General features: G+C 55.4%; 2 protein-coding genes and 2 long non-coding RNA genes across 13 annotated transcripts in view; 1 reads left to right on the top strand and 3 right to left on the bottom strand.

Annotated features, from left to right (window-relative positions):
* Positions 1-15,518, top strand: part of SGSM2 (small G protein signaling modulator 2) — a 66,740-nt gene extending 51,222 nt beyond the window's left edge. For 5 of the 10 annotated variants that reach the window (XM_064166519.1, XM_064166511.1, XM_064166518.1 and 2 more), the window contains 11 exons: positions 1-54; positions 464-609; positions 1,061-1,189; positions 4,128-4,310; positions 5,443-5,832; positions 6,478-6,602; positions 7,493-7,575; positions 7,985-8,094; positions 9,469-9,565; positions 10,551-10,718; positions 11,109-11,928. The exon at positions 1-54 is cut by the window's left edge and continues 11 nt beyond it. In XM_064166519.1, coding sequence (XP_064022589.1) covers positions 1-54; positions 464-609; positions 1,061-1,189; positions 4,128-4,310; positions 5,443-5,832; positions 6,478-6,602; positions 7,493-7,575; positions 7,985-8,094; positions 9,469-9,565; positions 10,551-10,718; positions 11,109-11,224 — 1,601 coding nt within the window. In that variant the 3' untranslated portion in view covers positions 11,225-11,928. Of the gene's footprint in view, positions 55-463; positions 610-1,060; positions 1,190-4,127; positions 4,311-5,442; positions 5,833-6,477; positions 6,603-7,492; positions 7,576-7,984; positions 8,095-9,468; positions 9,566-10,550; positions 10,719-11,108; positions 11,929-12,479 lie in introns of those variants that run through there. The other 5 variants (XM_064166520.1, XM_064166515.1, XM_064166514.1 and 2 more) reach the window with 3 other exon arrangements.
* Positions 7,875-12,578, bottom strand: LOC135187642 (uncharacterized). The gene is made up of 3 exons (XR_010307395.1): positions 12,419-12,578; positions 12,144-12,295; positions 7,875-8,214 (listed from the first exon to the last, which is right to left on the bottom strand). It is a non-coding gene; the product is annotated as an uncharacterized LOC135187642 (long non-coding RNA).
* LOC135187641 (uncharacterized) lies at positions 15,399-17,719 on the bottom strand. The gene is made up of 3 exons (XR_010307394.1): positions 17,475-17,719; positions 17,254-17,308; positions 15,399-15,483 (listed from the first exon to the last, which is right to left on the bottom strand). It is a non-coding gene; the product is annotated as an uncharacterized LOC135187641 (long non-coding RNA).
* Positions 17,720-25,368: 7,649 nt separating this feature from the next.
* Positions 25,369-65,087, bottom strand: MNT (MAX network transcriptional repressor). Its single transcript, XM_064166521.1, has 6 exons — positions 64,526-65,087; positions 51,878-52,454; positions 49,574-49,615; positions 48,797-48,908; positions 28,692-28,884; positions 25,369-26,482 (listed from the first exon to the last, which is right to left on the bottom strand). The coding sequence occupies exons 1-6, from the start codon at positions 64,596-64,598 to the stop codon at positions 25,770-25,772; spliced, it is 1,710 nt and encodes a 569-aa protein (XP_064022591.1). The 5' UTR covers positions 64,599-65,087; the 3' UTR covers positions 25,369-25,769.
* Between the last annotated feature and the right edge of the window lie 3,761 nt (positions 65,088-68,848).

Here is a 68,848-nt window from a genome sequence, read left to right as displayed (position 1 = left end):
AGATGCTGTGTGACAGCATGAAGAAACAAATCGTTTCCAGAGCCTTTTATGGATGTAAGTGGAGCTCCTCACCTCCAGCCCTCCTGGCACCCATATGCTTATCTAAAAACCATCTGATGTTTGTTTTAGAAGACATTCCAACCCCAAATGTACTGTGAGTCACATCACCTCCGGGCAGCAGGGTGGATGTGCCTCCTAGCTCCATCATTCCCTTATTTGTGGGGTATGCATGCAGCAGGGGGGTGAGCTGCTGCTCCGGGAGGACAGGCTGCAGCCCTCCGCTTGCGCTTCACTCGGCTGCGGTGGCTTTGTGCCATCCTGGGCTCTGCTGCAGTCCTTCGTTCTTAACGCAGCACAATGCACGTTCCGCATTACTAGTGGCAGGTTTAGAATGTCACAGCTCCATCTGCTGATCCTGGGCAGGTGCTCATTTCTCCCCTTTCCCTTCCTGTCCCCACCGCAGGGCTCGCCTACTGCCGTCACCTCTCCACGGTGCGCACGCATCTCTCTGCCCTGGTGAACCACACCATCGTCCCCCCTGACAAACCCTCCAGTGCTGCAGGAGGCCTGACTAAAGAGGTCTGGAGCAAGTATCAGAAGGACAAGAAGGTAAGGAACAGAATGCTTTTATCATCCTTGCTCCAGCTCCCTTACACTGCTGTGTTGAGCGTGGGGCCCCTTGGAATGGACCCCAGGAAGCACTGGAGGTGTTTGCTTGGGCTTCACCGGGTCCCTTCTCTTTCCAGGGAGAGTGACTCAGCTCTTACAGTCTCTTTTATCCTTTGCTTCTCTGGTGATGGCAAAGATAGCAATTAACATCAAAGCAGCTGATCTGATGGTAACTCCAGTCCATTAGAAGTGAGCTTCTGTTCATGGGAGGGAGGCACAACAGCTTAGATCAGGCTGGATTCGAGTGGGGCCCTAAAGGCTTGAATCAAGTTGCAATGTTTATTTCGTGCCAGTCTCACTGTCTTTGTACTTGGTATGAAGTGTGCACGGGCAGAGCTGAGGAGAGTGAAGCTGTGTTGCCTTCAGCACCTCTTTCTCCTGCCTGCTGTAGAACTACAAGGAGCTGGAGCTGCTGAGAAGAGTTTACTACGGCGGGGTGCAGCACGAGATCCGGAAGGAGGTGTGGCCCTTCTTGTTGGGTCACTACAAATTTGGCATGGCCAAGAAGGAAATGGACCAGGTAAGCCCTGCATTCACCTGTGCTCCAGCTCCTCACTGCTCTGTGCTTAACCTCAGCAGCAGAAGGAGACAAGGTCTAAGAGGGACAAAGTTTAAAAGGGACAGAGATCCTCCAAAGCGTGCACTGGGCCTGGAACCTGGGGCTGCAGTGGAAGCAGCACTGAGATTTTGCTGCCCTGAAGCTTGAAAGAGAACCTGAGCAAGTGCCATCAGCACTGCCATCGAATGGTGTCCTTCTGCAGCTTGCACAGCAGCTTGGCAAGAGGAGATGTGATCACACTGAAGTCCAAGGGCATGGCTCTCCTCTAGGATGCTCCCCAGCCTGAGCTCCAAAGGGTGTTGGTGCCACATGAAATGGCAGCTGCCTGCAGGGACCTGTGGTGGTCGTTCCCCAGACCTGCTGGAGGCTTTTTAATGATGGCCACAAACCTAGAGAGAGATTTCTCTCACCTTGAAAAGCTCCAGGGACTTCTAATCTGGCAGTCCAGTGTCTGTACTGCTCCCTTTTAGCTCCCTCTTGAGTACTGTGTTCAGTTTTAGGCTCCCCAGTTGAAGAGGGACAGGGACCTGCTGGGGAGAATCCAGCAGAGGGCTATGAGGATGATGAGGGGACTGGAGCTCTGCCTGATGAGGAGAGGCTGAGGGACATGGGGCTGATTAGTCTGGAGAAGACTGAGAGGGGATCTAATAAATGTTTGTAACTATCTGAGGGCTGGGGGTCAGGAGGGGGGGCAGGCTCTGCTCACTTGCTGCCTGGGATAGGACAAGGAGCAATGGATGGAAGCTGCAGCACAGGAGGTTCCAGCTCAGCACAAGGGGAACTTCTTTACTGTAAGGGTCCCAGAGCACTGGCACAGGCTGCCCAGAGAGGCTGTGGAGTCTCCTTCTGTGGAGCCTTTCCAGGCCTGTCTGGATGTGTTCCTGTGTGCCCTGAGCTAGACTGTATGGTCCTGCTGTGGCAGGGGGTTTGGACTCGATGATCTCTTTGGGTCCCTTCCAGCCCATGACATTCTCTGAGCTTGTAGTCACTCAAAACCCACCAAGGGCACTAAGTCCTGCTGGTTGTCTTATCTCCTGAAGGCCAGGCAACTGCCTCAGAGGAGAAGCAGATCCAGGGGCCCCAGCAGGCTGCTGCAGTCCTGCTGGAACTCCAGGAGGACCTGCTCAGATACCCCTTTTCTGCATGCAGAACAAGTTCAGATAAGAATTCACCACTGGTGAACTTGTTCCTCAACTCTTAACTGCCTTGGTGAAAAAGGGAGAGGACTCTTCCAAACATTTCAGTGATCTTGGTGCAGGGCTTCAGCAGCAGTGATCTGGTGAAACTGCAGCACTTCCAGACAGTGTGAATTTATTGCAGCTGCAGTTTGTACTCCATTACTCTTCTTTTCTTTTTAACTCAAGATTTATAAGTAATATTGGGTATTGGAGGTTTCTTGCATAGATTGCATTTTGCTGCCACAGGTGTGTGAACCAACCACCAGATTTATGAGCCATGTGTAGATATAAAAGGTTTGTCTGGGACTGGAAAAAAAAAGGACCCAGATGCTTAAGGTTTAGAGTGAGAGATCTGGAGCCAGCTCATGGATTCAACCTCTGCTGCATGGATTCAACCTCCAGCTCCAGATCATGGATCCAGCTCATGGATTCAACCTCTGCTTCCAAGGGCACACTGAGCTAGGACAGAAGAGATTTGGCAGGAAGAGATAAAGATTTGAGTCCATTTGTGCACTAGAGATGCCAGTAAAGTCATCCAGGTACACTGCAAGGTATAAAAGAGCTGACCTGAGTTTGCACCACACTAACACATGTGTGCTCCACACCTCGTCTGGAGTTGCAACAAGCTGCTCACGACCAGGGGTAAAGAACAGCAGTAAGCAGCTCCTCAAAGCAATGTGCTGTGGGAGTCTAAAGCTTAGCATGGGATGCCCATGAGCTGAATGGCATGGCAAGAGCCTTAGCACTTACACAGCCAGGACACTGCTTGTGCCCTCAGCCAAAGTCCTCAGGGCTTAATTTATCATCTGCCTTCTGGTGGTAGTTTTGCAGTCGTCCATCAGTATCTGGGGCACTCCCAAGCGTGGCTGTCCTCCAGCCTTCCACTGACTTGTGTTTTATGATTTATGACTGGGCAGCTACCTCAAGTGACAAACAGCCTGCAGCTCTGAGCATGAGTGCTCTGGTAGCAGCTCCAGCCAGCAGAGGCCAGAGCCTGCAGCCAACTGACAACTGCGGTTTCTCTTCAGCTCTTGACAAGTGACAGAGCAGAGAAGTTACTGCATGTCCCTTAATAGCTCGAGGGGGGGTTTCTGTGTCTGCCTTTCAAGCCAGCAGTGGCAAGAATCTGTTTTATTACTACAGAGACCAGCGTGGTTGGGTCTGGCCATGCACAGTGCAGGCACAGGACAGGTCTGTGGGAGTTGGGACTGCCACTGTTCAGGAGTCTCTGCCAGCATCTAACTCTGTGCAGGCTGATGCTTAGAAATCTGTGACCTGGAATTCACTGCAGGAGCTACATTAGAGCTGGAGCAGAGGGGGAGCTGGGAAGGAGGTGTAGTTAAATTGGGAACCATCCCTTTGGAGCAGTGGCTCCATCAGATTGGCTCCGAGTGCTGAGTGAGGCTCTGCAGGGCAGCCAGGGGCATCGTGAGCCGCGCTGAGTGCTGCTGGTGCTGCACACACAGGCTGGTGGGAACCTTCCCTGGCACCTGTGGTGGCAGTGTGTTCCCTGCAGTAAATGCCCAACACCCTGCTGCTCCAGTGGCTCTGCTTGCCAGGCACACTGACTGGGGGGCAGTGGGAGCAGGAGGGCTGCAGGCTTCAGGCTTTCGGTCTGAGACACTGCACTGCTTTAGACCTCTCCCTCCTGGCTTCCAGTCGTCCTTACTGCTCCCTTTTGAGTTGGGCCAGGGCTTGAGGGTCTGCCTGTCTGTCTGCAGGTGGATGAGGACATTGCTCTCCGCTATCAGAAGGTGATGGCTGAGTGGAAGGCCTGCGAGGTGATCGTGAAGCAGCGCGAGAAGGAGTCCCACTCTGCCTCGCTGGCCAAGTTCTCCTCGGGCAGCAGCATCGACAGCCACGTCCAGCGCCTCATCCACAGGGACTCCACCATCAGCAATGAGGTAGGTGCTCCCCTCCTTGCCCTGCAGGGTGCCAGCAGCACCAGGCTGTGCAGCCCAGCAGAGCAGAGCCTTGTGTGAGCACAGCTCTGTCAGTCTGGCATCCCCAGCAGCACGTGGAGCTGCGGCACCCCATGGGCAGCGACGAGCAGGGCTGTACTTTGGGTTGCTCTTCTTTAGCAGGGCTTTAAGGTTCACCTACCACAGAATCACAGAATGGTAAGGGTTGGAAGGGACCTTGAAAGATCATCTAGTCCAGTGGCCCTGCCTGAGCAGGATCCCCCAGATCTTTTTCTCAGCAGAACAACTTTCTAGAGCTCTTCTCTAGGTCTCTTTCTAGCTCTAGACCTCCTGCTCACAGGTCCTTTACTCAAATCAAAGGTCACTGCTGTTAAAGCACAGTTTTGGTTCTGCCATGTCCCTGATTGACAGGTTGGGTGTGATTTTATTTTGGGAGAGGGGACTTCTGAAAGTTTAAAGCAAGCTGCTAAGCAGCAGTCAGGCAGACTGGCTGGACCCTGCTGTAACTGGAATAACCAAAGAAGGGCTTTTTCACACTGCTGGACAGGAGAGATGGCAGCTGTGTGCCCAAAGTGTCTCTGGGCATCCATGCCTTAGGCAGACTTCAGTTAGGTTCAGTTAGCTAACAGGCAGGCAGGCAAGGGAGAACTTGCAAGAGCTCTTTGGCACAAGAAGAGGTCAAGTTGCTGTATGGTGAGAACTTTGAGGCCATTCTTGACTTCAGGCAGCAGAAGCTGAAGTGGATTTTTGGAGGCCTGAAGTATGTTGGTCTGCAAACATGGATTGCAGTGCCCAGCTGGGTTCAGTGTTGGTGGTGTAGGTCAGGAAGCATCACTGCTTTTAACTAGAAGCACTGTGGAAGGTAATGAGAGGAGGAGAGCCCATCACAGGAGACAGATAGGAGATGAGAAATTGGTGTTAATTTCAGACTTCCAGCCTCAGCACAAGAACCAAGGAGCTCTCAGCTGTGTGCCTGCAGGGAAGCTCTGTCCATCAGGGATCCTCTTCACTGAAGCAGTGCAGTCCTTGCTGTCTCATGGCTGGAGGTCTCTGATGTTTCTTGCTTCTCTCTTCTCCCCTGCTGTATCCAAATCTCTCCTCTGCCCACCCCCAGGTCTTTATATCTGTAGATGAAATGGACTCCAGAGGTCAGGACGACCCCACTTTCACCACGGTGGCTGCAGAGGCACCACCAGCAGTGGCTGCCCTTGAGCAACAGCCTGTGGAGTTCGACTCCCCCGACTCGGGGCTGCCCTCCTCCAGGAACTACTCCGTGGCTTCGGGCATCCTCTCCAGCATCGACGACGGGCAGAGTGTCTCCTTTGAAGATGGGGCTGAAGAAGAAGCTAGCACTGGGGTGGAAATGACTGACGCAGGCACACCAGGTTTGCAGAAAGCCAAGTCGGGGGCGCTGCAGTCCCAGGGCTCTGTCTCAGAGGAGCAGCTCTGTTCCCAGGTGGATTACTTGGTGGATGTGGCTTCCGTCTGTGCCGCCTCCTACACGGTGGGTCCCAGCACCAGTGTGCTCCCCTCTTGGCTAGCAGAGACTTGCAGTGCTTTAGATGGGATTTACTAAGAGACAAGCCCAGGTGGTGGGATGGTAACTGAGGTAACATCCAAATCTCTTCATCTGGAATTTGAGCCAGAATTGGTAAAATGAGATGGGGAAAAAAATAACCTAAAATCCAGGTCTTTTTTTGGGGGGAGTGGGAGGGCAAGGAGAAGAAGAATGTGCTACAGCTCTAGCAGCTAACACTGTGCAGGGGCTGGGGGAGAGGTGTGGGCAGCACTTCACTTGTGAGATTTCAGTGCCATTTACTGCAAGCTGAACCCCACATTTCATCAAACTGAGCCACGACTGAAACCCAGGTTCAGGGCTCCACCACCTCCGTTGGTGCTGCTATCAACAGATTAGAAGCTGAGCTCCCTGCTTGAGTTGTTCAGCTGTAAAGAACCCTTTGGAAACAGGGCAGCCCTGGAACATTGACCAGTGAAGGTGGCATCTTTGATGAGTTTTGGACAGCACTGAGGCATTTTGATGCCCTCCCATGCCCAAAGTATTACTGTGATTGTTGATTCTCAGAGTGGTTCTACACCAGGCTCTAATGCTCTAAACTCAACAGGTCTAACTCAAACTTTTCTCTTCTAGATAGAGTTACTGGACACTGTTGCCTTAAATTTGCACAGAATTGATAAGGATGTCCAGAGGTGTGACAGGAATTATTGGTACTTTACTGCTGATAACCTGGAGAAGCTCCGAAACGTCATGTGCAGGTAACAGGGCTTGGGAGTGGAGCTGCCACAGCCCACAAGCTGTAGTGGTAGGAAAAGAACAGTCTGGAGAACAGAGCTCATTCATCACCTCAGGGGTCAGGGCAGGAGAAGGAATTCTGCCCCTTTGCTCTGCTGAGACCTCACCTCCAATCCTGCCTCCAGTTCTGGTGTCCCCAGCAGGAGGACACAGAGCTGCTGGAGTGAGTCCAGAGGAGGCCACAAAGATGATACCAGGGGCTGGAGCAGCTCTGCTGTGAGGATAGGGTGAAGGACCTGGGGGTGTTCTGCCTGGAGAGAAGACTCCAGGGGGACCTCAGAGCTGCCTGCCAATACCTGAAGGGATCCTACAGGAAGGCTGCAGAGAGACTTTTCCTGAGTTGTCTACAGACAGGCCAAGGGGGAGTGGTTTGAAGCTGAGGCAGAGCAGGGTTAGACTGGAGCTGAGGAAGAAGTTCTTCAGTATGAGGGTGGTGAGACTCTGCCCAGGGAGGCTGTGGCTGCCTCCTGCTTGGGGCTGTTCAAGGCCAGGTTGGATGAGGCCTTGAGCAGCAGAGTCTGGTTGAGAGGTGGCCCTGCCTGTGGTGGGGAGGTTGGAGAAGATGATCTCTGCAGTCCCTTCCAGCCTGAGCCATTGTAGGATTATAGCATTTGGAAGGAAAGAGGAGCAGCTTGGATGGTAGGTGAGGGAACACCTGAGGTTGGAATGCAGGCTTGAGACAATTCTGCCTTGAGGCAGACCCCATCAGTCACCCTCTTCTGTTCTCTGATGTACCTTTGGCTTCAGCTTGCCACTTGTGCTGATCAAAGTGTTGTAAGACACAATGTTGAGGCCACCACGCAGCAAGAGGAGTTGTAATCCTCTTCTCTCTTGTGTTTTCTTCTCTCTGCAGCTATGTTTGGGAGCACCTGGAAGATGGTTATGTCCAAGGCATGTGTGACCTCCTGGCTCCTTTGATGGTTATACTTGACAATGGTGAGAAGGGTGCTCTTGAAAGACGTTGATGCCTCTAGGGAAGCCTTTCTTTCAGAAGCTACATGCACTAGCCAGGGCCAGCTCACCAGGGAAACCAACCCTGCAGCTCCTGAGTGCTATTTTCTCTAGGTGGCTGTTTCAAAAGGCTGCCATTAGTATCCTGAGGGCTCCTGCTCACTCCTTGATTTCCAGATGAGATTTTTGCTAACTGTTCTGGCAGTTGCTGAAGCTGGAAGCTCAACTCCTAACTACTAAAAATGGTCCAGAGTCAGCTCCTGCCTTCTCTTCCCTCTGAGTGCTGGTGATGGGGTTAGGGAGCAGCAGAGGGCAGTTTCTCCCCTGCCTTGCAGTTTGTTATTTTGGTCCAAGGCAGTCCCACAGTGCTCAGCCTCCTGCCTTGTGCCTGCAGATCAGCTGGCTTACAGCTGCTTCAGCCACCTGATGAAGAGGATGAGCCAGAACTTCCCCAACGGAGGTGCTATGGACACACACTTCGCCAACATGCGGTCCCTCATCCAGGTGAGCTGTCTTGGACCTCCTGGGAGAGGAGAGGAGTCTGTGGTGAGAATCAGAACTGGCTTGATGGTGAAGGGCAGGGACTCCAAGGACTGAGGCTCCTTGTCACCTGGCACTTCAGAGCTAGGGAGGATAAAAAGTGGTTGAGGCAGTCCCAAACTGACTTCCTGCTTCTCAGGGGAGACCATTTACTGTCAGGATGAAGTGTGTCAGAGCAGGTCAGTTCCTCTGAACTTGACAAACAGAACAAGCCTTCTGAACACCTGCCCCAGCACACCAGCTGCACAGGGCAGTGACTCCCAAATAGACCAGTCCAGCTCCAACTGAAGTCAAAGAGAAGCAGCAGTTAAGGTCCAGCCTTAGCTGCTGTTTGGAAGAGCGAGCTCTGAGATTCGTGGCACAAACCTAGTTTGTTCCAGGTTGAAACAGGGCAGAGGTGTGTCTGCATTCACACAGGCTGCTGAGCAGGCTCTTCTGAACAGATTTAAGGCTCAGACAACCCAACTGCAGAGAGCACCTGAGCAAGATGGGCATAAAAAAGGGTGAAAGCTACCAGGACAAACCCTTATGTGGTTTGCCTGGTGGCAATGTGAAAGTAATGACAACAGACATCAGCCAACAGAAAAAGATCACAGGATCAGAGGGTGTCAGGGGTTGGAAGGGACCCAAAGAGATCATCAAGTCAGCAGGACCATACAATCTAGCTCAGGTCACACAGGAACACATCCAGACAGGCCTCGAAAGGCTCCAAAGAAGGAGACTCCACAGCCTCTCTGGGCAGCCTGTGCCAGTGCTCTGGGACCCTTCCAGGAAAGAAGTTCCCCTTGTGTTGAGCTGGAACCTCCTGTGCTGCAGCTTCCATCCATTGCTCCTTGTCCTATCCCAGGCAGCAAGTGAGCAGAGCCTGTCCCCTGCTCCTGACCCCCAGCCCTCAGTTATAAACATTTATTAGATCCCCTCTCAGCCTTCTCTTCTCCAGACTAAGCAGCCCCAGGCCCCTCAGCCTCTCCTCATCAGGCAGTGCTCCAGTCCCCTAACCATCCTCATAGCCCTCTGCTGAACACTCTCCAGCAGATCCCTGTCCCTCTTCAACTGGGGAGCCCCAAACTGAAGGCAGTGCTCAAGATGAGGTCTCACCAGGGCGGAGTGGAGATGGAGGAGAACCTGCCTTGATCTGCTGGATACACTCTTAATACCCCCCAGGATCCCATTGGCCCTCTTGGCCACCAGGGCACATTGCTGTGCTGTGGATGTTATCCAGCAGCACTCCCAGGTCCCTCTCCATGGGGCTGACGTGGAAGTCTTGGTCCAGACTCCCACACCTTGGCCATGGCCTCTTTCAGACACGGTGCTGACAGTTGATGCTTTGTGCCTTAGATTCTAGACTCGGAGCTCTTTGAGCTGATGCACCAGAATGGAGACTACACTCACTTCTACTTCTGCTACCGCTGGTTCCTGCTGGACTTCAAAAGAGGTAACCCTGGCCTCTGGCTGTGGCTCAGCTGGGCACAGCTCTCAGCAGGCAGTGTCTTGGGCTCAGGGTTGGCATGGGGAGGAGCAGTGAGGCTCACAGAAGAGTTTGTGGCTAGCAAAGCTGATGCAGCTCTCAGAGGTGAGCTAGCACTGGAGGGACATCAGAGCTTAGCAGTGCTGTCAGGGCCTGCTGAGGGGACTGGAGCCAAGTGTCTGCTCAGAGGGTGATCCCAAGTGGGTCACACTCTTGCCTCCTGTCTAATCCACGTGGTAACAAGGAGCAGCTCAGGAGCTGCTGTGCTTGCAGCGAGGTTCTCTGTACCGTGGGAGCAGCTCAGGATCCCTGCCCAAGCACACACAGCTGCTCTAACCCAAGCAGCTGCTTCTCACTGGACTTGGTTGCTCCTCTGAGTTACAGACTGCAAGAGCCAGCAGCAGACATCCCTCAACATCCTTAAAGCACAGAGGCAGATGGCAGCCACCCATTGGCTGCTTATTATGGCAGTGGGGGCTCTGTGACTGTAACTGAGCAGCAGACCCTCTGCCTGCTGCTTCACACGGCCTGTCCCCACACCCTCCAGCCCACCCACCCCCCCCCGACCCCAGTCCCCTGGGCTTGGACCTTGGTTCAAGGTTCTCTGGGTCCTGTGTGTAGCTCTCATTTGGCTACATCTGCTGTGCAATTAATTCTTGCCAATTAAAACCAGCAGAGCTCTGGCACTGAGGGTCCACTGCACTACCTGGAAGGGAGCCCTGCATGTGCATTCAGATCCCGTGGGCTAGCACCTCCCTATTGCATGGTTACTGCTGGGGTCCAGGCTGCACCACTGCCCCCACACTCTGCCAGGCTGGCACAAGTGGCAGGAGAGGCCAAGGAGGAGTGGTGGAGCGCTGCTGGTGTGTGTGTGTAAGGCCTGTAGGAGGTGGGTGAGGGCCATGCTCAGTGTGAATAATGAGATGCTCTTGTAATGTTTATTCCCATTCAGAATTGTTGTACGAGGATGTATTTACAGTGTGGGAAGTTATTTGGGCAGCAAAGCACATCTCTTCAGAACATTTTGTCCTTTTCATTGCCTTAGCACTTGTGGAGGTTTATCGAGAGATTATCCGTGATAACAACATGGACTTCACTGATATCATCAAGTTCTTTAACGGTAAGAGAGCAACACCAAGTCAGGGCAGTTTGCTCCTTCTGCCTTTACTCAGGTGTGCAGTGCTCTTGCTCTGAAGAGAAGGCTTCCACTATCTGCAGGGGGCCTACAAGGAAGCTGCTGAGGGACCTTTTTAGGGTGTTGAGTAGTGATAGGAATGGAGCAAAACTAGAAGTGGTAGACTCGGATGTTAGGAAGAAGTTTTTCACCATGAGGGTGGTGAGAGCCTGGAACAGGTTGCCCAGGGAGGTGGTGGAGGTGTTTAAGGGCAGGCTAGATGTGGTTCTGAGCAACCTGATCTAGTGTGAGGTCATGGCAGGGGGTTTGCAACTGGATGATCTTTGAGGTCCCTTCCAAATCCTGACCATTCTGTCACTTCCACATGCTCCACAGAGCTGTCCTGGTTGGAAAAGCTCTTTCAGGCCATCGAGTCAAACCAAGCTCCAACTGCCAAGTCTGCTGCTCATGTCCCCCAGCACTACACCTGGATCTGTCCCAGCAGACACTGACAGCAGTGCTGTAGGAGCTACGGGGACCACAGAGATCACAAGGTTAGATGGCACCTCCAGAGATCATCCAGTCCAACCCCCCTGCCAAAAGCAGGATCACCCAGGGCAGGTCATACAGGAAAGCTTCCAGAGAAGGGGACTCCACAACCCCCTTGGGCAGCCTGTTCCAGTGCTCCGTCACCCTCACTGTAAAATAAGTTTCTCTTCATGTTGAGGTGAAACCTTCTGTGCTCAAGTTTGTGTTCACATGCAGCTCCCAGTGGCACCAGAGGCTTTGCACCATTTCTGCTTACAGAGACTTTCCCTGGTGACTTTTCTGCTTTTTGGTTGAAGGGGAAGTGCTAAAATGCTGCTTAATTTTTTGGCAGAAGCCTCTGGCAGGTTTTAAGATTGCCAAAGATGTTTCTGCTTGCAGGGCTTGACCCTGCTGAGGCTGATGTACAAGCAACTGTTCGCAGAGAACATCCCAAACCTCTCCCAGGGTTGCTTACCCAAGCAGGCTGTAGATGCCAGCCAGCAGTTGCTGCCAGAGCAGAAGGTGTCGTGCCAAAGAGAGCCAAGGCCCGTCCTGGCAGCAGGAAGCAAGACAGCCTAGAGTGTTCCCTGCTAGGATATTCTGCTGCTGTGCAAGCAGTGATTTACTGAACTCTCAGAGCTGTGCCTCTCAGCCAGCTGCTGCAGGAGCCACAGCTTCGCTCTGCATTTTGCCTCGGGCCCTCTCCTCCCAAAGCTGTACATGAATCCTTCCCCAACACCCCAAAAAATCCCAAGCAACTTCCCCCTCCAAGGCACTTGCCCAGGCCGAACAAAATGTTTGTTGTGGAGCTGAGGATTTGGACTTGCTGAGAGCTGCTTTCTGACCTTGCTTCCAGCTGCAGCGTGGGTGTCTGTGTGGGCTCCGCGCACACAAAGCCCTTACCTGTGTTGCTGGGTTGCATCCCTGCCTCTCCACTGCACTCCTTGCCTGGAGAGGGATCCTCTGACCCAGCTGAGCTCAGCTTTATTGCTGCCTTGGGAGCTCAGAAGCCGTTCACAGGCACGTGTGGGGGCAGCCCTCTCCGTCTGGGATTTCTGCAACAAGAGAAGGATTAGGTCTTGCTGCCAGGACCTGCAGCACTGCTCTGTCTTTAGTGCTGCAAACCTAATCCCCTGGGCTGCTGCTGGGCTGCTGCTGCCGGCGCGCTGATTAATTACCGCTAATGCTCCCTTCAGGTCGATGCTGGGGCAGTTAAGAGCGTTTGTCTGTGTCTTCTAGAGATGGCAGAGCACCATGACGCTGAGGAAATCCTGAGGATAGCAAGAGACCTTGTCTACAAAGTGCAGACCCTGATCGAGAACAAGTGATGCTGAGCAGCCTGGCCCGACAGAGCACTCCTTGCACTGCAACTCCAAACTGGTGTCTGATTGCATCTTCCATGTAATAAATTACCTGAGAGATTTGTAACAGACTCTGAAACCCAGAACTTTTCCTTCACCAGATGAGGTTTGTGTTTGATAGTCCTTGGTACACTCCCTTTGTATTTCTAGACACAATCTTTTTTGCATTCTCTTACCTCCCTCTCTGGAAGACGTCCAGCTGTGGAGCTGAGGTATTGAAAAGGAGGCACCTGAGCCACCAGGACGTTTCTGGTTTGACTTACTGCACCTTTTGTGCTCTGCCAGAGCCTTCCTTGGATCAGTAACTCAAGTGCTGGAGGCACTGAACTGGGTCTTGGGAGGAGCGTGTTCGTGGAGCTATTGTCTGTGCCTTGAACGAGGAAGATGAAAGTCCCTGGGCACCTGTGGCTGAAACATCTGCACTGAGCAGAGTGTTTAGTGGCAACTAAAGTAACCACAGCTACCACCTGGGAGAGTGGCCTTAAACTAGGTGATGAATCCATGATTCCCTGGCATGGTTAAGATGAGCAGTGCCCATCTGGCAGCATCTGCTCAAACCCTCAGCTGACCTTTGCTGACCAGCCGGTGCTGTTGAGTCCTCACAGCCTGCCCCTGCCACGGCCAAGCCTTCAGTTTACTTAGCAAACCTGCTCTGGGAATGCTCCCAGGGCAGCAGGTTTAGCACACACAAACAGGTCTCCTGCTGGAGCTCTCACACTGAGTGTCTGTGCAGGGTGCCAAGAAGCTCAGACCCCACCTTACAGAGCTGGCAGCAGAGCCAAACCTCCTCCAGATTACTCACACCACAGCACTGCCTGCCTCCTCCTCACCCTGCAGAGCTTTCCAGGAGGGCTTCCCTTGGCCTCCTGCAAACACAAACCAGGCACTCAAGCACCTCTCAGCTCTTGCCAGCCAAAGCAGCTGGCACTGTGGCACAGGATCCCATCCCTGCTGGTTTGTAGAGCTCTCCACATGCACAGGCTCCGGGGCACCTCCTTCTGCTTGGCCACTTCTTTTTAATAGCAGCATCCAATTCACTCCACCCTGCACAGGAGCACCCAGGGTCAGCTGGGCCCCTGCAGGCAGCCTGGTGGCTCTTTGGGCACCTCACTGCTGGATTTTGCTGCTTCCATGGGTACCTGTGAGATGTGCTCCTGGACAGCCAGGGGCTTAGTGTAAGCACTCCAAGGACTCCAAAAGGTCCTCTGCCATCCCTAGGACCTTAGTGATCTAAAAACAAAGAAATGAGTCTGAATCTGAATTCTGGGGGGGTTTGGCTCCAGAGCAGCCTTGCAGCTTAGCTATCTTTGCACCTGGTCCAGAGCAGAGCTGTGGGCTCACAGACTGGGTTGGAAGGGACCTTTAAAGCTCATCTGCTCCAAACCCTCTGCAGTGAGCAGAGACACCTTCCCCTGCAGCAGGCTGCTCAGAGAAGTTCATCTGCATCAGATCAGCTCTCATGAACTTCTAAAGTGAGATCTTACCAAGAGAGGTGCAGAGAATAAAATGATTCTGTTGGGAAGCTCAAAGGCTGTCAGGAGGCACCTACCTGAGTAACTCTGCTCCTGTTACTACCCAAGTGTGGCCTCTCCAGCTCCATGCATGAGTTGAGTGCTGCCGTGGGGTCCTCAGGGGCTGTTACTTGCAGCAGGTGGGTTTGGGTCTCAAAAGCCCATCCCTCCTGAGAGCTCTCTTTGGGATTGCAGTAAACTGGAACTGGTAAAGCAGAGTCTAAAGAGGGAAAAAAACACACCAAATGCAAATTGCAGAGAAGTGCTCCTCAGCTTCGTGGTCTCAGCCCTCCCTTAAATTGGCTTCTCAAATTCACAAGCCCAAAGCCTCCTGGGGGCAGCCAAATGCCTTCAGGGGCAAGCCTGATGCTCTCCAGGCTCACCAGCATCACCCTCACGAAACAGGAGTGAGAACAGGAGCCCACTCAGTCCTGAGCAGGGTGCTGTGGAGGAGGCAGCAGTGAAGGAGAAGCCTCCAGTGCACAGAGCAAGCCTAAAATAAACCATGGTGGCAGCAACAGGGGACCAGCCCTGCCCAGCTGTGCTGCCCACCCTGGGCATCCTGCACTTGGGGTGTGCTGGGAGGGAGGGGAGCTGGGAAGTGATGACAGCAACTCCCAGAGGCCCACCCCAGCACCACTTACAGCTGTGCCCAGCTCTCCTGCAGGGCAGTGAATGCCTACAGGCCCACCCCAGCACCACCTACACCTGTGCCCAGCCATCCTGCAGGGCAGTGAATGCCCACAGGCCCACCCAAACACCACTTGCAGCTGTGCCCAGCTCTCCTGCAGGGCAGTGAATGCCCACAGGCCCACCCCAGCACCACTTACAGCTGTGCCCAACTCTCCTGCAGGGCAGTGAATGCCCACAGGCCCACCCCAGCACCACCTACACCTGTGCCCAGCCATCCTGCAGGGCAGTGAATGCCCACAGGCCCACCCAAACACCACTTGCAGCTGTGCCCAGCTCTCTTGCAGGGCAGTGAATGCCCACAGGCCCACCCCAGCACCACTTGCAGCTGTGCCCAGCTCTCCTGCAGGGCAGTGCATGGCTGCTGGAAGGCCTCCAGCACACCTCAGGCCAGACCTGGCTGCTCACTGGAACCTGGAATGGTATTTCTCAGAGGTTGTGATGAGTGAGAAGGGTTGAAAGGTTGCAGCTGGCAGGGCTGAGGAGGTGATGCAAGCCCCAGACCTGCACTGGTTTTCTCTGGTATGCTGGGAATGTGCTACACAACAACCCCCAACCTCTGCACCCTACCTCGTGTTTGTTCCAACCTCCTGTCTCTGTACTTCATGGCTGTTGTGGATGGATCCTCTCTTCTCGTTGGGAGCAGACTGTTCTCTTTCTTGCTCAATTATTTATGTTTAACTGTAACATATGAATAAATACTTATGGTCAAGGCATCCTCTGGGGTTCTTTCTCCCTTCAAGGCCAGGTCAGGGGCAGACCAGGGTGTCCCAAGGACAGGGCTGCCTGGGGTGTGTGATTGATGTCCCTGTGAGGAGCCACCCTACTGAGATGTGCTTTGGAAGTAAGAAGGTCGCCACCACTGCCCTGCCCATGTCCCTTAAATGCCTCCAAGGGTAGATGGAAGTTAGACAGGGTACCAACCACCACAGGCTGAGCCTGCTGTCAGTGCAGCCTGGGGAAAGAGTGGGAGCAGCAGCAGGCCTGTGACAAGTGTTAAAACATCCTGCAGTGTTGGGGTTGATCGTGCTGCAGCTAGTGATAAATGGAGCTGAGCTGCTGGGCTGCCAGCAGGGATCCTCCTCCACTGCTCCCTCAAACCTCCTGAAACCCTCTGCCTGCTTCAGCTCCCTGCCAGGGACTCTCAGCAGCTGTCACCTCGCTGCTGCTCAGTTTGCTGCTGGCAGCTTTCATCTTCCAGCTTTTTTGGCTGGAAAGCTGTGCCCAGAGGTGGGTCCCCAACAAGTGCCTCTGCCCTGGGGTGGGGGCAGCCATCCCCAGACACTGCTTGTGGCCAGCAGAGCTGCTGTTGGTGTGGTTAGTCCTAGACAAGAGGCTAAGCCCTTTATGGGGTGCGCCCAGTGCCACATTGGCTTAAACAGCCTCCCAGTGCCACTGTGTCCTCTGCTGCTATCTTTGCATGGTGAAATTTGGGGTGAGCAGAGAGACACAAGTGCCACAGCTGGGTGCACACTGCCTCTCCTTCCTCACAGATTCACAGAGGCTGGAAAGGACCTCTGAGATCATCCAGTACAGCCTAACACCACCACATCAGCTAAACCATGGCACCAAGTGCCACATCCAATCTTTCCTTAAAGACCTCCAGGGGTGATGACTCCACCACCTCCCTGGGCAGCCCATTCCAGTACCCAACCACCCTTTCCATCAGGAATTGCTTCCTAACATCCAGCCTAACCCTCCCCTGGCACAGCTTCAGACTGTGCCCTCCTGTCCTGTCACAAGTTGCCTGGGAGAAGAGCCTGGCCCCCACCTGGCTACAGCTTCCTTTGAGGAAGGTCCTTCCTCAGGCCCCTCTCATCACACCACACACATCTCCCAGGGGTTCTCTTTGCAAAGTCTCAGACAATTTCATGGTGACTCCTTGGAGAGTTTTGCCCCCAAAGGCAGAGTCCCTGCAGCAACAGGAACCCACTGCAGCAAGGTGCAACACCCCAGGCAGCTCCTTCCCTGGCCAAGGCTCACTGCTCCCAACTGCCAGAAGAAAACCAGACCAGGAGAACTCTCCTGCTGTGTTCTGTAACCCGGAGGTGAGGTCCCAGCTGCTTTCTCCACTCCACCACAACCTCTGCCAAGCAGAGCAACTTCAGCCCTCACAGCTTAGTGCCACACACAGTCTCCTGGTAATCAGCCCAAGCCCTGCTTGCCCTTTTCAGAAGCTCAGCTGAAAATGCTTTCCAGGTCCCCAGAGTGCCAGAAAAGCCTCAGCCAAGCCCCAAAGCAGGCAGAGCGCAGCGCTGGGGTGGGCAGGCAGCGCTCGGCGGCGCCCGGGCTGGCCTCGCCCCTAGCGCTGCTCCTGCTGCCCGTAACCTCCCGGCGGGAACGAGGGCAGCTGCGGGCGGTACGCTGATGGACCAGCTGGGCACTCCGCCTCCCCTGCAGGCTGGCACCGGAGCCTGCTGCCACGCAGGCCGCCAGGAAGGTTGGACTCACCCATGGGCTGGCTCTGCAGGCTCCGTGTCCGTGTGCAGGAAAAGCCAAGCCTGACCTGCAGGAGAGAAGGTGGACAGCACGGTGAGGGGAGCAAGGCTGAGCCAGCCTGAAGCTCCAACTCCCTGCAAGCCCCCTCCCAGTGCCAAGCACCCCACTGCAGAGGGAGGGCACCCCCACGCGTGGTGCCCAGCACCGTGCCCTGCTGACCAGGGGGGCCTCACCTGCTGGCTGTGGTCCGCACGCTGCACCGGTGAGCACCGAAGCTGATGGCGAGGCCTGGTGGGACCCTTCGGGAGGCCCCACAGCGGGAGAGGTGCCCAGGGGCAGGCGTCCTGGCTGAGCACGGAGCGGAGCTGGTCAGGAGGCAGCAGTCTCCCACAGCAGCTGCGCGGCGTGACGGCTGCCAGCTGCCAGCTCCTGCGACTGATGAACGCTCGCAGCAATATCGTTACCACCTGTTGGAACAACCGGCCCTAAACTCCCCGCTCAGCTCTGCTGCTAGTGAACCCGCAGCCCTGGGCCAGGCTGGGGGGGGCTCATCCTCCCCACCCCCACCCCTGGCACGTCAGAGCCTTGGGTCAGCCCAGAAGGGACCCCCCCAAACCCTACACCGGGGAGGGAGAGGCAGACAGCTACCAGCCAGCCCCCCCTGCTGGGGGGAGCAGGTAGAGCAGCCTGACCTGCCCCGCAGCACCCCAGAAAGCAAAGCCTTACCGAGGGGACACTGCCACACCTGGCCCAAGTCCTGGCTGTTGCCGGAGTGCTGCTCCCCCAGAGCCTTACCGAGGGGACACTGCCACACCTGGCCCAAGTCCTGGCTGTTGCCGGAGTGCTGCCCCCCCAAACCTCCCCCCATCCGGGCTGTGCTTGCTGCAGACCCACGCAGGAGCAGCTCCAGGCTCGGTCCAGCCCCGCTGTCGGACCCCACCGCTCTGTGGCGGGGCGGGGGGGATGCAGCTGCAGCTGCGTGGAAGCGGCAGAGGGGCAGAGCCGCAAAGCGAAGCAGAAGGAGGAGGAGGAGGAGGCAGAGGCCAGGCTCAGGTTTCAGTGCATGTTTATTTCAGGTCGATATTTATTCCAGGCAAGTGCTTTTTTTGTTGTTTTATCTTGTTTTTTTTTTTTACACGGATATTACTCATGTTGGATAACTCTGGAGCATGAGGAGCCGCAATAGTACAGCCGGGTAGTAAAAATACAGTATGTACAAAAGAGTTGGGTTTGTGAGGTTTTTTTTCTTCCCCACGGAGCAGATGGACCCAAACACGTAAAAATCTTTACAGGCTCGTGGTTTGTTGTCAGGGTTTCAGTAGATTTGGTACCACAGTGACACGTCCTGCCCTGGAAGCCAGAGCCAGGACTGTGTTTGCCCGGGGTGGGGGTGAGGAGCAGGACCCCTGCTTGGCTCCCCTGTGATGTATGGGTAGCAAACTTGTCCTCAACACTGGGGCTCCGCGCTGGCAGCAGCTCTGTGCCTACAGCCAGTACCGCCAGGGAGACACAGAGCAGATCATAGCACAGACAAAGGGCAGAGCTTCCAGCCAGGAGGGTAGGTGCAGCAGAGAGCGACACCAGGGACCCTGGCAACAGGGACAGCAGGTCCCTGCTCCCACCACAGCTCCTCACCCCGTGATGCCCAGGCTGGTGCTTCACCAGCTGCACATAAATCATTGGGTAGATGCAGTTAGTACTTGATGTCTGTGCCAGGAGACGCTCTCTAGGCTCAGGTTGTGAGGCAGATCTGTAAGGCATGGTGCCAGGGACTCACAGGCAGCAGACACCCTGTGCAGGTTGTTGCCCAGCAAGGGCATGGGCTGGTATTGTTTCCAGTGTCCAGCAGAGTGGAGCACCACAGCTGGCACGGGCACCTGTGCCTTCAAGAGCACAAAGCAGAGGGAGGATGTACTCAGCAGCCTGGGGAAAATCCCAGTACAGGGATGGGATGGGATGGGATGGGAGTGTGTGACCAGCAAGAGCTTACACAGGCAAACCTCCATCCCCAGCAAGCCATGGGGAGGGGCTGCACCCTACCACCACTCACACACAGAGCCACCTTCACAGCACCAAGGGGGAGAATTAATCGGCCTCATCCTGATCTCCAGCAGAACCAGCCAAGCAGCACCTGTGCTTGGGTTGAACACCAGTCCCCAGTGCAGGACAGCACCATCCCTGTGCTGGGCATGCTGGGCACTGGGGGATAAACACCAGCAGGGCCACTGTGTTTGCCACATGCTGTTACCCAGTTCCAGAGGGGAAAGGGGAGAAGGGGGAGAAAGACTGGTGTGGAAGCAGCCCAACACAGCAGTAGTAGCCAAGGCTGCTGGGCTGGTGCTGGTATTTTACCCCAGCTTTGGATGATTACTTTCAAGTTCTGCACAACAGGAAGAGAGAGATGCTGTGACTGACCCTGTCCACAGCCTCTTTTCTTTAACTCCAAACACCTGTTCCTAACAACAGAGGTTTGACTAAGGAGGGGGTGGAAAATGAGCCAGAAGCAGGAGTTTCCCTTTCCTCATTCCAACACCTTTTAGAATTAAAGTGAAATGAAAAGCTTGTCACTCAAAGGAAAACTCCAAAGAGGAGCCTCACCTGGGTGGGGCTCAGCACCTGCCCACCTCCAGGCCACCCCAAGGTTCCTCAAGAACCAGGTCCAGCTGCACAAGCTCAGGCAGGCACCTGCACAAGCCCAGGGCTGAGCCTTGCTGCCTGGAGCTCGACTGCTGGCCCCAGCCAGCAGCACTCCCTTGGCCGGGGACACTTCCCCACACATCACAGGAAGCAGAAAGGGGCCAAAGCACCAACTGCAGCATCACACGAGGCAAACTGTGTCTCACCCCCCCCAGCCCTCTTGCCTGCTTCTCTCCCTCCTCCTCCTCCGCAGGCGCATAGGGGAGGCCTCCAAACAGCCCTCGTCACCAGCCAACACACAACAATTGGTCACACTTGGTTTGGGAACGCAAAATAAACTCACTCAGGATGCAAACCAGTCCAGCAGAGCCACAGGCTACAGACAGAAACCAGGAGAGCAGCAAGCCCGGCACTGCAGGGGACACGGCTACGAGCGGCGTGCAGACAGACACCCACACCAACAGCAGCACAAGCAGCAGGAGGCTTCGCCTCCACCTAACCACTCAAAGGCATTTCACGTGGGGTTTGGTTTCCTTTTTTTTTTTTTGTGTCTTTTCTCCTTTTGTTACAGAAGGCCACTTGTAATTCCAACAAACGAAACACAGAGACAAGGACGCAACAGCAGCAGCCTGGCCCTGCCCGGGGGCACCCACCACTTGGTGCCTCTCCCAAGCCGGGCAGTGAACGGGTTTAAAGAGCAGAAGGCTCTGAGCAAGAGACATTTCCTGGGAGTGAGAGGTGGCTCTGCAGCTGCTGCCACACGGCCGGGCAGAGCTCACCACGCAGAGCTGAGCACAGACCCTAGAAGCAGCCTGGAAACAGTTCCCCAACCCTACGGCACCGCCACGGGCACGCAAAACCCTCCCCACGGCCACTGAACTGCTCCCCCGATCCTGCCGCTTCACACTGCCCTGACCAGCTTGGGCATCAGCAAAGGCGAGGAGAGAGCTCAGCTGAGCTGCGGAGCCCCTGCTCCTCCCGAGGTCATCACCCCCTCCCCAAACGCAGCCCTCGCTCTCAGCCCCTCCGGGGAGCACCGCTGCTGACCCAAGTCACAGCCAGCGCCCTCCAGTCCTCCTCCTCCTCCGCGGGGCACTGCCAGGAAAGCAAAACGCACCTAAAATGGGTTTGGGGCAAAACCCAGCTCCCCACCCCCCCAAGCTGTTCCGTGTTGGGGCTGGGTGGCACGGGGCTGTCCCTCTCACCAGCTTTGCCGATCAGATGCCAGCAGAAAAATGGCCTGGCTGAAAGGCAAGGGGGGGCTGCCTCAGGCTGGGCTGCCTCAGGCTGGGCTAAGAGCAATTTTGACACCGAACGATGCAGCCTGCACAACACTTCCAACCTGGGGGGGGGGAGGCTGCACAACCAGTGCCACACCTGTCAGCTCTCCCCAGCCTTTCCCGAGAGCTGCAAGGGTTTGGTCTGAGAAAAGTTGAGTGGAGAGCTGCCAACGTGGCCCTGGCAGCTCCACCACCATGTCACGCTGGTGGAGCTGGAGGTGCAGCCAGCAGGAGCCCCAGGGAAGCTGTGTCAAGAGCCTGGGATTCATTGGGTCTGGGCACAAGTCACCACATCCCCAGCAGCAGTGGCAGGACTGAGACTGTTGGTACCCTAACACCAAGGGCTCCCCTCTTCCACAGGCCACCGAGGTGCTCCCGTGCCAAGCTGAACTGTGGGGTTCTGCCAAGCTCAGGGATCCATTCCCCTATCTACAGCTCTACAATCTCTGCTCAGGATCATTTAGAAGCAGCACTTTGGGTTCATTCCCCTCTGCCTGCTCTTCCTTGGCAGCTGGAAGCTGGCCTGAAGCAAAGCAAGGGAAAAAAAGCTCAGCCCCCAGCCTGCTCCCCCTTGGCAGCCCACCTGGGGCTCTGCCACGCACTGGCTGAAGTTCTGAGCACAGATCAGGCTTTCGAGCAGGTTTTTGCTGTGGGGAGCATGCCACGAGCCATGGGGAGCACAGAGGCCAGGAGGTGGGGAAGAACAGTGCCAGGTGACAGAGCCAGGGCCTGCCCTAACCTGCAGGACAGACAACTCTCCAAGCTACAAGCCACAAAGCCCACTCGCTATTGCTTTTTCCTGGGGTGTGCTTACCAAGAACTGGTATTATTCAACAACAGAAGAGGATTTCTTGTAAACTTCATATTTATTGATTATTTTTTTTGGGGGGGAGGGGGGGACACGACACAAATTAAGATCTTCTGACCCCCAAAGTGTACATATATGATATTTATATATAGCTTTCTCCATAGGGAAAACACAGTTATCAAAGGAGGAGAGACATTTCCAAAGTGCCCCTTGTGATACAGTACTCAAACACCACCTCTAGGAGGGTGAACTCTTAAGCTTCTGAGCAGGAATGATGACAGACACCAGGAAAGAAGGGCTGTGCTCTGCTCTCCTCCCCACAGAACACAGAGAAGTTTGCTGACTTGCAAAAACAAACATCAGGAAAGAACAACGACAACAAAAAACACCACCAAAGAAACTTTTCTGGGAGCTGTGGAAAAGGCAGATGAAAACAGGGAGGTCTGGAGCAGCTTTGGGGCTGGCCAGACAGAATGAGCCCTTTCTTCCAGGGGAGGCTGACACCCATGAGGAGGCTCAGACCCAAGGGCATCACAGAGCTCCAAAGGGGAAGAAAGGCTGCCAGAGATGTGAAGCTAGTGACATTGTTAGCTTTAAACTATAAGGGAGTAAGAGATGAGGGTCAGCAGCATCACCTGTCTGTACAGTGGAGGCCATGCAGGGATCAAGCAGAAAGCTCCACCACCTGTCTCAGATGAGATGGGAACTCTTCTCTCCATCCCCTACACTCCTCACTGTGGGGAACACAGAGCAGGTGGATGCCAGGGCCACCAGGGTCTCTCCTGGGGTAAGAAGCTAAGGTGGGAGCCTTGGGGAAGCCACCAGAAGGTGGGAGCAGAGCTCTCAATGCAGAAAAGAAGTCTTCATACCAACGGGCAGGCAGAAAGAGCAGCAGCAGCCTGCGCTGGCTGACCCTACAGCACACAGGGGGCAGAGCATCAGGGGGCAGACAGGCTCCTGGCCAAGCTTGTGTGCTGAGCCCTGCTCCCCAAGCCAGGCTTTCCCTCCTTCACTGAGCTCGGCCACTCTTGACCAGAGGCTTCCTGCCTCGATGGGGTTATTTGGGAAGCAGGAACAGCACAGGCAGAGAGAGGCTCCCGCTCCTAACTAGCTACAGAAGGCAGAGCTCTGCAGCTCCTCCTGAGAAGGGAGGTGACCCTGTCGCTAATGCTCAGCTTCCAGCAGCTTCTGATCAGCAGCAGCTGTCCTGACACCAAACACCGATCCCCAGAATACTGGCACAAGACACACAAGGTCCTTGGGAAAGCAGCTGCATGTGCAAGGAGGCAACACAGCCTTGGTGATCCCCCTAAGCCCAGTCACTGGTGCCCCAGGAGCAAGACCAAACGAGCTGCTTAGATGTGGTCTGAGACCAAGGAATCCTGAAAGATCCACACACACTGCAAGAGCTTCCTGGCCTCGAGGATGCAAGGAAGAAAACCCCAAGAGGTGATAACTTCAGGGCTTCATGAGGAGTTGGAATGCAGTTCTCAGCCATGCCTGCTCCAAAGGCACAGCCAGCCTCCAGCTGGGTTTGCACTGACCACCCCTGCCTCCAGCACAGCCCCAGCCCCAGCATGGATGGTTTGGAATGGGCAGATTGTCCCAACCAAATCTCTGCCACTCTCCACAGCAGCCCACAAGAGGCCAAAGTCCTGCAGCAGCCTGGAGCTGCTCCCAGTCAGCCCAGGGCCAGGGTGGCCGTTCAGCCCCACTGGACCTCCACCTCTCAGCAGATGTCACCTCCAGCATCTTCCTGGGCAGGGACCATCCTCCCCCTCCTGCTCTAAGGAAAACATCTGACAGCTACAGCAGGACCTTAGCCTGCAGCAAGGACTAGGAGCAAGGAAGAGGCCAAGAGATGACTAACAGCACCAGCAGACATGGACTGGAGCAAGGACCAGAAGGTTCAGCCAGCACTGAACACTGCCCGAGCAGGCACCTGCAGGTGCTTGCAGAGCCCAGCACTGTCCCCTCACTGCTCCCCAGGTTTGCCATGGCACTAGTGAGCCCTGACCTAGCACGGCCAGGGGCACAGAGGGTCACGCAGGAGGAGAGGTTGCTCTTTGGTGACATCTCACTGCTGTCCCTCAGACACGAGGTTCTCACACCAGCTCCTGCAGCACACCATGACCCTACCTACACCAGGCTACAGGTTTATTCCCCTCCCCCCAAAGACAAAAGATGCCACAGCTGCTGGCACTTGGGCAGACACCAGACACACAACTCTCCCTCCTCCGACCCCCAGACGGGAGCTGCCAGCTCAACAAACCACTAACAAAGGACAGCAACCAACGCAGCAAAGCTACTCAACTTCCCTGGGCTTCCTTGTCCCAGCTGCTGCCCCACCGAGCCAGACACACAAACACCCCCCCCGCAAGCCACCAGCACACAACATCTGCCTCTGTGAAACAGAAAACCAACCCAAGAGTCCTGGGGACTCGGGACTGGCACAAGAAACCCTGGCAGGGGCAGTGCCACGCACAGAGGCCTGCTCAATCAATTACAGCAGCAGCAGAACCAAGCCAAAACCAAACCAAACCATCAAGAAACACCACTCCCCTCCCCGCCCCCCCCAAAAAAAACCCAAACAACAACCCCACAACCATCCAACAAACCACTGCCAACCATCAGCACCACCAAAAACCACCACTTTTTGTTTGTTTGTTTCTCTTTTTCCCTCTTGGACACGGCTACAAAACTCAAACCCATTAGAAAACTGCAACGACCAAAGCCTGGGGGTGGATTCTTTTGGTTGGTTATTTTTTTTTCTTAACCTTTTTTATTAGACAGAGAAATTTCCTTTAAATGCCATAACAAGTCACAGTGATTTTTTTTTTCCTCTTTTTTTTTTTTTTTAAGGTGGTTTTGCTTTGAAATGTAATAGAGAGAGGGAGAGGGGGAGGGGCAATAGCTTTTACCGCCTCTATTTTAACTGCTCGCTGGATGTTGGTCCCATCAAACCATCTCAAAAGGTCTGTTTAGAGAGAACTCTGTCTTCTTCCTCCACACACACACACACCACACACACACAAAAATGATAATAACAATAAGAAACCACCAAAAAAAAAAAGGAGTTTTGTCTAATGCTGCAAAATAAATCAACCTTGCAGAAGGCCTTCATCCCAAGTTATATTTATATATATATATATGTATATACACAGCTATGTACACACAGATACACACACATATATATATAAATATAGGCTTTATTTTGGGGGGGGAGGAGGGAGAGAGGTTGCTTTGTTTTGCCTCCCCCTCCCCTTTCCTCCTCCTCCCCTCCCCTCCCCCACCACTGCCTCCCTGCTCTACGCAAAGGTCTCGATAAAGAGATCAGCGAAATTCTTTCGTTGTGGTTTTATTCTACAAAGAAGCAACACGGAAAAAGGGGGGGGGGGGGGGGGGGGGGGAGGAGGGGGGAAAAAAAAAAAAGGAAGGAAAAGAAAAAGAAGAAGAAGAAGATTGAAAACTCTTCAGAACAACATAGCCATAGGTCACCGATTACACAGGAAAGGAAACGAAAAAATAAATCACCATCAACAACTGTCTCTGAAGTTTCCTCAGATTAGCAAAAATTCAAGTGCAGAGAGGTCGTGTGTGTCCCCCCCCGCCCCCGCCCCGAGCCTGCCCTGTGCCCTCGCTGCCAGGGGCAGGTGGGTCACTGGGCAGCTGGGGACAGCCCGGCCCGGCCCTGCTGCCACTCACTCCCGGGTGTCTTCTGCACTTCCCTCCCGCGGTTGGAATGTATGGAATTTTTAGGAAAGGTTCCCAACAAAAGCCCTCCTTGGCTGCGGAGATCCCCCCTAGGCCAGCTTGAGCGTGCTGACGGGGAAGGACGGCATGGTCACCATAGTCACCGGGTTGAGGACCGTCTGCCCCACCAGCTGCGGGTGGTGCACCACCTGCGTTCCTACGGCGGGCTTGGCCATCACCGCCGGCTGGCCCAGGCTCGTGGTGCCGTTCACTTGCTGGTGCGAGATGGTGTGAGCGATGTGGCTCACCATGGGCTGGCTGACGGCCACGGGCTGCGGGTAGAGGGGCAGCTGCTGCCCCAGGTGGGCCATGTGGTTGATGGCGGCGGGGTGCACAGTGATGTGGCCGATGGGCTGGGCGGCAGTGGTGAGCTGCACGGGGCTGGAGGTGGAAGGTGCAATGTGGGCGATGTGCTTGGTCTGTGGACCCTGAATGACGTGGTTGACAGTCTGGATGACCGAGGCGTGGGTGGTGGCCGTGTGGGCGATAACAGTCGATTGCACGGTGGAGGCCGCCACGATGTGAGTCTGTGCGGGCACGATGGCCTGCGGCGGGACCAGCGCCTGCGGCGGCAGCGGCGGCTGCGCGGGGGCCGGGGGCTGCTTCTGCTGGATGGAGAGGTGCTGGGGCAGCACTGCCGGGTGGTGGGGGGCGGCGGCGGGGACGGCTTTCAGGAGCTCCGGGTGCTGCCGCTGGGCGAGTTTTGGTAACGAGTTCACTGGCCTGTCGTCTTCCATGTCCTCATCCATGTTGTCTTCGCCCTCTGGAAGAGACCAAGGGAAGAAACTCCCGTGAAAAAGGAAGCAGAGCGCGGCCTGAAGGAAGCGACCTCCCTGGAAGGCAGCACAGGCAGAAGAGACAACAGCAGGAGTCGTCGCTGAGCTACAGGCAGCACAGCACCGCGTGGCATGGCACGGCAGGCTCCACAGAGCCCTAGCGGGATGGCACACTCCTCTCCTCCCTGCCTGCGGGTCCAGGAGCCAGAGCCAGGCAGACAAGACTGGCTTGAAGCCCCAGCTAGAGCTGGGAGCTCGCAACAGGCTGAGAGATGTCACTCCGGGTGAGATCTCACCCAGCAGGCACCAAGACAAGGCAAGCAGAGGCAGATGGAGAGCACCGGGGCTGAGGTCTGCCTGGCTGACGAGGGGCAGGGTCTCCTTTCCTGTCCAGGTGTGCCACCGGTTGCTACCAGCCCTTCTGCTCCCAGAGCAGGAAGGGAACAGCCATGGAGAAACACAGCAGCAAGCTCCTCATCTGGCTCTGGAACAGTGACCCTCATCCAGTCCAGGAACTAACGAAGCAGCGCAGGAGGGTGCTGACCCCACGGAGATCAGGAAGACAAGCAGGGCACTGCCTGCTCTGAACCAGCCAAGCAGCAGAGATTAACAATCTCAGCAGGGAAGAGAAGCAGCAGGAGAGCCAGGGAAGGCACTGCCCTTGCACAGACTCTGTGCAAGTGGTGTGGTAGTGGTAGCTGAAGCGATCACTTCTGCAGAGGCCAGCTGGAGAGGGGAAGGGCTGGCACTGTCCTGACAAAGCTCTCTCCTAATCTCAGCTTCCATTCACTCACGCTTGGAGTCTGTCAGTGTGTTCAGAGGTGATGAGCCTGGCACAAGCCTGAATGAACCAGAAAACTCAAGGTTCTCCCTTCCTGGAATCTGCTGCATCATCAGCCCGGAGCAGGCGCTGGCATGGCTTGGAGGGCCTGCTGCTGGCATGACTACAGCTGCTGGAGCCTGCTCACCCTTGCAGAGCTCTGTGCACCCACAGGCTGCCCGCTCATTCTGCTGCAGGGCACTGATCTGGAGGAGAGCAGCCACCCTCCTAGCCCCAGAAACGTCTCACTGGGGACAGCACCTCAGCTATTCATCAGCATCATTCCATCTTCACTGGGAATCCTTTCCATGCTACGCGAGTGCTCATTAAGCTGTTCAAACACTCCAGTGAGGCCTCCTGCACCAACTCCTCCTTCTCCCCATGGCTGAACACCCCACACACACCCACAAATCCATCTGGGTGCTCACGCCCCAGTCTGCTGCAGCAAGCAGAGATGCAGAGCTGTGCGAGAGGAGAGCTGAGTTCTGAAAGCCAGGATCTCTGCAGGCCTGCCTTCTGCAGCTGTCCACTACTGCTGCCTGGCTTTCAGCTCACCTCAGAGCAGCAGCATGTCAGCAACCCACCAAGGGCCTCCAATCACCTGAGAACCTTTCACATGATTCTGAACACAAAGAAACCTTGACAGTGCTAAATGAAGATCCTCCCCTGCTGCTATGTAACCGTGTCAGGGATGTAGTGATCACAAAACCACAGATTTAACCAGGTTGGAAAAGACCTTCGAGATCATCGAGTCCAACCTAACACCTTCTAATTAACTGAACCATGGCACCAAAAGCCCCATCCAGTCTCCTTCTGAACACCTCCAGGGATGGTGACTCCACCACTTCCCTGGGCAGCCCATTCCAACACCAATCTCTCTGTGAAGAACTTCTTCCTAACATCCAGCCTAAACCTGCCCTGGCACAGCTTGAGGCTGTGTCCTCTTGTTCTGTTCCTGGGTGCCTGTCAGAAGAGACCAATCCTCACTTGGCTACTACCTCCCTTAAGGTCGTTGCAGAGAACAATGAGGTCTGCCCTGAGCCTCTTCTTCCCCTGCTGCCTCAGCCTCTCCTCACAGGCCTGTGCTCCAGGCCCCTCCCCAGCCTCGGTGCCCTTCTCTGGACACATTGCAGCACCTCAATACTTCTCTTGAATTGAGGGGTCCAGAACTGGACATAGCACTCGAACTGTGACCTAATCACTGCCAAGCACAGGGGCAAAAGGACGTCCCTGCTCCTGCTGGCCACATCATTCCTGATCCAGGCCAAGATGCCATTGGCCTTCTTGGCCACCTGGGCACACTGCTGCCTCACCTTCAGCTGTCAACCAGTACCCCCAGGCCCCTCTGCCTGCTGATGAGAGAAGAGTGGTGGTACCTGATGCTGTGGAGGTAGATGCCTGATCGTCCTCTGGCTGGACTGTCTGCCGAATGATCCTGTCAATCTCCAGGATGTCCATCCACTGGCTCAGCTCGTTCTTCAGCTCTGCCAGGCGCTGCTGGGTAGCGATCTTCTCCCTTGCCAGCCGCTCCATCTCGTGCTCGTATTCCTTCTCCTTCCTCTTTAAAGTCTAAAGACAGAGGGAAGAAAAAGAAATACAAGTGGAACAAAGGCAAGTGCAAACAGTAACCTGCTTCCTCCGGTGCCAGCAGCTCATCATGCTGCTGTAAGACGTGTTCAGAGGCAGCTACACCTTTCACACTCAGGTAGAAGGAAGAGTTGGTCACAAAAGCCCTAAAGGCTTCCTTTGGCCAATTGCTTTCTGCTTTCAGAAGGAGACTTGATGAGGCTCCAAAACTTGAAATGCTTAACCACATCAGGGGTTAGCATTTGCCAGGGTGAAAAGACAAGTTTTGGGCACACAAGCTCAGGGAGGTCTACAGAAAATGTCAGTGCAGTTCTGTAACCAGCACATCAGTCCTGGAGAGGGAACCTTTATGTGGTCAGCACAAGCACTAATTAGCTCCTGAGCCACACACAGCACACCAAGAGCTCCTGAGCCAGAAGAGGTGGCTGGGAGCTGACAAGACCTTGCCTGACACAGGAAATCCTGAGGTCAAACACCAAGGAGACAGGAATGTTCTCCTTCTCTGCTGGTGCCCACTAAGTGCTGGGCAACAGAGATGCCAGGCAGCAGGGGAGGGAGCTGCTGCATCAGCCAGCACAGCACAGGAATGCCAAACACCACTGCTGGGGAACAGGAACCACAGACCTGATGGGGATGGATGACTGAGCAGGGCAGCAGGAAAGCAGCAGCTAATCTCCACAGGTCTGGGCTTCAAAGACTTCAAGCCAGTAGTGAGCACTGGCTTGCAGGACAGGGAAGCTGGCCCCCAGCCCAGGTCAGCATAAAGGAGACACAATAATGACTCTGCAGACCCCACACGGCCTGGCTAAGCTCTGAAGCTGTTTCACTGCTGGGATCCTCTCTCACACCTGCTTCAGGGAGCACCATCCCCATGGAGCCACTTGCTGCTGGCAGAGGCTGCCTGCAAGCCAAGCTCACCCTCAGCAGGGCAGCAGGGATCAGCCCCAGGCTGCCCTGAGCACACACTGCTCAGTTCCCTCCCAGGTTCTCCAGGACAGCTGCAATCTGAGCCCGACCTCGTGTGCTGAGATGGTTCTGCTGGGCTCTGATCTCCAGCATCAGCTCTGCAGCCTGCTCAGCCAGGCTTTCCACCCGGCCTCAGGCAGCACCGGCTCAGGGAGCTGCTGTCCCCTCACACTACCGGGACAGAGCAGGGACCTTTGTCCCGACAGTAACAAAAAAAGGAACTCATTTTAAGCTGGCCAAACCCCGCAGGTTAGCAGGGCACAGCCGCTCCAGATGTGTGCGTGCAGACAGCTCCTCTCGGCACGGCACTGCCCCCGGGCACCGCCGGGTTGGCTCGGCAAAAGCCTCTCCAGACGGGCAGTCTGGCTGCCCCCCCAGCCAGGCGGCAGGCCTGGCACTTGCCCACACCAAGGCTTTCCAGCGGGCAGCCGCACAGAGCAGCGGCCCCCCGCTCCTGGGACAGCAGGGTGCCAGCAGCAGAGGCCCTGTGGTGCCAGCGGCACAGGTAAGCAGGGGTGGGGACTCCAGCACTGACTCCCTGGCTCCCAGCCCAGAGACAGCTCCGAGACGCACACGTGGCTGAAGCCAAAGTCCACGCTCATCTGCACCCCAGTTACCCACTCGGCCTGACCCAGAAAGCCCGGTGCCAAGGCACGCGTGCCACGCCGTGCTGGCAGCCACGGCGCTGCGGCTGCCACACGGAAGGTGCCCGCTGCCGTGCTCAGGGTTAAAGGTGCCAGCAGGGAGCTCGGCTGCCTGCCTGCCTGCTCTGCTCTGGGCAGAGGAGAGCAGGAGCAGGGCTGAGACCGCAGCCCCTGCCCGCAGCCCGCAGCCCAGCCCCTCCGCAGCGCTGCTCTCCACGCTGGCACGCACGGGCACGGAAAGGACAGGAGCCAGGGAAGGGCAGGAACCAGGCAGGGACAGACTGCAGGAATGTGGCTTTCCAGGAAGCACTCGGCAAGAAACCCCAGCGGCCTCAGCACCCTGCTCTGCACAGCACCAGCTCGCTCGGGCAGATTGGGCTCCTGTGCCTGCTGCGGGGGAAGCCTCCCAGCAGCACAGAGGAGAGCAGGACTGTAGGGCAAGGAGGCGGCTGCTAATTAGTTACAAACTTAATTACTGCAAAGGCAGGCAGACCCTTAGTGAGCAGCAGGACGTGTCCCAGCCTGCTGGGCTGCTCTCCGGGCGCTCTGCTCCACAGCCTTTGGGACCTGGCACCGCCCCAAGCCCGTCCCGTGGGTTCTGCCCCATGCCCACAGGCTCAGCCCTCCCCGGGAGCCCCCAGCCCTGAGCTCAGGCTGCTCCCGGAGCTCTTTGGACAGCTCTGGCTGCCAGCCACAGGCTGGGTGCTCTCCAAAGGAGCTGCTGGGGAGGCTGGAGGAGCAGATGGGATGGAGTCTCTGCTGGCACCAGTCATCTTTCAGGAACTATTCTGGGATGCAGTTCTCAGTGGATCTCCCTGCTGAGCTGCTGCTCGTGCTCATAAGGAACTGGGTGTGATTGACTGGAGCCAGCAGCTCCCTCCTCAGCATCTCCCTTCCCGGCAGCCTTGCAGGGCACAGCCCCTCCCAGGAGCTGGAATGGACCTGGCCCTGACCCAGACCCACTGACCTCTGCGGCACACATGGGAACCTGCCAGGGGGAAGGGACAGGGAGCAGGGACCCTCCTGCCTCTGCACCTCACACCAGTGACCAGTATGAAAGAGGGTGGGTGCAGGTCTGTGTGCCCTCCAGCCGGCCCTGGGCAGGTGGCAACCAGGCTGTCTCCTGCAGCCCAGCCTGCCCACAGCAGGTGCCAAGTTGTCCCAGCAGTCAGTAGAAAGCCCACAGTGACAGCCAAGCCTCAGGCATTCTGACTTCTACTCCCAAGTAGAAGCAGCTCTGGGGCATGCACTGCTCTAACCCACCAGCAGCAGCAGCACCACCTCGGTTCCTGCACCCAGCTTTAAGAGAAGCAGCTCCCAGACACTCCCTTCAGCAGACCTTTGGGATCTTCCCACAGAACTGGCATGTGAGGCTACGGCTGAAATGGGCAGAGGGGACCCTGCAGCTCCATCAGATAAATTAACTTATTAGTGGAATTCCAGTGAGAAGAATCCACACAAACAGCCAAGCACCTGCCCTTCAAGGTCTGAAACCAGGGCAGTAATGTCTGGCACAGTGGCAGGTCAGAAACTGCCACCCAACTCACACTCCCGGCCACTGGGAACAGCAATGGTGAGAGCTCCAATAAGGTGCTGGGACCTGGGATGACAATTAAGCTCCTGAAGGATGCACATCTCCAAGTCTGGCCTGAAGACTCAACCCATTGCTCCTGGAAAACAGAAGATGTTTTCCTTTGCACTCTCTTGCTGTTTCTCTCAGGACATGGTCCCCGTGGCAGAGCACAGGCCTGGAGTCCCCCAGGCTCCTGGAAATCACTACTTTTGAGGACGGTTGCACCAGAAGGTGAGAACCCTTGAGGAGAGTCCAAACCAAGCACCTCTGCTGATCCTGGCAAGGGTCACCCAGGCCCCTGGGGGTCCCTGCTCTGCCTGAGCAGCACGGAGGGCTCTTGCCACCCGAAGCTGCTGAGGCTGGGTCTGAGTGTGCCCCACGGAAGGCAGCACCCTTCCCACCAGCTCAGCACAGGCAGCACCCCCAGGCTGGTCTTTTCCAAGCAACAAACTCCAGCACAGCCTCTTCCCCTTCAGTGTGCACAGAGATGGTTGTAGGATTCCCTCTTCCCCCGGGAAGAAGCTGCAGGCACTGGTTGCCCAGGCAACTTTTACTCTGCAGCACAGGGAAGCTACAACTTTAAAACTGATTTATTTTTTCACTTCTATGCACTTCAAAAAAACCCACAAATGTCTACAGGAGCCTCACTTGAAAGAGCCAATAAATCCTCATCCTGAGGTGGGGGAAGCTGATCTACCCCAGGAAGAAATAATGGATTTCCTTGTTTCCACAGGAATCCATCCATGGCTCTTGATGGTTGGGAAACTTTGCAGGTCAGCTGCTGGCTCTGGTGAGGAGGAGTTGATCATTTCACTGCAAACATTTGCAGTTCTCATAGTTTAACCCCTGAGCATGTGTGAAACAGGGAGCTAAGGCCAAGAGCACAGCAGTGGTTTGCTGCAGGGATGAGGACCCCTGCAAGAAGAGCTCTGAAGGTGAAAGCTGCATTGAGAAGGTGCTCTAACCACACAGCCACACGGTGTGATGGTCCCAGAGAAAACAGCCTGAGCTGGAAGCTGAGAGCTGCTCCAGTGCCTGCAGAGGAGCCAGGACATGGGTCTGGCTGTTCTCCAGGGCAGCCTCCACCAGAGCAGCTGCAGGTCACAGGATGTCAGGGGTTGGAAGGGACCCAAAGAGTCCAACCCCCCTGCCAGAGCAGGACCTCTGAGGCAGTTGCCTGGCCTTCAGGAGATAAGGCAACCGGCAGGACTTAGTGCCCTTGGTGGGTTTTGAGGGATCAACAGGCTCACAAGATGTCAGGGGTTGGAAGGAACCCAAAGAGATCATCGAGTCCAACCCCCCTGCCACAGCAGGACCATACCATCTAGCTCAGATCACACAGGAACACATCCAGACAGGCCTGGAAAGGCTCCAGAGAAGGAGACTCCACAACCTCTCTGGGCAGCCTGTGCCAGTGCTCTGGGACCCTTACAGCACAGAAGTTCCCCTTGTGTTGAGGTGCAACCTCCTGTGCTGCAGCTCACATCCATTGCTCCTTGTCCTATCCCAGGCAGCAAGTGAGCAGAGCCTGTCCCCCTCTCCTGACCCCCAGCCCTCAGCTAGTTATGAACATTTATGAGATCCCTTCTCAGTCTTCTCTTCTCCAGACTAAGCAGCCCCAGGCCCCTCAGCCTCTCCTCATAAGGCAGTGCTCCAGCCCCCTAATTATCCTCACAGGCCTCTGCTGAACTCTCTCTCTTCTTCTCTCTCCCAGATCCATGTCCCTTCTTCAACTGGGGAGCCCCAAACTGAACGCAGGTGGAAGTGGTGACAGAGAATCAGGGGCAGTGGTAGAGAGGTCCTTCACCTTTCATTTGAACAGCAGTGACCAAATCAGAACACATCCACATGTAGCTTTGCTTTTGCTCCCTGTGAGTACCTGCTCACACCTGCTCTGCCTCCTCCACAGGAGCTTTTGCCCACCCAGGTTCCTGAAGCAAGCCCAGCAGCACTCGACACAGTGCCAGCTCCACTGCCTTGCTCCTTTCTGCCCAGTGCCGCCACGGTCCTGGTGCCCAGCCCTGCTGGCTGTTAGTCAACAGACAAGACAGAGCTCACTGCTGTCCCTGCACTGCAACAGTCACTTGTCATCCAGAAGAATTCTCCATTTCCTATCTGGCTGTAATTAAATTGCTTATTCTTATGTCATGATGGAAAACAAAGCCTCCAAGGCTGTCTCTGAGCCTGCCTCCAGAATAATGCTGGCCCTGGAGCTGGCAGTGGTGAGGTTTAAAAGCTCCTGTTAAAAATCTCCCCCTATAAACAGCACATTAGCAATTTAACAACACACTTTCAATTATGAGCTCTTCCAAAAGCATCTTTCAGCTGCTGTGGTTATTACCTGGCCCTCACTGATTAAAAATTCCTCATCAATGAGCAATCACCACAGAGATCTGCAATTCTCAGCCAGGCTCTTTAACTCTTTGCTAGTGAGACTGCAGCCACTGCAGTAAACCAGGGCCAAGGGGGTCACCAAGCAGCAATGCCACCTGCAGGACCTCCATCACCATACCGAGTTCTGATCCCTGTATCAATGGAAAAGAAGCCTCTGAAAAAGATCCAAGCCTTGCAGGGACTGCAATGGTGCAACGTATCAACAGCATGAGTAGTTCAGCAGCCTCTCTCCACCAGTGCTGCAACCAAACCCACAGAAGGCAGAGGGCCTGGCTGACCTTTGGAGACCCCTTCCAATCCAGACCATTCTATGATGCTGAGGATCCCACAGACCCCAGGCAGCCCAAGTCCCAACGACTGTCACACTGCCCTGCAGCATGAGCTGTATCCATCTGGGGCACTCTGGGTCTAACCAAGCTACATTTTCCACCAAGCTCTTCAGGGATGATGAACAGATTGGTTAAGGCTCAGTGCCTAGAGAAGTTCCCTGCTCCAGCTCAGCCCAGTCTGCTATGCTGAAGGGAAGCCCCTGGAAGCTGGAAAGCTGAGATTTGCTTGGCCCTGTGCAGTCAGGCTGCTGTCCCCAGCCTCTGCACCAGCAGTGCTGATATCACCCACCAGAGACTGCCTGCAAAGGACCCACTCCTGCACCCTGGACCTCCACACCTCCCACACCCAAGCCTCTGCTGGTGCCAACAGGCCCCGCAGTGTGCAGTGCAGGGCAGGATCAGGCCAGCAGCAGATGTAACAGTGGTACCTCTCCTGCTTGTGTGAACCCCGGCTGGTTGCCATGGGAACCAAAGCCACGGTTGCCATGGCAACTGCTTCCTTCTGCCGGCTCTTGGAGATGGAATCCCGCAGCGGTGCAGGATGCGCAAGCCTGGCACCAGTGCCGAGGAAGTGCAGGTCCTGGCACAACAGCCCCACCGTGGCCACACCACTGCAGTCACCACGCTGCTCTGCCAGGCACCATCACCTGCAGCTGCACCCAGACCTCACTGCCACAGCAGCTCCCCAAGAGCCTCTGCTCAGCCCAGGACCATGGTCTTGGTTTTCCTGTGTGGGATCACAGCAGACCCGACCCAAAGCTCCGAGTGCTGGGGGAGGTATGGGGAAGGCTCCTGCAGGGGCCAGGTCTCAGTGGACGGGGAGCAGTGACAGCTTGTGTGTGAGGGACAGCAGCAGCACAAGGACCTCAGGCTACCACTGTCTGTGCCCACTGCAGCTTCTGAAGCCCTCCAAGCTCAGGCTCTGAGCACCAAACCCAAACCTGCCAGGTGCAGCAGGGACCGTCCCACACCGCTCACAGCTCTGCCACCAGCTCCCTGCAGCAGCTGATCCCTTCAGAGAACAGTCTGGGGTGGAAGGGACCTTTAAGGGTCACTGGGTGCACCCCCCCCCTGCAGTTAGCAGGATGAGGGGTAGTGGGTTTAAACTGGCAGAGGGGAGATTGAAACCAGATGTTAGGAAGTTCTTGACAGTGAGGGTGGTGAGACCCTGGAACAGGTTGCCCAGGGAGGTGTTCAGGATCAGGATCAACTTCCCTGGAGGTGTTCAGGATCAGGCTGGATGAGGCCCTGAGAGGCCTGTTCTAGTGGGAGGTGTCCCTGCCTATGGCAGAGGGTTGGAATTGGATGATCCTTGAGGTCCCTTCCAACCTAAACCATTCTATGATTCCATGACCCTCAGCCAGGCTGCCCAGGGCTCAAGCCCCAGCTGTGGCTACTGCCCTGCAGACCCCTCTGCAGCACGAGTGAGCCTGGGCTCAGCTCTGCCCAGGTGCCCCAGCCCCGGCAGGCCTTTGCCAGCAGCCTCCTGACCTGGCTGTGCCCAGAGCTTAGCCGTGGCCACGGCAGGCAGCCAGGGAGTGACCTCAGCCTCACCTCAGCACTGCAGGATACAGACGAGCCCTTTGCTGCAGAGCCTGTGCTGGCTTTTCTGCAAGGCCAGGAGAAGCTGAGCTGGGGCTTGCCAGCATCCAGCCCTCCTGCAGCCACCACTGCTCCAGCTGGCTGCAAGGCAAGAGATGGATGTCTGGAGAGAAACCCTCCCCCCAAGAGGAAACCTGCCTGGGGCACAGCAAGCATGGGAACAGGAGGACAGGCACTGTTATGTGCACTCAGCATTTGCCAGTTCGAGCACTTAAAACTCCTGATTAAAAAGAAAAAAGACACTGGGCCATAATCTGTGGCCCATGCATTCAGCTGAAGCATGGCTGCTTGCCCTGGCCTTGCAGCTCCACGGGGATCCAGGCTCTCGAAGCACTGCTCCCTGGACAAAGTACAAACATCTACTAGGGTAGAGGGGAGGAAGAATCAGAATCAGGAAGACAAAGAATAAATTCACTAAAAACAAAGCAGCAAATGCCTGTTACACCCAGGGCAGACTGAAACCAGGACACAGGGGATGTCCAGGCACAGCCATGCCCAGGGCAGTCATAGAATCAGTCAGGGTTGGAAGGGACCACAAGGATCAGCCAGTTCCAACCCCTCTGCCATGCCCAGGGACACCTCCATTGAGATCAGGCTGTCCAGAGCCTCATCCAGCCTGGCCTTAAACACCTCCAGGGATAAACCTCTCTGGGCAACTCATTCCAGGCTCTCACCACCCTCATGTTGAAGAACTTCTTCCTAACACCCAGTCTGAATTTACCCATTTCCAGCTTTGTTCCATTCCCCTCAGTCCTATCCCTACCTGACAGCCTATAAAGTGTGTCCCCCCCCCCAGCTTTCTTGTAGGCTCCCTCAAGATATTGAAAGGCCACAATAAGGTCACCTGGGAGCCTTCTCCTCTCCAAACTGAGCAGCCTCAATTTCTCCCCATAGGAAAGGCAATCACCAGAACCATGCTGGCTTCTCCCAGTTTAGCTTTATCCCTTTGTGTGACTCTCCAGAGAATCTCCTGCCCTTAGGTGCAGTGCCTGGGAGCTGTTTGCTCCTCTCTTTGGGTTTTCCCAATTTTGCTGTCTCTGTCACCCCCAGTGAGAGTTTTTTAGTGATGCTGATGGAAGGATCCTGGATACCCTCTGGACCCTACGGTACTGTGGTGTTGGCTGCTTGGGAATCTACCCTAGCCAAGTTGATTTCATTAGTTTGAGGTGGGAAATGTGACTGAGACTCCTCTGCAAGCAACCCCAAAGTGTGCTGCACTTCAGGGAGTGATTATTAACAACACAGCTGCTGGACTTGGGACCCTCACAAGCCCTTGCTGAGCTGTGTGACCATGTACAGACAGCAGCACTGGAGGGCAACAAGCAGGGAGGCTTTGGAGCTGCAGCCAGACCTCCTGCTGCTGGAGCTGAGGAGGAGATCAATGTGGAGACACTTTATCACTGCATCTACTGGCTGCACTATGCTGCTGGCTTTCCTGGAGGTGTCTCACAGCAGCTGCTGTTGGAGACAAAGCAGATTTTTGGAAGGGTCCTGGGTACAGGACTCCCTTTGTTCCTATTCCTACAAATTTAGCTCAGCCAACGAGCAAGACTCACCAAGATGCTGCACAGCAGAGCATGAGTAGTGCCCAGGCTGTAGGGGCTGCTCCTAGGAGAGGAGCACACCTCCTCAGAGACAGTTCAGGCAGGTGATGGTGGGGCCCAACAACCATGAGCTCTGACAGAACTACCTTCCCCAGGAGGAACCACCATCCTAGTACATACGTGGCAGTGGTGCTGGGAGACTGAGGTCCTGGTGACTCAGAGGAAGATGTCATCCTCCTGCACCACCTCTCTGCTCTGTTTCTCCATCCCTGTAAGGAGGTCAGTGCTGGTTACTCATATCCCAGTGGCTCCACCTGCGGCCCACGGAGCCAATCTGGGTCACCAGAGGATTTCTCCTGACCTGCCTCCCTGCTATGGCCACGGCAGCAACAGGAGGATGTCAAAGCCAACTGTTAAACATCAACCAGCCCTGGCACCCGTGTGAGGCCATGAATCAAAGCCAGGTAGCTGAGCACAAAGCTCTGCCTCTGTGCTGAAGGGCTGCAGGCAGCACAGCAACGCTGTTACCCACCGTGCCTGCACCTGCGAGGGCTTGGACTCCCTGACATTGCTCACAAAGGTGCTCCCAAGGCTGAAGCTGCTCTGCATGATACAGCACACCCTACCAGGCTGAGACTGCCTGGGGGTAGGTAAAGCCCCACGGAATTCTTCACTCTGAAGAATCAGGAAGGTGCCAGCTGCTGGGCACGGTGAGCTCCCAATCACCACAGTGCTCTGCAAGAGCAGGATGCAGCAAGAACTGCCCAGCTCCCTGCAAGCCCACCCGAGATGCACAACACCAGCAGCACTGCAGAACCTCTGCAGAATGAGATCAATCTTCCTCCAGAGACACTTTCAAAGACCTCAGCCTTTTGGGGAGAGGAGTAAAACAGAAGTTGTTCTTCCCAATGCCAAAGGAAAAGGCACGACCAGCCCGAGGGAGCCAGCCAGCTTGGACCCGCTCTGTACAGGACAACAGGTCACCTGCCACCACCTTGCTCCTTCAGCCAGAGCCACAGCTTTCAAAGACAGCATTTTCCCTACATGCTGCCTGGAGGAGAGCTGAGCAGCCTCGTGATTCAGATCAAGATGTAGCTCAGCAGGACAGGACCAACAGTCCCCTCAGATCAAGATGTAGCTCGTTACGGCAGGACCAACAGCGCCTCCTCGACAGCCTCATTACCAGGCTGCGACTCTGTTGTCTCCTGTGGGTGCTCTTCTGGCCGTCCCTGGAGGAACAGCATGTCACCCAAAGGGCACTGAGAGAGCAGAGACAAGTCCACAGTCAAAGGGACATTCTAACCCTGAACTTGGTACAGCACTTCAACTCATAATGACGAAAAAGAGGAGCAGCACAGAGAACAGGAAAAGAGCCTGCTTGACAAAGACTTCTTTTTTCTGGTTACCTGAGCCAGATGCTCCCAACCTAAGCAGCAGCAGGGCACTGCCTCCCCAGCATGAGAGAGAGAGACAAACCCCAGCAGTCAGAGCTGCACACCCAAGTGTGTGCATCAGACAAGGGCTGGCAGGGCACATCCCAGGCTCAGTCCCCAGGGAGCTGCATGACAGCTTCCCTCCCTCCCCAGCTCCCAAGCAGGCTCTATCAGTATTTACATCACAGCAAAGTAACACTGACATGACAACAGCAGATTAAGCTGATACCAACTTCCTGCTGCTGTACAACAGTTTCAAACCCCCCCCCCCCGCCCCCCAGTTATTATTTTGCAGATGACAATGTCTAGCCAGGCTGTCAGTGCCAGCCACCACCCCCAGCTCCGGGTACCAGGGGCTCAGCTCTGCTGCACTCGGGCACACGTGATGATGACTTTTTTTCTGGCAACGACTTGCTCGCAATGTTAATTGCTCAGCAGCTCCTTCAGTGTCATGTTAAAGAGGATGTCTCACGTACCTTTGCTAGGAATCCAAGCTGCCCAGGCAGCCTGTGCCACGGGCCCCTGAGCCTACCCCTGCCAGGCTCACAGGGAAGAGCAGAAACACCAAATGGAGCCAACAGCCACAGTGGGTACAGGGCTTCTCGTCTGGGGGCTTTGCCTTGTTTTGAAGTCAGACTTCTGCAATGCTGCAGCAAAAGCTGTGCAACCAAGCTGTAATTACCACCTCTCCTGTCACCTCACCTGCACTCTCTCCTCCCCCGTGCCTGCTCTGACAGCAGGTGACAACCCACACCAGCAACAGCACCCCAAAGGCTACAGCAGAGCCACCCTGCGCTGAGCTCCACTTGCAGGCTGCTTTGGTTTTCACAACCTCGAGTGCTTCTTCAAACTGCTCCTTAAATGACAGCAGCAATGATAGATGGAGATTGTCTGACAATTAAAAAGCAGGTACAGCATTTGTGGCTCTGCTCCTGTGTGACTCACTGTTAAAAACAGTCACAGGCCCCTCTGGCAAAGGTTTAAGCAGCAGCTTCCTCTGCCTCGACAAGGTTCCAACCCTGGGCATTTTTAAACACTCTGCTGCACAACCATTTGTGGCCACCCCTGCAAATAAACCACTGCCTGCTCCTTGGAGGGAGCCTTCCTTTGGGCAGAGCAGGCTGAGCTGCAGAGGGATGGCACAGGATGGGATTTCAGGTGCCTCCCTTTGGGCAGAGCAGGCTGAGCTGCAGAGGGATGGCACAGGATGGGATTTCAGGTGCCTCCCTTTGGGCAGAGCAGGCTGAGCTGCAGAAGGATGGCACAGGATGGGATTTCAGGTGCCTCCCTTTGGGCAGAGCAGGCTGAGCTGCAGAGGGATGGCACAGGATGGGATTTCAGGTGCCTCCCTTTGGGCAGAGCAGGCTGAGCTGCAGAAGGATGGCACAGGATGGGATTTCAGGTGCCTCCCTTTGGGCAGAGCAGGCTGAGCTGCAGAAGGATGGCACAGGATGGGATTTCAGGTGTCTGCAGCTACCTGGGAGCCCATCCCAGCTCTGGCTAGCTCAAGCACCAAACTGATTCCCGATGGGAATCCCATGGCTCTCCTACTCAGTGACTATGAAAGTCATCCAAAGGGAAAACGATGTGAGTGATCCTGCCTACTAAGCTCAGTCCCAGCTTCAAGCTGGAAGCTATTAAAACATGCCTGGCAGTGGGAATGCTGGCTGGCTCAGCCTGGCATGCTGACTGCCAAGGGGGGTGGAAGCAATCTGAGCATCCCTTGGCTTGTCAGGTTGAGCATTCTCTCTCCCATAGCCATGGAGCCTGGTGTCATGCCCCAGAAGCTAAAATCAATTCTTCAGTGACTCATGAAGGGCAGGAAGCTGACCCTGTAGTTGCTGTGCACCAACAGCTCCCCTGCCTCTACCTGCAGCCCAAACCTTGGCCCATTTCACAGCTGTAAGCAGGCTGCAACTTGCTTTCACTTACTGAGCACCGTTTTTAACAGCTCTTATTGCCACTCAGCTTTCTGAAAGCCACAGGTGACACCAGGCTGCAGCACCACAGCCTACTGTCGCTGGAAGCCTTTATTATTGGCAATGAAATTCAGGGTAATTAGAGAGGATAGAATCAATTGATCAGGTCAGGTAAACAGCACAAAGGAGCAGTGCTTGGCATGTGAGTGCTGCTCACATGAAGGAGCACTGAAAGCACCAGCGTGCCCAGTTCTTACTGGGCAAGCTCCATAGAAAAGAAGCATATTCACCCAGAAAATGCCCCAAAATGGCCAGCTACATCCTGGACTCTTCAGGGTGGGGAACCCGAGTGATTCAGCAACAGTCTGGTTTAGGCATTTGGATCAATAATCCAGCCCCTGCAGAGCTGGAATGTGAACGAGCTCCTCTCTTCAGCAGGACCAGATGCTAGTGCCAGAGGGGTGGGGTTTGTCTGTGGGATGGCATCTCCCTGCACCAGGATCCAGCCTTCCTGTAGTGCCCTCCTTCACCTCTGTTAACATCTCAACTTAGGCATCACCACGGAGACTTTCAAAGTCCCCTGGGCCTCTGCACTGAATTCCTGTGCTCAGGCACTGATGATGCAAGCAATAAATGAACCTAAACCAGAAGCAGGAGGTATCCTGTGGTTATTATCAGGGAAATGAACAAATGTGAATGCAGTGTCAGGGCTTTCTGCAGGTCCATGAGAACAGTTTCTAAAGGATAGCACAAAGGGTTTTCACAGGCACTATTTGGGCATCCTTGAATGGCACCTGGCACATGCTCTGCCCTTCAGGGAGTCAACTCTGTCATCTTCTCTTGGCAGAGATGGGAAAGGGCACTGGTTTTAGGTGCACAGGGTGATGCACAGGATGATATGAGAAGCCCAAGGAGACCAAGAGAGGGTAAACCTCCTGCAAAAAGTGAGCTGATGTGCACAGGTGTGGGAGCTCAGGATGAGTTCCTGCTCCTGGCAGGTCTGGATCAGCTCTGCTGTACACTCTGTGTCCTACACGGTGCCCTGTGCCCTCGGCTTAGCTGGTGGCTGCTGAGAACATGCCACAGCGACAGAGAGGAGGCAGAGGGCTGCATGCTGCAAAGGCTGATGGTGGAGGAAACAGACACAAGCAAAGTCAAAAGAACCAAAGTGCTGATAGTGGAACACTAAAGCAACCTCCTGCACCAAGGCAGTGACTGCTGCTGCTAGCCTGCATTGCAGGGCCACGGTGCTGCCTTAAGATGGGATAGAGTCAACTCTCCCACACGGGACAATCACTTCTCCCTTCTTCTTTCCACCTCACCACGACCTGAAACCTGTGAGCTCCTGCTTTAACTCCAGGCTAATGCTGTTCCACATGACAAAGGACAATGAGATGGATCTGGGCAGCAGTGACCCTGCCGGGGTCGGCTGAGGCCATATGGAGCCAGGTCAGCTGAGGGAGCTGCGCTGCTAATCGGAGGAGGAAATTAGGCACACTTCCCTCAGACCAACAATGCAGTAATTTACTTGGGAAGCTAAAGAGAACTCAATTACCTCGAGTCCAGTGCACCAGTTTTGTGGGTTGTTCTTGGGTTTTTTTTTTACCATGAACTGTTTTTTTTAGCTCCTGAGAAATCATCAGACCACAGGAAGCGTCGCTGCTGCCTCTACTCCCTGCGAGGAGCTGGGAGAGAGCTGCAGCCCAGCACCTGCCCCAGCCCCAGCTGGGTTTGGCAGGGGAAGGTTTTCCAGCCTGGAGACCACTGCACTCTACAAATGCTTCCCTGTTGAGCTGTCCAACAGCTCAAGTGACAGCAAAAGGCCTGCAGCCTGCCCAATCTTGTGGCTTCTAGGCACGGCTTTGCCCCTCATTCACACTCCAAGTGCCTACAACCGAAAGCATCAAAGGACTGGTTTGCATCAGAAGTGTATCTGGGTGACTCCTGGCAAGGCTCCAGGCACGGCCCAGGAGGCAGGTTTCCAGCCCCTGTCAGTTAGTGGCCTGGCTCCAAAACCCAGTGAGTCAGTGGTGGGACATAGGGGACAGCTCCAGCCTGAGCTCCTGGGGGAAAGAGACATTCTCCTGCCCCTTGCTGAGGCAGTGGAGGACAAACTGCTCACATCACAGCTCCAAGGTGTAGCACAGCTATTTTTCATCTCTAACATTACCAGCAGCAAACAGGTCTGGCAGATGAGGCCTATGAATCTGTAAGCAAAGTTTGCTTCTTAAGCCAAGTTAGAGCTCCTTTGTAGGACTAAGGCAAACACCCATCAGCAGGGCATCCCTCAAAAAGCTTCTGCAGCAGCCCAGCAGCACAGGCAGCATGCACCACACAGCCCCTGGTCTTACAGCCTTTTCACTGCCTGCCTTTGCAGGCCTGGGAAGCTCAGCTGTGCCCACTGTTGTGTAAGCACATCAGCACTGACTCAGCACTGGACTGGTTGTAGTGGGGAAACTGGCACAGGAGCAGCACTTGCAGTGTGATCTGGAGGCTGCCAGGCTGCAGCAATGCTGCTTGTGACCTCTCATTCTGGCTGTCCTGATGTCACCCAGGGAGCCATCACTTATGTGCTAGCTTACACTGGGCATACAATAGGGAATCACCTCCAGCCCTGGAAAGTGTTCAGGTACCAGAGACAGGCACAGTTTGAGAGCACAGAACGAAGGAGTCTTGTTTCAAGGTCTCCATTAGCTCCCAGCTATGATTCCAGCATCTCCTAGGGCACAAGGGACCCTTCAGAGAGAACCAACCCCAGCCAGACAGCTGCAGAGATGCCTCTTGGGCAGGGCTCTGCTCCCTGGCACTCCAGCAGCAGGGATCTTGCTGAGGTGACAGCCCTGTCCTGCCAGCTCTCTGCTGAGGGGCACTGCCTTGGCTGAGGGGACAGGTCTGTACCCCCTCACAGCAAACAGCTTTTGCTTCCCACCGTGTTTTCTTCCACATCACTTTGTGCATCTTAGACACTTTCTGGAGGCCTCCAGCATCTTCACTCCTGTTTAAGGGGTGAGGAAAGTGAAGAATGAAGGTGGCCTGTGTGACAAACTCTCCTGTCACAGGCTCAGGACCTGAGCCCACCCCACTACTGTGACCCACAGGAATCACTGCCTCAGCCCAGGCCCAGGGCACTGCCCCAGCCTGAGCCTCCCTCTTACAGGGATTATTGACTCCCAGCTGTGCTCAGCCTCATTTCCTTTGTGCAGCCTCGTGTTTAATTGCAGAGATTCTCATTTACTGCTGCAGAGCACAAGCCCAGCTCCAAGGATAAATTAAAATGACAGCTCCATGGGAAGTTTGGAATTTAACTTTCTGACTTATCTGATTTGATGCAGATACAAACATTTAAAGCCAGCCAAGGAAACAAACAGCCTGTTTCTAAGAAGTTCCAGCTGGAACAGGAAAAAGGATTTTGCAGGAAGAGAGGCTGCAGCAATTAGTGCACTGTCATGCTCCTGGCGGGCATGGATCGGCTAAGCAGAGCTTCAGGAGCTGCACTCCTCTGCCACACTCACCAGGGTTTGGGGGGGGGTTCCTCCCCTCTAGTGAAAAACTACCTTGCTACATCAAGAGCAAGAGGGTTTGATCTGCTTTGTACAACTCCATGCTGAAAGCAAAGGTAAGCACCAAGCCTGCCGAGTGAAACGCATCAAGGCTGGAGTCTCATTTGCTGCCAACAAGGCAACCTTCTGCTCTCTGTTGCAATCATCACCAGCTCTGCGCCCCTCTGCAGACTGGGCTGGGCTCCAGCTGGTGGCCCAGCCCAGAGCGCCACCTATGCTCCCTGTAAGCCCTGACGTGAGGCCACCATCACCTGCAGGTTGTTCCTCCCATCCCCCCCACCCTCAGGTACCTCACTTTCACTCGAGCAGAGCAGATGAATTCAAGCTGAACTAAACCAATACATCCTAAAAAAGGCTGTGGTTTGATTTTGAGCTCTGAAAACTCTTCTGTGCTGGTTTGAGGCTAACTGGAATGCTTTAATGAGAAGAATTAGCTGATAGGCTGTGCAAAGGAAACAATGGTGATGACTACTTCACTCCTAGGCTTGCTAAGATGTATAAAAGCAAGGACACAAACACAGATGAGTGTCTCTATCTGTAGGAGTCGGTGTCTGTGTTTTCTCACTGGGCTTCTGCTGTTCTGCTGAATCTGTATAACCCAACTAACCATTCTGCTTCTAACCCCCCTTACCAATCCTCACCTTGCACATAAGGCAGACTCTGGGATAAGGCAGAGGGGTGGAAAGAAGGAGGAAGGGTTGTTGGAAGCCCCTCCTGGGGACTCTGGTTTCTGGGAGGGCTGCTGTGTTTCTATGTTACCTTTAACTGGTATGCAGCTGTAAATATGTATGTACATTGTGCATATATCTGCTTGTAAATTGTGCTGAGCTGTAAACATAAAGCTTCACTGCTTAACTTCCAGACAGCCGAGTCTAGCCTGGGTGATTTCACTGTGTGGGGGCAGGTAACTCCCAAACCATCACACCCTCTCAGATCCCTGCCCAGCGGTGTCCCTCAGCCCCCAGCCCGAGCACCGAAGCCTTTAGCACAAGCACATCCCGTGATGCAGGCACGGCCCCGCGGCGGCTGCCAAGGAAAACACCGGGATTTGGGATACATTCGGCTGCTGCGCTGCCCCGGGGGGGAGGAGGAAGAGGAAGCTGGGAGCAGGGGAGCCTGTGCCAGCGAGGAGGTTACACAAGCAGCATGAGTGCGCCTTGTCAGCTGCCCAGCGGGCAGCGGGCCAGCGGCGGGGCCGGGGCGGGCACGGCAGGCAGCCTGCCGGCAGGGCAGTCCCCCGCGCCGGCCATGTGCTCGCCGCACACGTGGAGGTGGCCGCTGGCACCGCCGCCGCCGTCCGGCGGGCAGCCGGCACCGGCAACGAGGTTGGTGTGACCTTGGCTGCCAGGGCAGCGAGTGCCCGGCCGCAGGGTGCTGCCCGACGGGCAGACAGACGGACGGGCACACGCAGCGGTGCATGGGCTGGCCCCGGGCCGTGCTGCAGCCGCCCTGGCAGTCACTGCTGGCAGGACAGCTCTCCTCCAGGGCGCTCTGGGCAGACTGCAGCTGCGGGGCTTGGGTGGGGTTTTGCTCCCACGCTCCACCTGTGTCCCACCAGTTCTCAGCCACCTGTCCCCAGCCTCCCCTCCCACTCACAGGACCGGGGGGGGGTCCTGTGGCACGCTGACCCAGCGCGTTCATCACAAAAGCAGCTCCACTATCCTGAAAGCCACCTCGAAGTGAGAAGCTGGAGAGACAGCATCCGGACAAGCGTTCAGCGTCTGTGCACTGAAACTGCGAGGGCTGATCCCTGTGTGCTCCCCAAACCCAGCCCAGAGGGAATGTGGGCAGCTGAGGGACTCTACCAGCGCCACGCATCCAAGTCACCATGGCAGCTCCCTCCACGAGCTGTGGTGTCTGCGGTGCAGAGACAGCACAGCAAGTAAAGAGGCTGTGCAGACACAGTCCCCAGCACTGGGATGGAACCTTCAGAGTTTCTGCACTGTTCCTTCACTGAGTGATGAAACACTGCAGTGGCACCACTCTGCAGCCCAGCTGCTGGGCACCAGGACCGCACGGGCACACAGGTGGGTCCACAGGCCTGACCCCAGCCATTCTGATTCCCAGAATGGATCCACGCTGGTGGGAAAAGCAATTCAAAAGCAGCACTGAAATGGACCCCGAGTGGCAGCAATAGGAGGAAAACAAAATGCAGCTCTGAACGTGTGAACACCTCCTGGGCCACCAGAAAGCAGTTTACACCTCCTGAGAGGACGCACCCAGAGCTTCATCTCAAGCAGCTTATGGAGATGCTGGCACAGATGCCTGGAGGTAGCACAAACCTGCACAGCATCCACACCTCCAACACTTTACAAGAGAGCCAGAGGGAAAAGGAAGAATCATCCATCCCCACCAACATCCTCAAAGAGAATTTTCAGCTGTCTTCCAAATGCACAGAACAAAACTGCTGCCAGAGAGCAGAGTCTGCTCAGAGAGCTCTGCACCTGCATTAACATTCACACAGCAGCAGCTGCCACATCACTCCTTCTGCTCATGGCAGTTCAGCTCCACCAACAGCAGCCTGCCTGCAGCCAGAGGACAGGCTCGGAGCTGTGCTGATGCCCATTAGGCTGTAACACAACCACACCTCCAGAAACGACCTCTTTAAGCAATGCAGATTTCTTCCCTTTTGGCTGCCACCCTCCAGTGGCTGGAAGCCATTAGAATTTGGCCCAAGGAAAGGCTCTCCAAGAGAAGTCACCAGTGAAGACTAATGAGAAGGGCTGAACTGGTCTAACTCTGAAGGTGATGACTTTATTGACTCGCCACAGCAAAGATGATGCAATGTCCAGGTCTGCACATAGGAACAAAGTGGTACTTGAGAAAGACTGAGAAAAATGGGAAGAAACCAAGGAAAAAAGATGACACTTTGGGGTGGAGAAGCCCTTTCTGAACAGTCCTCAGCACCCTTTAATCCAGCCTAAGTGTAGATCTTTTCATCTGCACTGTACATTTAGCAACTCTTCCACTTTCCAGGTGGGTTTTAATCACATGCTGCTGATTTCACAGGCACAGAGAACACCTCAAATGATGTCTTTTGTGCTGTCATGAACCACTTTCACAAACATCAAATATGCAAACACAAACCATCAACTCAACCTGCAAACACCAAAACCAGTTATCTCCACTTTCTTTCAGATTATTCCTGGTTGCTCATCCACTCTGAGCTTCATGCTGCTAACCCCAAAGTCCAGCCCTTGCCTGCCTCCAAGCAAATGACCTGTACTTACATCTCCATCTCCTCAAACATTCAAGCCACTCAAAACTGTCACAGGAGTCTGTCTGCTTTGGTTAAGCAAACAGAAAACCTCCCGGGGACACATGGATTTAAAATCCTCTACAAAGAAGCAGCTCTATGCAGCCTGGATGTCCCTCTAAGAGCATGAGTCATCTGTTTGCTAAGGTGCAAGTCACCACTTCTGGGAAAAGGAGACCAGGTGAAGCAAGAGTTCCTACGAGCTCCAAATGTGCTGGAAATCACAGAATGGCTCAGGCTGGAAGAGACCTCGGAGATTATCTATTCCAAACCCCTGCCACAGGCAGGGACACCTCTCAACTAGACTTGGTAGCCCAAGGCCTCAACCAACCTGGCCTTGAACACCTCCAAGGAGGAAGCAGCCACAACCTCCCTGGGCAACCTACTCCAGAGTTTCACCACTTCTGTACTCAAGAACTTCTCCCTAAGGCCCAGTCTAAACTGACTTTTCCTCAGCTTCAAACCAATTTCCCATGTCCTGTCTCCAGACACCCTCATGAAAAATCTGGAGCTGTAAATGACTGCAGGGAGAAGAAGCAACAGGAGCTCTTCTCTCCCCTTTTCCTTCGCACCGCAGGAAGCAGCTAAGTACCTTGGTTAAGCAAAGTGCTCTGCTCTCAGCAGATCAAGTGCCACACAGTGCCAGCCAACAGCCACCCGGGCGCTGCACCTACCTGGATGTATCTCAAGGCACTCCTTAGGACACTGAGGTTTGAGGTCTTCTTGTCATCGACGTTGGGGATGTTGCGCTTTAATGTCTCAAAGCACTCTTTCAAATGTGCTCGTCTAGAGAGAACACAGGTGGCCTGTCAGTCTGGGGCAGCACACACCAGAGCACAGAGCAGGGGCAGGGGCTTCAGCTGAGCCTTAATCCAGCAGATCAGCGACACCTGTGCACAGCAGGCACTGGGACCACCTGCCTGAGCCAGCCCGAGCCAGCAGAGACACTGGGGGCAAGTCCCAGCCTGTTGGGAAATCACTGCGCAGCCTTCAGTGGAGCATCTCATCTCCCTCTGCTGCTCCTTCCATTTTCACCTTGTGTCCAATTGAGCTAGTTAAAAGAGTTTTGGGTCAGGTCTTTATCCAGCATTCACAGCGAGCCCCAGGCTGGGCTGGTTTATTACTTTAAATCAAGAGAGGTCCCACCGCTGTGCACATGGGGATGGACTCTGCGGGATCAGGGCTCTGCAGGGTTACTGTGAGGCAATGATGCAGCCAGGTTAAACACACGGGGAGGCAGCAGATGCAGAGCTGAGCTGTAAGAAAGCAAAGCAACACTGCAAGGTTCATGAAAAAGCCACTACAGATTTTGTTCTTTGTTGTTGTTATTTTAAAAGAGCAAACAAACAAAATGCCAAAGCCAAACAAAATTGACAAACTGAAGGGCAAAAACAAAAGAAAAGAGGAAGGGGAATTACAATAAACCCCCAAACCCTTGGCTTTCTACGCACCTGTTCTTCTCCAATTTATTATGCACTTCCCTGGTCCCAACCCTGTAACCCAAACAGAACAAAGATAAACTCAGTGACAGGTTCAAAACTCGCTCCTGCCAGTCAAGCTGTGCTGTAGCAGTGTGTGTGTGGCCAGGATATACAAAGCAACAGAGCTCTTCAGGTATCACTGTTTTCACATGAATTGCATATTTATTCCTGCTTACCAAGATAAAATCCTTACTTTACATGCATATGAGCTGGAATATAGGCATATACTGCACACAAGATACAAGCAGGTGTAGAGTGTGTGTGTACACAGGCAGCTACTACTGATGACTGGGAAAGATGTAAGTATGAATGTAGGCACTTGCACAGCACCAGACAGCCCAGATTCTGACCCATTTATGAGGCCTGCACTCAGGGAGGTAAGAATGATGCAATTTCAAATCAAAGTGTACAGGGCTTGGCAGAGAGACTTCAAACTGCTTTAGATTTTTACTGTGCTTGGAGTAACTGAGTGGGATGAAGTAATCCAGGAATCCTCTGGTCGCTGCTAAAGGAAAAACAAGGGAGAGCTTCTGGGGCTTGGGGCTCTGGTCTGTGCCTACCCTCAACATCAGAGGAACACTTTTAGGGAGAGCCAAACAAATCCACAGTGTTATCTCAGTTTTCCAGTGAGGGTGAAACACAGGAGTAGACACGTGGAGGTTTCAAATCTCACTTGGTTCAAGCACTAACACACTCCTTGCTTCTGCAGCTCAGCGTTTTGCAGACAAGCTCTAGAGAACAAATCTATCTTAGAGGAGCTGGACTGGCGCTTTGCAAAGGCCACCATCTTCACAAACTCTGCTCATCATTACCTGTGCCATCTCCTTCTCTGCATTTTGAGATCTCTACAGCCCAAAGGACGCTACGAACCCTTTTTTCTGTCTGCTACATCTTTCATTTCTCCCTGCTCACACAAGATGACACTGACACTGCCCTTTGTTTCAGGGAAGGTCACAGCCCCATGCCCCTGCTCCTCTCATCTGCATCAGCTCAGAACAAGCACCAGTGCACCTGGGGAAAAGAAGGTGAACTGCCACATCCTGACCTTCTGATGCATTCAAATTACTCAGCTCCATCCAGGAGGCAACAAAAGGCAAGGCTAGATTCTGACCTGGGCAAAACATGTCTTCTGAGCAGGTCAATAGCCTGGAGAGGGCTGCATCTTATCTGTCTCTTCTGCTGGCACTTGTTTAGATCCAGCTTTGCTGGGTCTGTCTCACCATAACAGCCTGAGCTTGGAGTGGGACTTGGCTGCTACTGCTGCACTGTGCAGCAGGAGGGAGACTCCAGCTGACATTCCAGCCAGCAGCATCTCCAGCCCCTGAAGCCCTGAGCAGATCCCTGCCCTGAAAGCAGAGGCGCATTTGCTTTATTGTACTGCAGAAGCCAGGCATGCAGAGGGACTCTCTGCCCAGCCTCAGCAGGATCACTACAGTGTTTTAAACACCACTGCAAAGTGCCTTCTGGGAGCTGCAGGAGGTCTGGACAACACAGCCCAGGAGAAAAGGCTGAACAGATCCAGGTCATTCATCCTGCAGGAGGGAAGACTGAGGGGCCAAGGGGAACAGGTAACAGCTTGCTGCAAAGGAGAGAATGATTTGTTTTCCCAGTCCACAAGACATAATGCCAGACTACAAGCAGCCTGAAAACAACCACCCAAGACACAGCCTCCACCAGGCAAAGTCCTTAAGAACAAGTTAGACAAACACTAACCTGGAGCACCATCAGAGTCACAAGTCCTGTAGGGGGTGGGGACAGACTAAACAGCCTTCAGTCCCAGCTGGAGGAGTTCTCAACAAGCAGGAGGCCCTTAGCACTTAAGCACTGAGGAACTGCTCCAGCAGCTAAGGTGGTCCCTATGCTGGGAAATAAAAGCTCCCAGGTCACAGCCCAGCTTTCAAGCGAGGTTCTGCAAGCAGCACGGCTGCACCATTTCCCTGACGAGCATAAGCAGAGATCTTCTGCCAAACGTAACACCAGATGCCACCCGAGATGAGACAGCCAGTGCTGGGACTTGCTTCCTAACACAGTCCTGGCTGGGAAAGAGAAATCCTTCCACGGAATCCTACAGTGTGGTCAGAGAGGAGAAATAAAACCCAGCAAGCTAAGAAACCCTGCCATGGAGGAACCAGACAGACATCCAAACATCCACAGATCCGGGGGTTGTGGGCTGCCAGCTCCTTGCAGAAGCAGCAGCTGCTCCAGCTCGCCGCAGCGTTCGGCATCATTCCTGTCTGCTCCCTCTCAGAAGTTCCACACCCAAGCCGCACTCACCCTCCAGGTCTTTTCTTCTGCTCATTTGGTTTGGCGTCTTCTGCTGGAGCCAGCTTCAGGGCACCGAGCGGTGGAGGCGCCCCGGGGTGCTGCAGGGGCTGGTGAGGCTGGGGCTGGATGGGCTGCTGAACCACATGGTGCTGGGAGATGGCCAGGACCGGCGCCGCGTAATGCTGGAGCTGCTTGGGGCTGCCCGACGGGGGGGTGGCCGCTTTGCCGTCCGGCAGCAGCGGGCCCGGCGGCCTCTGGATGACCGGAGCCACCGAGGGCGCGTCCGGGGGCACGCCGGGAGTGCTTACGAGGGGCTGCTGGCGCTGCACCAGCGGCGGGGACAGGGCGGTCTGGGCCGCTTGCTGCGGAGGGCTGGTGACGACGGGGATGGGAATGACCGAAATGGGGGCCGCCAGGGGCGGGGGCGGCAGAGGGGCAGGGGCCGGGGGGGAGATGGGCACCAGCAGCTCGCTGCGCGGCTCCTCGGGGGCGATGGCACTGTTGGCCCGCGGCGCGCTGGCCTTGCCAGCCTTCTTCTGCTCCTGCTCCCGCTCCAGCCGCAGCTTCTCGTGCTTCTCATTCTCCTCTGCAAGAGAAACAGGGCCGTGAGCGCTGCTGCTCGCCCCACCTTGCCCCGCCGCCGGCCTCCGCCCAGGCTGCTGCCCGCCCTGCCAGGGCAGCTGTGGGGTGACGCAGCCCACAGCAGCACCTGCACCCCTGGGGATCGGTGCCGTGCCCCAGCCGCGCTGCGCCGTCCCACTGCCACCCTGGCACTCCAGCACGGGCTGTGCATACACCCTGTGCTGTGCCCACCTTCAGCCCGAGCTGTGGGGTGACTCTTGGCTCCTCTGCTGTTTGCAGCAACCCCAGCGTCTCCAGTGGCAGCAGCAGACAGACAGCAAGACAGCACCCCCTCAGTCCCCTTCTCCCCCATCCCAGCACCCACTGAAACAGCCTGACCCAGCCACTTCCCGCTCCCAAGGTCCAGACCCACGAACCCAAGGCTTTCTGCCAAGGGCAGACATTACTGAGCTAAACAGGATCAGTGACCTTCGGGAGCTGGGGCAGGACTCGGCCCAGAGCCTCTGCCTGCTCCTCAGAGGGATGCAGAGTAGGTGCAGGACCAGTCCCTGCTTGCTCCTGCGCAGCCCCCAGGGATGGACTGAACACCCCAAGCAATGCCTCCAGCACATTCACGAAGCCCTCCCTGCTCATCTCTGTACAGACAGGAACCAATCCACAACACAACATCTCTAATCTTTTTCTCTCTTGAACCCCAAAAAGAGCTGCTGAGCAGGTCACAAAGGAGCTTCCCTGGCCCTCTGACAGATCCAACGCCAACCTCCTTTTCCAAGGAGGTAGAACAAGTCTGGAGCCCAGCCCTGACTAACAGCATCCCAGGAAAAAATGCATTTCAGGATCACCTCCTAAACCAGAGCCTGTGTGTGGGAGACGATGAAACCTGGTGAGCCAGAGGCTCCCTGCTACCAGACCTCCCAGCACTGACCCAAGATGGCCAAAGAGCAGCTACAGGACTGCCCCTGGTGCTCAGCAGCCACCCAGGCAGGGTGGGTCAGGCTCCCTGGGTTAAAACACCCAGGATTTGGTACTGCCAAGTGTAGCTCTCAGCTCCATGGACACACAGGACTCTTCTCTGCTTTGCATTGTGTGCAGGCTCCTGGCCCAGCCATGCTGTGTTTATGCCCCTGTATGTTTTCAGAACACCAAACAATCTGTGTGGCCCAGCTAGAAAAATAAACCTCATTAAACACGATCCAGGGCTCCAGCTTTAATTGTGTGAACATGGCACAAAGGAAATTTATCTATGCAAGTCCTGAGGCGCCACTGGTCCTGGCACCTAGGGCACGTCACAGCCTCCAGCAAGCAGCTCCAAAGCCACTGCCCGGGAAGCTCAGCAGATCCCATTCCTGACAGCCTCCAAGGAATGGCAGCAGGAAGTGTGCACCCATGGCACACTCAGAGCTAGGGCACACAGTGACACACAAACCCTTACAGCAGCAGGTGAGGGATCAGGGGCATGAGTCTGGTGTCCTGCCTCATGCAGTGGCCAGTAGCAGGTAGTCCAGAGGAAGCTCCAAGGTAGAACCAAAGAGCCAAGGTAGAACCAAAAGCCACAGAAGCTTAGGCTTGACCTGAGTGCTGTCTGGCAGAATGTGGGCACTGTGGCCTGGGATTGGCAGGCTCTGCTCAGCCTCACCATAGCTCTACTGAATAGCACAGGGGAAATGAGGGGAAAAGGCCTCCCTGGCAAGACAACCTCACCAGCCACAGACCTGCCATGGGACACACCACCCAAGGGGTACTTTCTCCACCAAGTGCTCCCCAAGCCTGGGTGCTCTCTCACCAGCTTGTGATCCTGAAGAGTGCAGGGCAATCAAGGGAACGAAGCTGGCACTGCTGATGCCGAATGCCCTTTGGTCCGTGTGACTAGCACTGGCCCTGATTCACAAGCAACATCAGCCCCTACAGTTCCCACACATCACACTTCCTCCAGTCTTTATCAAAGCACTTTGGTCCAGGGCTTGAACAGCTCCATCCAGAGCCACACCAGACCTGCTGCAGGGTGTCCAAGAGCCTGGGTGGAGGAGGCCAGCGAGGAGTGACCACAGAGACCTGCAGTATGAGCTGCAAGGAGGGCAGCCTGGCTCTATACCTGCTGTCCGGGGAGGCAAGGAGGGTGACTTCAAACCTTACAGGCCTCAGCACCCTAGTTCAACACTCAGCTGCAGCAACAGCCCCAACACACGTGGTAGGAGCAGGAAGGAGGTCAAGCATCCAGCTGCCAGGGTAAGCACTGCCCAGCGTCTACACCACGAGGTCTAGCTCCAGCGCAAGGGCTGCATCTCCAGGCTCTTGGGAGGGCACCCTGTGAAACCTGGAAGGTTTTCATACCCAGACAGCACTTTTCCCACGGTTGCCTGAGACTCAAATCCACAATTTTGTGGTCCTAGGCTTATGACCTTGAAGCTTTTTTTTCCAAGTCATACAATTCTGATTCCAATTCTAATGCAGCTCCTTGCAGCACCAAGCAGGAGGGTGAGTGAGCTCAAGATCTGACTGACTCCAAGCATGAGGCTGCTTCTAGAGCAGCTCAGAGGCTGCATGCAGGAGTTCTCTGCCCCGAGATACTTTGAGAAAGCAGAATTATCAACATTTCCTTAAAGGAAGAAGTGGGGCAGGGTGGCAAAAACCTCAGCAGGCATCCCCTTGTTGTTTACATAAATCTCAGCTCCCAGTGACTTCAGAGGGATTCAGCTGAGCACCACTAAGAATAAATAAAAGCCCTTTGTCTGCAATTCTCTTGCTCCACTTTGCTGCCTGGTTTGCTGCCAGAGTCCAGGCAATGGCCCTGGCACAGGAGGCGCAGGGAAATTCAATCCCGGTGACCTGCTGACTAATCCTGCTCCCTACCTGCGTGTTGGGTCAGGCAGCCAGCCCCAAGGTGACACAGGCAGCCTGGCCTTTGGGAGGAGGGGACTGACCTGCTGCCAGCTCCCAACGGCCACAGTGCCAGGCAAAGACCACAAACTTCCACCCAGATGTAAAGCTGTGCCGTGCCAAGCAGGAGGGCAGCAGAGAAGTCAATTATTGGAAGCTCCTGGCACTGTTCAAGGTCTGCTGAGGACAGCAGAATCTGCCCATGCTGAATGCCCTCCTGCACCAGCTTCTGTCCAGACAGCAGAGGGGAGGACCTGGAAAGGAAACCTGCAGCTGAGGCCTGTGCTGATGGCAAAGCTTCCTCAGTGCCCAAGCAGGAGCCAGCAATGCTGGGAGTCACCTTCATTCATCAGGGAATGACTCCTAGGAGTCATCTTCATCCCAGCAGTCATCTTCATTCATCAGGGAAGCCCAGAGCAGAGGGAAGGAAGGGTCCAATCCTGCACTGCTGATCACAAATATTTATGGAGATGTCTCTGCGAAGCAGGTGCAGCCCTGGGGCTGCTGACAAGCTGCCAACAAAGCCTTTGGTGTTGCAAATCTTGAGCTCCCTTGAGCTCAAGTTTATTCCAAGGACTTTTATTTATCTACTTTTCAGCCAAATTCTGACACCAGTGAGCAACTGCCCTGTGTCTGGCTTGTCCATGGATAAAAAGGAACCTGGGAACTGACCCCTCCTGGCCAGGAGGGGACTGAGGGGTCTCTAAGCCACTTCCTTCTGATACACAGAGAGCACAGAAACACCTCCACTGAGCTATGATCCATCCCCTGATCACTTTGTACTCACCCCTTGCAAACAGGATAAAGCCAGGCTTTAAAAAGCACCTCCAAGCTCTGGGGGGGTGCTGTGAAATAAGTTCACACAGCCTGGCTCATCCCCTCCCATTCCAGAGTGCTCGGGGCACAAGCTCCTGGCAGCCCATGTCTAGAAAACACACAAGGGCATTTTCCTGGGCTCAGAGGTCAGCTGAAGTGGAAGATGAGCACCAAAACTATGTCTAATATTCATGCATTCTCCATACTTTTATCAGAGACCAAGGACAGAGTGGCTAGAGAGCAGCCAGGCAGAAAGGGACCTGGGGGTGTTGGTAGATAGGAGGCTGAGGGAGCTGGGGGTGTGCAGCCTGAAGAAGAGGAGGCTCAAGGCAGACCTCATTGCTGTCTACAGCTACCTGAAGGGAGGTTGTGGCCAGGTGGGGTTGGTCTCTTCTGCCAGGCAACCAGCAACAGAACAAGGGGACATAGCCTCAAGTTGTGCCAAGGCAGGTTAAGGCTGGATGTTAGGAGGAAGTTGTTGGCAGAGAGAGTGATTGGCATTGGAATGGGCTGCCCAGGGAGGTGGTGGAGTTGCTGTCCCTGGAGGTGCTCAAGAAAAGCCTGGATGGGGCACTTAATGCCATGGTCTGGTTGACTGGGCAGGGCTGGGTGATTGGCTGGCCTGGATACGCTTGGAGGTCTCTTCCAACCTTGTTGATTCCATGATTTTATGACTGAACAAACCAAGGGAGCAAACCAGCCCCATCTGAGCCCTCAGGGGGTCTGCAGCACAGCCAAAGCAGGAGGGGACAAGGACCCTCACACCCTGCCCACACCACACAACCTGCCTAAGGCCCACACAGCGAAGGCAGGGACCTCAGCTGCCATGCCACCGAGGCAGCACACAGTGAAAGAGGCCAACCACAGTGCCAGCAGCCAGAGGACAGAGCAGCAGCTCTTGTCACAGGAGGACACAGAAACAGGGTCAGCGTTCCTGACTGCTGGACTGGTGCTATTTCAGGGCCCTGATGGTCCAGGAATACACAGTGCCAGGCACCCTTAACTTTGTTACCTAATCATCTGTCCGGTTTAAATTTATCTCCTTGCTCCTGCCTGCCCTGGACATGCAGGGTCCGGAGGCAGCAGAGCTGCCAGCCAAGGCAGCAGCCGCGCAGGCAGCCCCACACGTGTCCAGGGCACGTCACGGAGCCTGCTGCCTGAGCTGTGCTGCAGCACTGCAGGAGCAGGGCTCACAGATCTGCAGTGCCCTTTGCAGCGCTCCTGCTTTGTGCTAGGGACACCACCGGCGCCCGGGAGCCCTCTGCGTCACCGAGCACCTCACCTCGTACGCTGCCAGCTCCCTCCCCGGCACAGGCTCCGTCAGCAGCCAGGCACTGGCACTGCAGGGGGGGATCCTCTGCACACTCCGAAGCATTTCCCTGAATCACTCAGTGCCTCTGGCAGCTTGCCCTGCACACCAAGAACAGCTCAGAGAACCTGGATCTCACCCACGCTGCTCCCACAGCGGCACGGTCACCCGTGGGAGCCACTCCTGGGTCACACCAGGAGAGGGCTGGGGAAAGCCTCCAGGTATTTTCCATTCCTGGAAGGGGATGGCCAGGCTCAGAGGCAGGGCAGGCTGCAGCCTGAAGGCTGGTTTCTGTTTCTGCAGGCTCTGGCAGGGAGAATCAGGAAAGGGAAGATAAGAACAGAGTCAGCAGTTCTGGAGGCCAGCAGAGCTCAGTCCCAGCCAGGCCACCTCTGACTCAGAGCTAAGGCTGCTGACACAAGAGGCTGCACCAGCAAAAGCCTCCAGAGCTTTCCAAGTGCCTGCAAACAAAGTGGAGGACTGAGACTCCTCTGCAGATGTGACCTTTCCCTCTGAGTCCCTCTGAATCATGGCTGACAACGGCACAGCACCAGCCCAACTCTCCCAGCTTTGACCAAACCACTTTGTTTGGGGTTCGCCCTTCTGTCCCAGTGCCTCTCCCCAAAGCCCCGTGGGCTGCTGGCTGTGCTGCAGCCCCTCACCAGTGAGCCATGGGGAAAAGCTGGCTGCAAGGCACCTGAGGGCTCTTCAGCCAGAGCAGCTCACCCACTGCTGCTCAGCTGGGTGCTGTGCCCAGAGCCCAGCCTGCCACCAAAACATTCCCTTCTCCTTCCTGTGAACAGGCTGGGCCACAAGCCCTGCATCCTTAGGGCCTGCCTTTGGCAAGCCTGCTGCTCACTCAGGGCACTGACATGTGTCACAAGGAGGCACCAGAAGCTTGTGACATACTGAAGGGTGAGAGCTACCTTCAGCCCTCATGGGATTTCAGTTTTGGGGGCTTAGAGACCTGTCCTACCTGACTCTCTGCTGAGCTATCTGCTGCACCAGCAGCACCCCTCAGACTCCTCACACCTCACCTGCAGGCAGTGCCATCACTCACTGGTTACAACAAAACCACTCGAATCTCCATTTTCTCAGCCAGAGGATGACGACACATTTACACCCTATCTGCAGAAGCAAAGGAGAATAAATCAGCCTTCAGAGAAACCATCCCTCCTTGGCACCAGCCCATACAGGCCAGAAGGGTGTCCAGCACCACGGATTCATCTGCAGCTCCCCAGAACCAAAGTGACCTCAGTATCCAAACCTGAAATAACTGGAGAAATGACAAGGTGCTCCTTCTGCCTGATAAAATCTAGGGAGCAGACAGGGTTTGTGTGGAGACAGATGGCTCACAAGGAAGTGAGTATTTCCCCTCAACAAAAGCATGGCAGAATGCAGAAAGGGAGGTGGGAATAACCCTCAAGAAATCTTGCTGCTCTTCCCCCCAATCCCCAGAGAAGGACAGACCATAACTAAATGCCTGGCAGAGGTTTCTCAGAGCAGCAGCTCCTCAAATCTTTCTGGATAATTTACATTGTGCTCTGGTTTGCTATTGCAGTGCTTAAGTGAAACTCTGAATCAGCTCCAGAGAGTCATTTTAACTGCATTTTAGTTACAGCTAACTCATAGTGGACAGAAGAAAGAAATGAAGAGCCAGGATTTAGCAGAACTACAAAGGAAAAGAAAACAGATTAAGAGTGCTGGTGGAAATAAAGCCATTGTGAACAGCCCTGTGTACACACAGACCACCCCAGCACCTCCAAGCCACAGAGGTGCCAAACACCACAGGCTGTGGCATCAAAGCTTGGCAGGCCGGGCTGAGATAAAACCTGGACCTTTCTGTGGAGCTGAGGATAAAGCACAGCTCTGGCTCTGGCAGGGGAAGTGGGCACCAGCAGCACATGACTGGCTACTGACTTTGCTCCATCATCTAGAGGTGGTGTCTCAGTGCTTCTCCATGGGGCACAGGCAGACAAGGTGCTGTGTCCTGAGAAGCCACTATTTGCACCCTGAGTAGCTTCTGTGGGGCAGCTCAGAGCAAAAACCACTGTGGCCTGGGTCAGTCTGGCACATTTGCCCTGCAGGAGCATGGCAAACATTGACACACTTGAAATGTGCTGGTCAGGAAAGACAGACAAACATGAGCTGCCTGCATCAACCATATCCAAACCAGGCACTCTCAAAACACAACAAAAAGCCCAGGCACTCCATGTGCCCACAGAAGAGACTCCCAGAGCCCACTTTACCCACTGCTTGCAAGCAGGTCTCAGCCCCTCAGGATGCCACAGGGTTGCAAAGTTCTCTGAGTCAGACACACACTGCTGGTGCTTCATACAGCAGCGACCAAAGCAAGGGCAGGTGAATGACTTGGTGTCACAGCATGAGTCATGGCACAGTCAGGCCTGGTGCTCCATGTCCAGCCTGTCAGGTGAGCATTTTTGCTCAACCTCAGCTCATGGAACATTCCTTCATCCCCGCCACAAGAGCAGAAGCCCTCTGCTGCTGCTTTACTGCAGGGCTGTGCTTGGGCAGTCTGCATAGGCTGCTCAGAGCAGACAGCTCTCTTCTCAAGGAAATGGATTGAAATGTGCAGATTATCTTTCAGAGTCCACTTCCATAGCTGCAAAAGAAGAGCAGGTGAGAATCCAGGGGAACCTGCCCATCAAAGCACAATACACGTGGTGCACACAAAGCTTTCTTCCATCACCTGAACTGGCTGCAGCAAGACAGTCATCCCTGTCACCTGTGAGTCCACACAGGCACTGCTCTCAGTCACACACCAAGGTTCTTCCAAAGCTAACCTCTAACCGTGGAGACAATATGATAGCACCCCAAGAGGAAAAGCAGGGTCTTGGAGCAGACCACATCCTCCTCCAGCACACGTTATAGCATGGCCAAGGCTCTGCTCACCTTCACAGCAACAATCTGTCTACAGCATCCTCTGACAACAGGCAGGCAGGCACTAAAGGTGCTGTCCTCATCCAAACCACCCGGTGTGGTCTTTGCTCACCTGGCTTCCTGCAAATGCACAAGAGCTCATCCTGCATCACACCTAAAAACACAGCATGGCCTCAGCATCAAGCCTCTGCCAGCATCCTGACCCAGAAGCACAGAGATCATCCAGTCCAACCCCCCTGCCAAGGCAGGATCACTTAGGGTAGTCCACTCAGGAATGCATCCAGGTGGTTTTTAAAGCCTTCAGGGAAGGAGACTCCACAACCTCTCTGGGCAGCCTGTTCCAGTGCTCTGTCACCCTCACTGTAAAGAAGTTTCTCCTCGTGTTGAGGGAGTGCTTTGTGCTGCAGTGGGAAAACCTGGAGTCTTCTGAGCTGCAGAATTAGCCAGAGATGAGTCTAGAGACTCCACAAGCAAGCTAAACAGGTGGATGAAGGAGACAATACAGAGTGGGACCAAGATTTCATGCCCTGACATCGAATTCAGACAGACCTGTCCACACAAGGTGGTTCTGAGCACTGTAAAGACTCAGTGCCACAAGGCACCACTGAGAGGATCAGAGCTCTCTTCGACTTCAAAGGAGAAAGCAATGTTTTGATGTTTATGTAGCTTTGCCAGGCTTCAGGAAGTTCAGCATTTTGTAGACAAAATTCACCTGACATGCCCCACAGTGCACAAAAAGGCATCAATGGGGCTAAGGAAGGGAGATTCCCAACATCCAGCCCTGCTGGTGGCCTGCGACACTGCGCTGCTCCCAAACCATCAGCTAAGTCACTTTGGAGCACCAGGGGAATGATGTGCTGCAGCCCTCAACTGAGTGAGAACTGCTCCTCTTCCTCACCCACCAACACGAGCTGGATGGCCTTACAGCCAAAGGAGATCTTTCTGGTCACCTCACACCTCGTGCTCAATTCCATGCAGCTAAGATGTGTGCAAAATGGCAGGTGGATGAGATGGGAAGAGCTGCCCTTATTGTTCAGGTCACCATCCTGGCTGGCAAGGCTCAGAAAAAGGAAAGGCTGCAAACCCAAGTGAGCAGCATCCAGCAGAGCAGGGAGCATGAACTGAGGGGGTCCTGCATGGGTCTCTATGGGAAAAACTCTAAGCAAACAAAGATCAGTTACTTGCAATTAGAAATATGTTTGTTTTCCTAGATGATGAAACATTCCTGGATTAATCCAAACTCAAGAGAAATCAGCCACCCTCTAGTCCATGTCAAATGTCTCTGGAGTTTGCAAATAAGAGACAGAAGGAAGATCTGGCTGTGAGTTTGTGCCTGTGCACACATCCACAGCTCCCTGCTCATCAGCCACTTGTGTGGAGAGAAAGGGTGAGCAGCAGCACCACAGAATCAACCAGGTCAGAAAAAATCTGTAGGATCATTGCTTCCAACCTATCACCCAACCCTTCTAATCAACTAACCCATGGCACTAAGTGCCTCATCCAGCTTAAACACCTCCAGGGACAGCAACTCCACCACCTCCCCAGGCAACCCATTCCAATGCCAATCACTCTTTCCGTGTAGAACTTCCTCCTAACATCCAGCCTAAACCTGCCCTGGCACAGCTTCAGGCTGTGTCCTCTTGTTCTGACCCTGGGTGCCTGGGAGAAGAGCCCAACCCCACCTGGCCACAACCTCCCTTCAGGTAGCTGTTGAGAGCAATGAGGTCTGCCCTGAGCCTCCTCTTCTCCAGGCTGAACACTCCCATCTCCCTCAGCCTCTCCTCACAGGGCTCCTCACCAACCTTGGTGCCCTTCTCTGGACATGTTCCAGCACCTCAACATCTTTCTTACATGGAGGGGCCCAGAACTGGACACAGCACTCAAGGTGTGGCCTAATCAGTGCTGAGTACAGGGACAGAAGGACTTCCTGGTCCTGCTGGCCACTGTTCCTGATCCAGGCCAGGATGCCACTGGCTTTCTTGGCCACCTAGGAACACTGTTGGCTCATGTTCAGCTGCTGTCAAACAGCACCCCTAGATCCCTCTCTGCCTGGCTTCTCTCCAGAGACTCTGTCCCCAGCCTGTAGCACGGCACAGGGTTGTTGTGGCCAAAGTGCAGAACCTGGCACTTGGACTTGTTAAGACTCATGGCACTGGACTATGTCCATCTGCCCAGCCTGTCTAGGTCCCTCTATGAAGCATGAGAGACCAGATGTGGATGAAGGAGCAAGGAGTGCTGCAAAACCCTGACTCCCAAACCCACCAGAAACTCTCCAGTGTGTGGCCAGCAGGCTGCATGTCCAGGGTGTGCCTGCTGCTGTTTGCATTCCACGGCCTCGATATTGCAAGGAGAAACACAAAACATAACTCTCCTCCTCACCTCCCCCAGATCTGGTGCCTTTTTTTTTCACCCCTCCACAGATTAATGGGATCCAAATATCATTAGTACCAGTATCAGCATTTACATAACACTTCTCGCGGTGTGGAGTGGCTCTGCTGGGTGTACGAAGAGGAGGAGGGTGAGGAGCCCAACCGCTGAAGTTTCATTTTCGTTGTGTCTCTGCGTGTCCACACAAACCCATTGCAGCCACCTGTGAGAAGCTGCTTCTGAGCCCTATGAGCCCAGCACAAACCATCCTCGTGGGATCAGGCTGGCACATGCAACCAGCACACAAGCAGAGGAGCCTCCAACAAGTGCTGGTTTGGATCAGCAAACAGCAGAAATGTTAATGCTGTGCAAGTGTCACCAGGGTGAGGATTCTATAGTGTACCTGAGGAGCTGCTCTAACTCAGCCTCTTGGCTGCACTTCATCTGGTCCCAGATGCCTTGGAAGATAACAGCCAGCCCCTTGTGCTGTGTCCTTCCCAGTTCCAGCATCTCCACAACAGCACAACTCAACTGATCCACGGCACTGAAGCCTCTTTCACCCCCAAGGTCCCAGTCAGAGCCACGCCATGGTGCTAGACTCCAAACTGTTCCTCCGTGGGCGCACCTCAAGCTGGTGGATTCGGACTCTGAAACACTCCCACATGGTATATGTAACACTCAGTAGCCTCTGGGGCAAGCAGCTTGCAGGACCTCCCCCTGCTTTCTGCTTCTCGCTTACAAGGCCCTTGCTCGTCCCCTCATAGCGCCGGTCCCCGCCGTGACTCATCACCGACACAATGGCGGAGCGGCCGCGGCCCGGCGCGCACACAAAGCGCTGCCCCCGCCGCAGGTACGCGCCGCTGTCACCGAGCGAATGCCGCAACCCGGCCTCATCGCCGCCGGCGCAGCTCAGAACAGCGGATCGCACCGACGGCAGCGGTGGCGGAGGCGTTCTTCAGGAACCGTGAGCCGCCGGCGGTCGCACGGCCGAACCCCGGCGTTGTCGTGCGACAGCCAGACCCCGGGGAAGCAGGAGCTGGGAGAAGCGCAGACGGGCGACAGAAACAGGGAGCGGGGCGGGGGCGGCACGGCAGGGAGGGAGCCGCTACGGCCCAAGGAACGAGGCAATCACCCTGGGGCTTCCCCGGCCCTGTCGATCTCCCCAGACCCCAGGGCGGGCGCGGATGCCGTAGCCCGCTGGCGGGGCCGCGGCGGAAGCGGCGTAGGGCACCGCGGGCCGGGCCGGGGCTCCCCGGGGCTCCCGGCGGGGCGGGGCTCCCCGCGCGCGGGCCGCGCGAGGCGGGGCGGGGCCGCGCGCACGTGGTGGCGGGCGGCGCCTGCAGCGTCACGCGGCGCAGCCCCGCCCCTGCCCCGCCGGCGGCGCGGGGACACGCAGCGCGCGCGGCGGCGCGCCCGCGGGAGGGGCGGGGGCGGCCGGAGCCCCCCGGCGCGGCCCCGAGGACCGGGGCTGGTGGCCCTCAGAACGTCCCCACCCGCAAGCTGCCCCTGCCGAGGCGGTGTCGCGCTGTCGCCTCGTCCCCCGTTCCAAGCATTACCCGCCCGCCTCAGCGCCCTGTCACTTCCCCGCGCCGCGGCAACCACCCGCCGCGGGCTTTCCCCGTCGCCAACGCCCCCGGGCGGGCCCCGGCGGCAACGCCTCGCAAAGGCAGCGCCTCGTTCCCCCCACGGTGCCGGCCCGGCCCGGCCACGCCGGCGTCGTCCCAGTCCCCGTCCCCATGCCGCCCCGGCCGGTGGCCGACGGACTGTCAGGCGGCAGCCCCGGCGCGGCGCGGACGGCCCCTTACCACGTGCGGTCTGCTGCTGCTGCGCCTGCCACTCCAAGAACCGCGCCGCCTCCAGCAGCGTCTCGATGCTCATGGCGCGGGCCCCGGCCGCCGCCGCTGCCGTCTCCCCGGTAGCGCGGGCCCGGCCGCAGGCGCCGCGCCGCCCCGCGGCTCGCCCCGACGGCAGCAGCGCTGGCGACAAGATGGCGGGCGGCAACAGAAACACAACAGGCGGGCGCTGGCGCGGCCCCGCTACTACGCGGCGGGCGGCGACAAGACGCGGCGTGGACGTGTCGGGCGCCGCCCGGACGGGACGGGGCGGGACGGGATGAGGAGGCCGGCTCGGCTCGCCGTGACGCGTGGACGGCCCGACAGCTCCACTGCTGCGCGTGATGGCGACGGCTGGCGGCTCGCCCCGGGGCGGGTAATTGGACGCGGGCAGGGCAGTGGGCGCGGGCGGGGCTCGGACGAGCCAGCGGCGGCGGGATCCGGCCGCCGCGTTTTGCGGGCGGCCCTCCCCCCGCAGTGCGCTGGCGGCCCATCACACGGTGTCAGCGCGGCGCCGGCCAATGGGCGCGCAGCACAACACGGCGTGCAGCACCTCCACATGGGCGCCCCGCGCCGCCGCCAGCCGCCTTAAAGGGGCCGCGCCGCCCCCGCCGCGCCCCGCCCGCCCGCCCACCGCGCCCGGCCCTGCCGCGGACCCCGCGCCCGGCTCCCCAGGGCCCGGCTCTCGGCCGAGCGCTGCGGTTCGCCGCAGTCCGCCTTTGTAAGTAAGTTCCCGCAGGGCGCGCCGCTGCCGGAGCGGGGCCAGAATCCCGGCACAGCACGGCCCGGGCGCGGCGGGGAGCGGGATAACGCAAAGCCGCAGCGAGCAGGCGTTGTCCCCATGGTCCGCTCCGGCCCTACAGGCTGCGGGATGGGAGCTGTGTTCCGGGTGCTAGTGGAAGCCGTGCCCGGTGCAAGTGCGGAGCGAACGCGCACGTCCACGCGTGTCAGGGCCGCGTGTGTGTGTGTGCGCCTCTGTTCCCTCTTCCCCCAGCGGGTGGATATCCCCGAATACCGTAATCTCACGAAAATCGATGTGTTTTTCTGAATGCACACCCGTGTGGCCTTGACTGGCCGCTGCAATCCGTGCTGCGCCTGGAGCGCTGCGAGCGCCGCAAACACAAGTTCTGCTCTCCAGCAGCCTGGCAGCTGGGCACAGCCTTGCTCTCAGCACATCATTTTCCATGTTCTGTTGTCTGCACTGCTTTAGCCGAACCCTCTCTGCACTGTTCTGGGTCACAGGCTGTGTGGGTGCCCACGAAGGGCTCTGGCGTGTGCCCTTCCCTGCCTCCTGCCACAAAGAGCGACTGCCTATTGGAATGGGCTGCCCGGGGGGGCGGTGGAGTCACCATCCCCGGAGGTGTTTAAAAGGAGGCTGGATAAAGCACTTAGTGCCAGGGGTTAGTTAATTAGAAGGGTTAGGTGATAGGTTGGAGTCGATGATCTCAGAGGTCTTTTCCAGCCTGGTTAATTCTGTGTCTGGAGTTGCGATTGCACCAAAAGGAAAAGCCAAGCCCCTTTCTGTTGAGGAAAAGCAGAGGAAAGGGACTTTGGGAGAAGCATCCACAGGAGGGCCCCACGGGTAGTGCCTGGGGTTTGGAAATGCCTTGCAGTGGAGCTGCAAGTGCTGCCTTCGGTGAGCTCACGTCAGGGAGCATTTCCCTATGTAAGGCCTTTTTTGGGGAGCTTGCAAAACTAAATTAAACTTTAATTATCCGCACTGAGATTTTTCCATGCTGAGGATCTGCCTCTCATTGGCTCTGGGGATGGGAAAAGATGCTGAAGTACAGGAAAAAGAAACTGATTGGGGGGGGAAAAAAAGTGATGTTCCCATGGAAGGAATGGGACTGAAAATAAATAAATACATATATATAAACATGAGAATTTTCATTCTGCTTTGGATAAATGAAGGAGTTTACAGACCAAAAAACACACTGAGGAATGGCCACTGACTGGAGCAAAACCAGACCCCTGTGAGCTGGGTCATGCTGGTTTGTGGAGCCTGGGGCTGGCTTCTGCAGGTGTGCCCATTCCTCATGACCTGCACCCACCAGCCAAGACCTTGTCTCCTCCTCGCTCAACGTGTGGCCAGAGGCCTCACTTACTGCATCAGGCCTTTCTCTGCAGATGAAGTGGTCTTTTTCTCCAGGGCTTTGCTGGGAGCTCACCTCTGAGCCATCTGAACACAAAGTTAATGGGTGTGTGGTGCCCACTCCGTCACACAGGACTGGCTGGCAAAGCCTGGCTGAAATGATTCACCTGCTCCCTTCGGGACCTGCTGGGTGCTGCCCCCAGCAGAGAGCTGTGTGAACTACACACACAGCCTTGAGAAGCTCGCTGAAAGCGACTCCAGGGCTAACTTAATCTGACATTTCCTGAATCCTTCCTTTTGTAACCTGGCCATACCTGGATACATTTTGCATGTGTTGTACATGTTGCATCCAAACAGGTTTGCAGAGCAGGACTATGTCTTTTAAGAGCAATAAACCCCAGATTCTTTTTCCAACCACTCCTCTCTTGCCTTTCACACCATGCATAATCCAGCAATCCACACAGGGTTACAGTGTGAGGGAAGGAACTGTCCTTCTGCAAGCAAAATTGCTCCACAAATGATGCCTCTTTAGCACTGAACTTGTGCCCATGCAGAGAGCCACAGCAGCTGCCTGCAGCTCTGCTGTGCAGCTCAGGGACCTGCTGGCCCTGCTCTGCTGCAAGTGCTGCAAACTCTCAGGTTGCAAGATAAAAACTCTTAGCATGCAAGATAAAAAAACCCAAGACAACAAAACCGAATCATTAGAGGAACTTAACTGCCAGCACAACAGCAGTGGTCTATAGCAGTGTGGTTGTTGGGACACAGCTTCTAAATGAAGCCTCTTCAGGTCCATGTCATAGAATCACAGAATCAACCAGGTTGGAAGAGACCTCCAAGCTCATCCAGTCCAACCTATCCCCCAGCCCTACCCAGTCAACTAGAATGGCTTAGTCCTGGGCTGGGTTAGCTGCTTTAAGCAGGAGGCAAAACTTCCCTTCAGCCTGTCTGGAACACTTTAATCTCCAAGGAGAGTTGTTTCTCCTGAAATCTTGAGCTCTGTGGGGTCTGCTTAAGCCAGCACCTGGCTTTGGCAGCTCACAGTAGAAACCAGAACCATTAAACATCCATCTTGGAGCTCCTGATTAAATTCTTACATTGTGAGCTTCTGCACCCAAGCGATCAGCAACTTGGGAGCACATCCAAAATCCATCAGCTGTGTGTTCACCTGCCTCTGGAGGATTGTACTAAGGAAGCTTTTTGCTGAATCATCTGACCCTGTTCCTAGGGACAGCAGTAAACCAGACCCAGTCTTTGGGAACACTTAGGGACAGTTTTTGTGTGCTAAAAGCAGAAAGAAGGCTGATTTCTGCCCTGGTACAGCCCACCTTGATGAAGAGCAGATGCTGGGCTACCAAACCAGCCAAACACACCCAGGCTGGGGGCTTGAGGACACCCAGAAGGAGGTCTGCAGTCAGAGCTGTCCTTCTCCTCAGACCACCTGGCCTGGTGGACTCTCCTCTTCTTTACCAGTCAGACTTGGTGATCATGAGGGTCTTTTCCAGCTGGAACGTTTCTGTCATCCTGCGATCCAGGCTGCTCCTGAGGACAGCCCAGGGGCAGGAATGCAACCTGGAGCAGCCTTCCCAGGCCAGGTGGGTTCCTGCATTTCTGCTGCCTGCCTGGTGGCTCTTGCTGCTTCCTCACGGGTAGCCACATCCAGCCCTGCTCTTGGGGAGCAGGAGGACTCCTCAGCTTCCAGCTGTGGTGCTGAAACTTCCAGGCAAATCCTGTGACTAATGTGTGTCTTTTGATCTTGTGCAAAGATCAGCTGTGCCTCCTAAGATGAGAATGTGAAGCTTTTGTTTCCCACACGTGCTGGGCTCAGAGGTGTTTCCTTATTTACCTGTTTTGGGAGAAGGTCAAGTGCATTTTAACTTCTTATCTGCTCAGTATTTCCTGTTTAGTCAGTCCCTTAGATGATACTGGGTGATAGTCAGATGGCATGGGTGGTATCTCTGCCGTATTCTGCCTGTGGGAAGTGTAGAAACTGTGGAATTGAGCATGAATGAAAGGAGAGGTGGACTTGGAGGACACCTTCTACATGAAGCTAGGCTGGGAAAGCAAGCAAACAAACAAAAAAACAACCTGGAAGCATTTTGCATAACACAACAAAGTACCCAGCAAAGTGCATTTCTGTGTTTCTGGGCACTGCATAAAGTTTGGATGGGTTTAAGTTTATCCAGGTGCAATTATGATCAGCCACA

This window comes from Pogoniulus pusillus, chromosome 27 (genome assembly GCF_015220805.1).
Source record: "Pogoniulus pusillus isolate bPogPus1 chromosome 27, bPogPus1.pri, whole genome shotgun sequence".
Classification (NCBI taxonomy): Eukaryota; Metazoa; Chordata; class Aves; order Piciformes; family Lybiidae; genus Pogoniulus; species Pogoniulus pusillus.
Note: the sequence above shows the minus strand (reverse complement) of the source record. Positions and strands in the feature narration are given on the sequence as shown.

Excerpts from the sequence above, each read along its gene's own strand:
- MNT (XM_064166521.1), bottom strand. The coding sequence starts at position 64,598 with ATGAGCATCGAGACGCTGCTGGAGGCGGCGCGGTTCTTGGAGTGGCAG. Across the intron at positions 52,455-64,525 it reads GCAGCAGCAGACCGCACGTG|AGGAGAATGAGAAGCACGAG; the intron begins GTAAGGGGCCGT and ends TTTCTCTTGCAG. Across the intron at positions 48,909-49,573 it reads AATAAATTGGAGAAGAACAG|ACGAGCACATTTGAAAGAGT; the intron begins GTGCGTAGAAAG and ends TGTTCTCTCTAG.